Source organism: Bubalus bubalis, chromosome 11 (genome assembly GCF_019923935.1).
Source record: "Bubalus bubalis isolate 160015118507 breed Murrah chromosome 11, NDDB_SH_1, whole genome shotgun sequence".
Taxonomy (NCBI): Eukaryota; Metazoa; Chordata; class Mammalia; order Artiodactyla; family Bovidae; genus Bubalus; species Bubalus bubalis.
This window is the reverse complement of record NC_059167.1, coordinates 32791886-32852689: the sequence shown is the minus strand read 5'-3', so window position 1 is coordinate 32852689 and position 60804 is coordinate 32791886. Positions and strand designations below refer to the sequence as shown.

Here is a 60804-nt window from a genome sequence, read left to right as displayed (position 1 = left end):
GTAGCATTCTTCTCTAAGGGATAAGGGATAAGGGATAAGGGTTTGAAATCAGAAAGTCTTCGGGTCCAATCCTGGCTTTAGATGGGGCACTGGGGACATTCGGTTCGAACAGGCAAGGAAGTAACCAACTTTCTGTGTTTCTTGCGAAGAATAAATGATAGGCAAAACACGTGGCACAGCAATTTCGTCCCAAGACGGCACGAATCAAAGCTTCTGGGGTCTTGTCTTCTCTAAGAGAGCTCGGCAGTGGATACGTTCTGACACCTAAGCCACAAAAGCTCTCCTAAGACCCTTACCCCAAGGGGCGGTCCGGAGAGAAGGACCCGGGCTTGGCTCCGCCCCAGCTAGGGGCGCCCGGCGCGCCTGATCGCCTCGGCCCTCGGTGTTTTCCACCCTCGACCCAACCTGTATCCAGAACAGCGGCCGCGTGCACTCGTAGCTCCCTAGTGCCCAGGACGCGGGCGCCTGCGAGGGTTCAGGACCGACGTGGAATGAGGCACAGCCAGGGACAGCCCGGACCCCGTGCGCCGCGCCCACGCGAGGTCCCCGCCGGCGCCGGCGCCGCCGCCCGCTCGCCGTCCCCCGGCCCCGCCCCCCGAGCGCCGAGCTCTGTCGGCTCCCGGGGTCGATAGGTCTCCGGGTATTTACCGGCCAGTTTGCTACCATGCCGCTGTACGAGGGCCTGGGAAGCGGCGGGGAGAAAACGGCGGTCGTGATAGATCTGGGAGAAGCTTTTACCAAGTGAGTGACTGCGTCCGGAAGGGAGGGCGGGTAGCCGAGCCCCAGGCCCAGCCCCAGCCCCAGCCCCGGTCCTCATCGCAGTCTCGGGGGCGGCTGTTTAGGCCTCCACTTCGCCCCTGGGACCTCCGCAAATGCCGGCCCCTGTTACCTGAACCGTGGGCGATGCGAATCCCGGGGATCCGTTGGGCGGTCTGGTTCTGATTCCTAGAGAGGCCCAAGAGGCTTCGAGAGAATGGCCTTCACTGCCGCCCCTGTCCTCACCCCCAAACTGAACGGACCCTTTGAGGTCACCTATGCAGGGGATGACAGCGATGACCTAGGGCCCGCTTATCCTAGTTTTATCTCCTTAGAAAGGTGGCAGCCGAACTGTAATGCTTGATGACGGCCTTCATTATTAAACATTTATTGAACGGAGATGCTATTGGTGCTGGAAATTCAAATGTATCTTGCTTCCCAAGAGTGGGACGTCGAATTAGGAAGACTGAATGCGTAACGATCCGAAACCCTGTAGACACTAGAGATCCTCTCTTGCCCCCGCCCCGCCCCCACAGCTTTTAGATTAAGAAATTTCCCATATTTTAAAAGGCAACTTGTAAACACTAGATTAGTGATTCTCAACCTTTTGGATGACATAAATCCTATTGATGACCGAAAGAAAGCCAAAAATGCACAAACCTTAAAATACTTGCACACAATTTCAGGGCTTGGTGGACCCTCGCAGTGGTCTATGGACTCCAGATTTAGAACCCTTGCACTGGTCTCAAGAAAAAAGGAACATGACAGCCAGAATTGCATATATATAATGGAAACTGTTTGAAAAAATTTTGTATATCCCTGAATAGTGCCTGACATACAGTGTGTGTTTAATAACTATTTGTTGAACAAGTGGTCAGAAGAGCCTGTTTAAGAAATTGGAGGAAAGTCCCTGGCGGTCCAGTGGTTAGTTCTTGGTGCTTTCACTGCTAAGGGCCTGGGTTGAATCTCTGGTTGGGAAACTAAGATCCCATAAGCTACCAAGCGTGGCCAAAAAAAAACGAAAAGAATTGGACATCAGGTGCTCCATAATTGGATTAAACATAGTTCTTGGTTCATGATATTCTCTTACTGTTCTATGCATTGTTAAATTTATTTTAAAGGTTTGTTTTAATAGCATAGCAAGTACCTTGACGCTGACACCCAAAGATAATTACTTTACATATATTGAGGAAATGAGAAGTGGAATGCTAGTATATAGGAGGGTGGTTATTGACAAAGACAACAGGAAGGTGATGAGATGGGTTTATGCATCCAGCCAGTGGGTTACATCCTGGAGTTTGAGGAGCACTGAAACAGGTAAACCTGGGGGTGTAGCTAAAAGAAGATGGAGAAAGCTATTTGGGAATAGGAGGAGATGAGTACTGAAAACCAGACAGGACAAAAAGAGATAATATTGAGACTGAACTTACATGGTAATCGTTTTTAACAGCATTTTTAGCAAAGTTTTGTTTTATGGGAAACAGAAATGCAAATACTTAAATAATCAAGAAAGGAAAATATTTTATGCAATTTAAAAAATGATGGCAGTGAAAACTAATAGTTTGGGCAGAAGCTTATTTTATGAACTCATGTTATATGAACAGTGTGATTATAATTATGTCAGATATGCATAGTTTTAAAAATAGACCAAAGGAAACTTCAGTATGGAAACTAAATAATATTAGAATGATGGAATTATGAGTGACATGAACTATAGGAATGAAATCAGAAACTGGAGTACAGACTCATGGCTGTAGAGATGTGTTACCTAAAATTCAAATAAAATTAAAAACTGAATAGTTAATGCTACCGTAAAATAATACACTGGTTTATTTCACTAGTACTAATTCAAAGTGATTTTATTTTTTTTACCTTTAGTTTACTTATGAATGGGCTTCCCTGATAGCTCAGTTGGTAAAGAATCTGCCTGCAATGCAGGAGGCCCCGGTTTGATTCCTCGGTGGGGAAGGTCCGCTGGAGAAGGGATAGGCTACCTGCTCCAGTGTTCTAGGTCTTCTCGTTTGGCTCAACTGGTAAAGAATCCACCTGCAATACAGGAGACCTGGGCTCGATCCTGAGTTGGGAAAGTCCCCTGGAGAAGGGAAAAGCTACCCACTCCAGTATTCTGGCTTAGAGAATTCCATGGATGTCCATGGGGTTGCAAAGAGTAGGACACGACAATAGGTGATATTAACTTTTCCTTAGTTTTTTTTCCCCTTTGAATACATCAGAGATGTTTCTAGATGTTTTTGTGACCACTGCTTTGAAAAAAAGACACAAAACCTTGTTTCTGTGACAAATATATGGAAAGAATGTTATAATAGTTGAATGTATATCAGTTTTCTATTTTATTTGCAGATGTGGATTTGCTGGAGAAACTGGTCCAAGATGTATAATTCCCAGTGTGATAAAAAAATCTGGCATGCCTAAGGTATTTTTTTTTTAAACAAATTAGCAAAATAAATGCTGTTCTGTATAATATTTTTAAATATGACTTTAAATAAGATTGATTAGAACAGTGCTAAATGTATAGCTTAGAGTATAACCCAAGAAAACTTTTTTGATTATTTAGGTTTAATTTTGCATATCACAAAATTTACCTACTTTAAGCATGCAGTTCGGTGATTTTTGGTAAATATATCAAGTTATGCAGCCATTACCACAGTTCAGTTTTAGAACATTTTTGTCATTCTAATAAGATTGCTAATGCCTGTTTATAGTTGATCATCACTTCTACCCCACCATGGATGTTGTTTCTGTCTCTATAGATTTGCTTTTTCTATACAACTTGGATATAAATGTAATTCTATAACATTAAGAGAAAGTTTTTAAACTTAGTAAAATAATTGCATGAGCCTTGTAATGTAATTATAGAATCATTTTATTATCCTGTTCAAAAATATGAGCCAGATTCTCATTTCTTTATCTGTAATTCAAAGGACCTGTGAAAAACACATTTTTTAAAAGAAACTTTCTTGCCAGAGTTAATTTTGCAGATTAGGAGTTGTAGAACAATAGAAAGAATAATTTTGCATGCCATAAAATTTGCTTGTTAAAATCAAATACAGATATTTCTACCGTAACTCACTATTTGCATTCCTGAAAAACCTCTCCTTGATTGCAAACAAAGACAGGTTTTGGGGAAAAATAGGGTTGGAGCAGATAACTTAAAACCCATGTAACTTTGTAATCTGAGCCCTAGCAAAAACAAAAATTAATACCTCAGGAAAAAATTGGAACAACTTTAAGATACAACTGAGCTGAAGGCTCTCTTGGGGATATTTAAAATAAGATGAATAGTTGAAACTGTTGGTTGGTGGGTATTGAGACAATGAAGGTGCAGAAGTGAGCTCTGAGCCGCTTGAGCTATTGTTAAGGTGGGACCAGAAAGAAATGCAGCCCAGTAAAAGGTCTTGAAAGGGTTCACTCTGGTATGGTAGCCCCTGGTACACTGGATCATTTAAACTTTTTAAAAATAAATCTGCAAGAATGCCCATTTCTGTGACCACTGAGTTGATGACTTCCTTTACCTTGATGAAGGTTATTATCATTTCAGCTCCTCTTGCCTAATATGAACTGTACAGCCTTCCTTATTATATAGACATTATTTCCTTATTTAACAAGTATGAGCATATTTGTTTTCATAAAAGTGCAAGTTGGAGCAGGATGCAGTGAATGGAGAGCCCTTGTGATGTATTAGTGGTGACTTAGCAGCAGCAGCAGCAGCACCCTGGTTTGGGAGTGTTTGCTTTAGTGGTAATGGTGCATGTTTTTATTTTACCACACATATTTATGAGCTGATTTACTTTGGGACTGTCCCTGTATCAACTAAAAGAGACTGTATCAAGTGGAGTGGTACTACAAGAGGACAAATGTCAGTGTTTTGGGACTAATTTAACAGAAACTGAACCAAGTCTGGAGTATTGGATGAAGCCTTTGATGCTTTTTAGTTGATGGTGCTTTTTACTGATAATGCCAAAATAATGTCAGATGAAAAATGTAATGAGCACTGGTCTTTACTCACTGTGTGTACAGACTTATTCTGTAAACCAAAATGTTTTGTCATCTTGGACATGCCGGTTCTTAAAGATTTCTAATTTAAGTGATTAATCTATTTTTAATATTTACATCTATTCTAAATACAAATTGCTTTTGATTTATTATCAGAAAATCCATTTGTAAAATAAATAAACATGTTTAATTTGAGATTATTTTATTACTGTAAATTAATAAATCATTTAAATTTTTTATAGCCTATCAGAGTTGTACAATATAACATCAATACAGAAGAACTATATTCCTACCTAAAGGAATTCATCCATATACTGTATTTCAGGTAAAATGCAATTGTGTTTTCCTTGCCCCCCTTCCCCCAGCTTTTCCTAGTGCCCATAATAGTGATATTTGGTCATATTATTTCTAATGTGAAAGAAAAGGTTAATTTCCAATTGCCATTTTAACTTTTTCATTTTCAATCTTTTCAAAAGCATGTTTGAAGACTAGAAAACTGGCAAGCATAAGGAAATACTATGTCCATTAGTAAAGGGGATTGGATAATTTAATAACTGTATTAATACATCCATATCGTGAAACACTGTATTGTCTAAAACGTTTTATATCCTTATGTACTGATACAGTAATGTCTTAGATATTCTGTTAATTAAAATCTTGTAGAACAGCATCTATGGGATGAATATTTCTGTTAAAATATATACATATACATACACAGTAATGATGGAGAAGGAAACGGCAACCCACTCCAGTATTCTTGCCTCGGAAATCCCATGGATAGAAGATCCTGGAGGGCTACAGATCATGGAGTTGCGAGGGTCAGACACGACTTAGCAACTAAATGACAACAACACACAATAATGAAAATATATGAACTACTATTGGTAATAGTTTCTGGTTAGAAGAGGTATAAGGTATTTTTGTACTTTCCAAGTTATAAACTTCTATAATATTTGGAGTCTTGTGAGTGTATACTACTTTTGTAGCTTAAAAAAAGAACACATCCTTTTAATTACTCAAGTTAATATTCATAATAGGGTTTAGTTTTTGTTTTCTGAGATAAATGAATTAATATATGTAAATTTCCTGACACAGTACGTGGCATAAGAGATCAAAAATGTTGTCTTTCTGTGGCATATATATTGATATATACAATGGAATACTTCTCAGCCATAAAAAAGAATGAAATTTTGCTATTTGTAGCAATATGGATGGATTTTAATGGCATAATGCCAAGTGAGGGCTTCCCTGGTGGCTCAGACAGTAAAGAATCTGCCTGCAATGCAGGAAACCTGGGTTTGATCCTTGAGTCAAGAAGATCCCCTGGAGAAGGTAATGGCTGCCCATGCAGTATTCTTGCCTGGAGAATTCCATGGACCGAGGAGCCTAGGGGGCTGCGGTGCTTGGGGTCACATAGAGTTGGACATGACTGAGTGACTAACACATGCAAAGTGAAAAAAGTCAGACAGAAAGACAAATGTATGTTATCACTTCTTTGTGGAATCTAAAAAATACAACAAACCAGTGAATATAACTGGAGAAGGAAATGGAAACCCACTCCAGTGTTCTTGCCTGGAGAATCCCAGGGACGGGGGAGCCTGGTGGGCTGCCGTCTATGGGGTCACACAGAGTCGGACATGACTCAGGCGACTTAGCAGCAGCAGCAGCAGTGAATATAACAAAAAAGAAGCAGACTCACAGACACAGAGAACAAACTAAAGGTTATCAGTGGGGCAACATAGGGGTAGGGGAGTTGGAGGCACAAACTTTTGGGTGTATGATAGGCTCAAGGCTATACTGTACAACATAGGGAGTATAGCCAATATTTTGTAATAACTGCAAATGGAAAATAACCTTTAAAGATTGAATAAAAAATTTTATAACGATTTATAGCGATAAACATTCTCTTTCATGGATCATAAAATGAAGGTATCTTTTTGTTATAAAGCTTCTTAAGTGAAGTTGGTACAGTTTCTTTAACCTTAACAAATTGCATTATGTAAAAAAATACAAACTTTTAAAATTGTTAAAAACTATCACTTTTCAGGCATCTATTGGTGAATCCCAGAGACCGCAGAGTTGTGGTTATCGAGTCTGTATTATGTCCTTCCCACTTCAGAGAGACACTCACTCGTGTTCTTTTCAAGTATTTTGAGGTACCTGTTTTTTATGTTGTTTTTAGTAGGTACTCAAACCTTAAACTAAAAGGTCCTCATTTTGTTTCCTTCGTTGAAAAGAGGAATTGGATGACAAAATAAACTGACCATCTGTTTTCTTTGTATAGTTATTATATGCATAATTAGCATTTTATCTAATATGTAGATAATTGGATAATTGAAGGTTCCTATTTATTGCTCTTTCTCTTATTTTACTACAGGTTTTAAGTTTTGGGTTTTTTTTTTTTTTTTCTCCTGAAATGAAAACTTCTTTGGTGAAGTTTATGATATTTTTCTTCCAGGTCTCTCTAGTTTTCATTTTTTAGGTATGCTGACTCTTCTAAATTTTCCAGCTCTTACATTTTCATTTCATAGGCTTTAAATTCCTAGTAAATGAAGTATTCAAATAATGTCTCCCATAGAGTAAGTGAACAATGCCAGGAATGACTCACATTTTAAAAATCTTTGCCTTGCAAATTTAAAGTTTTTTTTGCAAGAGTGTATAAAATGTGTACAATATATATGAAACTCAGCACATATAAATGTAATTTTCATACATTCTGCTGAATACAAAATATATCAAAAATCACAATTTATTTATGAGATAAGGGCAGTTAATTTTTCTAAGTTATAATTTAGTAGGACAGATAAAGAGAAACAGGTTACATACCCTCCTATCTCCTATACTTAACTGTACATACGCTATACATACCCTATACCCTATACATACCCTCCTATACTTAAATTTGGTTTGCAGTAGAGAGAATGCAAAACATAGTATGAAGTTACTTCATCTGTTATCTAAATTAAATAGATGATTTTCTGTATTTTTACTGGAACTTACTTTTGAGTTTTGTTTATGTTAGTGTTCTTATCTAGTATATTACCAGAATACCTGCTGTACTTAGGCAAGGGAAATATATCCATTATTTTGTTTGCTATTTGGTTATGATGGACTTCCATATTTTGATTGAATATTTATCTGATATTTAGGGTGTTAGATTTGGCAGGATTTTCACTGAAAAGTGTCACTTAGAACTAAGGATTTTTGTAGTTCTTCACTTTTGTTTTTAACTACTATATTATAACATTTAAAAAATATAATTCATATTATAAACTTTGTGAGTAAGGACAGTTAAGAATTCTTTTTCTCTGTTTCTATTTCAACCATTTTATAGCACTAAATAAAGAATTAACTGATTTACTTGAATTCACACATAATCAAAATATACTGTAATACACAAAAACATTCTTTGAGTTCTATAAGTTGTTTCATTTTGAAATGACACTTATAAAGCATTTGTATTAACTCAGTTCTTTCTCTTTTGGAAGAAAAACTGAAAACAATAAAGGGATGGTCCAGAAACATACCTTCAAAGAAAATGCTAAATTTAAAAAATAAAGAGATGTCTTTACCATCATTTGAGTTGTGTTTATGTTAGTGTTCTTATCTGGTATAGATAGAAACAGAAATAGGATGGGGAACACATGTGCACCCATGGCTGATATATGTCAGTGTGTGGCAAAAACCACTGCAGTATTGTAAAATAATTAGCCTCCGACTGAAATGAATAAATAAATTAAAAAAAAAGAAATCAAGAAAAAAAATTACTAAAATTAAATCAGTTAGTGCTTCACCACACAACCTGTTCACACAACCCGTGTGCACAGGCTGAGCAAAAAAAAAAAAAAAAAAATGATGATAAAAACATCTCTTTATTTTTTAAATTGAGCATTTTCTTTGAATGTATGTTTCTGGACCATCTCTTTATTATTTTCAGTTTTTCTTCCAAAAGAGAAAGAACTGAGTTAATACAAATGCATTATAATTGTCATTTCAAAATGAAACAACTTACAGAACTTAAAGAATGTTTTTGTGTATTACAGTATATTTTGATTATGTGTGAATTCAAGTAAATCAGTTAATTCTTTATTAGGTGCTATAAAATGGTTGAATAAGTATCATAATTATGAATTTTTTCAAATATATTTGAAATGTAAAGGAAACACCTTCAACTACTGACTTTCATTCTGGTTTTGTTGTTTTCTAGGTTCCGTCTGTCTTGCTTGCTCCAAGTCATCTAATGGCTCTTCTTACACTTGGGATAAACTCTGCCATGGTCCTAGATTGTGGATATAGGGAGAGCCTGGTGTTACCTGTATCTTTTTTGTAAACCAGCTAATTTTGCAGTTTTTACTCTAGTTTGAAATAGTTAGGCTTATTACAAATTGTTTTTGTTGGATCAAGCTGTTTTGGATTATCATGTACAAATATGATATATGTGGAAAAAATTCACAGGATTTTGAAATTTAAATGTACTTTCTGTAGAAATTGTCATTATGGCTTGATCCCAGTATATACTTCAGAGATCAGACTTAGGATCAAAGAAGTTGGATAGGATAGTCAAGTTTTAAGATAAGTCATATGAAGAGTAATTGGAAACAAATGAGAAAGTTAAATCAAGAAAAATTAAAACTTAATGACAACATGAGATCTGCCTTCAAATAACTGAAGGGCTCACTGTCGAAAAGTAAATTCCTTTTTTTTCCTCTCAATTTCCTGAGGCTATCATGGGGACAGTATGACATAGGGTTTATGAGTTTGGGGTTTGGAATCAAATACATAAGTTTAAGTCTCAGCTAAGCTTTCTAGTTGTATGATGTTGGGCAAGTAGCTTACTCTCCCCTTGGCCCAGGTTTCCTCATCTGTGAAATGGGAATTATAATAATTGCACCTCATAGGGGTATTGTGTGACTAGAGTGAGATAATATGTGTAAAATAGTTAGTATAGAACCTGGCACATAACTTGCACAGTAAGTGCTATAGTTTTTGTATCATTTGCCATAGGGAAGAACTCCATAGTAATTTCAGCTGTTACAAAACGAAATTACTGACTATAAACTGGTCCATTCCCAGTCATTAAATGAATTTAAGTAGAGTATAGGTATAAATATTTCGTATAAATGTTAGAGTAGATATTTGCTACATTTGAAAAGGAATTTGAAGTGCGTAAGTGCAAAACTCTTGGAATTTTAAGATCTATATGTGTGTTTGTTAGAAGAAATAATCATGGGAAGGAAATCAAGGATCATTAGCTGCTCAGGAAATGAAATAGGCAATAGCTTTTTAAAATAGAAAGTATTTTGTGTGTAAGTCTCATAACAAAAAGTATTATTATATAAATGAGAAGCTGAAAGTTAAGATAGGTGGCTGACCCAAGTTAATAGAAGTGTCCAGCCAAGATACAAACCCATGTTAGTTTTCAAAGCCAGTGTTCCTACCCATAGACTTTTTGCTTTTCATAAATAATGTACTTTATAAAACATCAGGAAAAACATGTAAAATAAGGTAGCAAATCCATAGTACAATATTGTTCACTGTTCTCTCAGCTCTAATAGAAATACAGTGTGAGACATGTAATTTAAAATTTTTCTAAGAGCTACAAAGTTTACAAATACAAATGAAGGAGATGAAATTAGTAGTGTATTTAGTCCAATATATTTAAAATATTATCATTTAAATATATAATTAACATAAATTATAATGGGATATTTTGCAGGTTTTTTTTTTTATTACTCAGTTTTCTAAATTTGTTGTGGAATTTATTCTTATAGTGTATCTTAGTTCAGACCAGCCACATGTGGACAGTGACTACTTTATTGGACACCCAAGCTCTAACAGATGAGTTCTCTGTGTGTGTTGTTTACCATGTATTTGTATGTATATGTTTAGCTATTTACTTTGGAGAAGAAAAAAAGACTGATTTTTCTGTAACTCCTTAAAGAATTTAGCCGGCCAAGCTGATATAGAATAATAGTGCAGAGGTGAGGGAAACACATTTTTACCTCCTCAAATAGTAATATCCTTGACTACCTTATAGATATATGAAGGAATCCCAGTACTAAATTGTTGGGGAGCACTCCCCTTAGGAGGAAAAGCTCTTCACAAGTAAGTTTCTTGGCATTTAGCACATTGCTTAACCTGTACCAAAAAAGCAGATGTTAAAGAAATAAAAAACAAACAAAAAGTAACAACAACAAAACAAAGATGCTACTTTTTTGACAGTGATCAATAGAAGACTTGTAATGTGGACATTCATCGTTATTTATTCCATTCTTTACTTCCCTGGTGGCTCAGATGGTAAAAGCGTCTGCCTACAATGTGGGAGACCTGGGTTCGATCCCTGGGTCAGGAAGATCCCCTGGAGAAGGAAATGGCAACCCACTCCAATACTCTTGCCTGGAAAATCCCATGGACGGAGGAGCCTGGTAGGCTACAGTCCATGGGGTCGCAAAGAGCTGGACACGACTGAGTGACTTCACTTTATTAACCTTGAGTATGTTCATCTTTTAAGGGTAAAACCACTGTTATTTAAAGCATCATATTCTGTTATGAAGTGAAAGTATTAAATAGGAAAAGGAGATCAATTGCAATATTTTAATTACAGTAACTTTTTTTTCTTCTTCAGGGAGTTGGAAACTCAACTGTTGGAACAATGTACTGTTGACACAGGTGCTGCTAAAGAACAGAGCCTTCCATCTGTGATGGGTAAAATCATTTTAATCTATTTAAGAGTGGTTTACATTCAACTCATTTTTTTCCCCCTACATTGCATACTTACTCTCATTTTCTCACATCACTCTGATGTCCTGGCTCCAATTATAAGGTCATTATTGAGCTATTGTTAATCACCAGATCTAGTAGTTAAATTTTAATCATTCTTTCCAGAACTTTTGACATCATGGATTATCACATACTCTCTTTTAAAAAAAAATTTTTATTGAAGTATAGATTTACAATGTTATATTAATTTCTGCTGTGTAGCAAAGTGACTCAGTTATACATATATATATCTATCTTTTTTCATATAGTTTATCACAAGATACTGAATATAGTTTCCTGTACCATACAGTAGGACCTTGTTATTTATCCATTCTATATGTACTAGTTTGCATCTGGATCGTCATATACTCCTGATACTATCTCTTCCCTCAGCTTTTAGGACTTTTCTTCTACTTTGTGGTTTTCTTTTAGTTCTCCAACTATTCCTTCCTAGTTTGCTCTGCTCTTTCTTTCCCTGCTGATGTTCTTCTAGGGATCCGTTTTTTGTTCCTTTTTTTCTTCTACTGGCTTTTTAAACGTGATCTCATGTGTTCCCATAACTTCAGCTACATCTGTATGCTTTTGATTCTTAACTGTATCACTGAGCCTGGCCCTTCTTCTAAATTTCATATTTTCAGCTCATTTTAGATAGAAACTACATATGCCTCTAGGCATCTCAAACTTAAGGCTTCTAAAAGTAAACACATTATCTCTTCCCCTAAATTCATTTTAACAAATCATTGTTGTATTATTTCTTCCTGAGCTCACATTTTAGAACTAGTGTATCAATCCTTTGAATTCTTCCTCAGAAATCTATTTTTTGTCTCTTTTTTTTTCTGTCCTCCATAACACAGAACATTTGAAATCAAAGACATTGTAAACTATGTCTTCATTGCTTCTTTCTTGGAGCCTACTCTTTGGACCCATTTAGTCTATTTCATACTCTTGCCAGGAATAACTTTCACAGAATTAATTTGATAACATGCTTTTGCTTGAGAATTTTTGCTGGTCCCCACAGGTTAAAATCCAAATTATCAGTTTGATACACATGTTTCTTTACAATCCAACTTTATTCTACGTTTTAACTTTAACTTAGCTTTAGCTTTAACTACTAAACTCAACCCTTTGCCCCTTATTTCAGCTGTAGTAAATTTCTTACCTCTTCCAGGCTATAGTCCTGGCACCGTTGTTCTTCCATAACCCCATGCCTTCATTTATACTGTTTCTTTACCTGCAATGTTTTTCTTTACCTATTTGAGTTTTTGATCTCTTTCTTTGAGAGAAAGGTCATTTAAATTGTGAAGCCTTCCTCATTTCCCTAAGCAGAATAAATTATTCCCCTCTCTGTTACACCCTCAGCAGTATTAATTATAGTACATTTTAACTTTTTCTGTTAGTAGACTTTGAGAATCCCTGTCTTGTTTATTTTTCAAGTGCCTGGATGTTGAATAAATGTTGGAAGGAGAAGGGCAGGTTGTTAGGACTTTTATCCTTACATGTATTGTTTCCTGTTGTCTTTAGATAGTTAAGATAATAGCATTCTTTATTCTGTAGATCAGATTATTATTTATCCATTCCAGATAAACTTTGTTACCTTTTTAGTGTAGTTTAATGTAGCATCCTAAGATTTTTTTCTTTTTGGTTCATGGCATGCGGGATCTTAGTTCCCCAACCAAGGACACGAACCCATCCCCCTGTAGTGAAAGCACAGAGTCTTAACCACTGGATACCAGGGAAGTCCCCCAAGATATTTTTAATAAAAGTCTTCATTAAAATTGACCTTAACATTTCCTTAAAATTCTGAACTATGTGTTCTTAGACACTTTCTCTTTTCTTTAAATCTTTAATTGAAGGATATTTGCTTTACAGTGCTATCTTGGTTTCTGCCATACATCAACATGAATCAGCCATAAATATACATATTTCCCCTCTCTGTTGAACCTTTCTCCTACCCCCATCCCACCCCTCCCCTCTAGGTTGTCACAGTACTGGGTTTGAGCTCCCTGTGCCATACAGCACATTCCCACTGGCTGTTTTACATTTGGTGATGTGTATGTATCAGTGCTGCTTCTCAGTTTCCCCTACCCTCTCCTTCCACTGCTGCATCTACAAGTCTGTTCTCTATGTCTGCCTCTCCGTTGCTGCCATGCAAATAAGTTCATCAGTACCATTTTTCTAGATTCCTTGAATCTAGAAAATTTCTTGACTCTGTCATAGTTAGCCATATATTCCCAGTAGTTGAGGAATTAAATCATATCACTGTTTGCTGAAGGATTCACTTAGAAGGGAGGCTCCCCTGATGGCTCATTGATGCCTGCAATGTAGAAGACTCAGGTTTCGTTCTGGGTCACGAAGCTCCCCTGGAGAAGGGAGTGGCTATCCATTCCAGTATTCTAACCTGGAGAATCATGGACAGAGGAGCCTGGCGGGCTACAGGCCATGGGATTGCAAAGAGTTAGACAAAACCGTGTGACTAACACTTTTACTTTCCACTTAGGATCAGAAATGCAAATATATTTTAAATAGCTCTTATCATGGTTTTGGCAAAGATTAGATCTAAGTCCTACATATACTTGGGTATCCTTAAGTGACCTCTTTATTTAGTATTTAGAACCTTGTTCAAAAAAGAATGAATATACTAACTTAAAACTTACAAAGACTAAATACATTGATTTGAAAAGTATAGTTGAAAAGTAAATTATATGTAAAATATTATACTTATTATTCTAAATTAGCTGAAATTTAAATATGACTTTTCAAAGCCAGAGCCAATGAATGCCTCATTTGCAGTGTTTAAATGGCTGTGATTAAACCGCTAAGATTGAGAAGCTCCTTCCCAAAGCCAGCATCTACTCCTAACTAAAATAAGCCTTTTATTTTCAAGCTTGCCTTCCATGTTGCCTAGAGAAAACTTTCTCACATTACCAAATGTCTTTGGCACATGTTGGAGTTCATTTGAATTTTCCTAGAGAGTTTAGCACATGTGAAATGTTACAGTTTTTAGCACTTATTCTTAAATTTGTACATTCTTTATAATCTAGTTACATTTCTCTCATCTATATATAGCCAGGTTTAAATTGATTTGGAAATCTTTATATTCTCCATGGGATAAATTTTAACATTTAACATTAGGAGTCTTCAAACTTTTGATCACACACTGGTCTCACCAGTAAAAAAAATTTTGAATATGTACCTGCAATACATACTTATATTTATACTAATTTATAAAGTTTATGTATATCATTATTACTGTACTGTGAAACACAAAAGAATTTGGAAAGGACCATATAATAAAGGTAAAATAATAATTCCAAAGTCATATTTACTAATGTTAAATTTTTTTGCTCCCTTTCAAAAAAAGTGTGATTAAATAGTTTATTAATTTTTAAGGATTATGGCTTAGCATCTTAAAGATGTGGTTTTTAATGTTAATTCTTTCAGTTTCAGTAACTGACAAGATATGTAGCTCCAGATGGAAGAAGTGCATTGTTACCCTTACTAAATCATGGTTCCTTTTATAGCTATAAATTTCTGTCTTCCTTGACATAAATAATTTGTTCTTAGAAATTAATGAGACTATTTTTACATATTTAACAATGGATTAAAAATTCTGAGTTTCAAAGATTCTAAATTTTTGAGTCTGACTTGGAAAACTTGATTTATTGGCAACAAAATTACATAACAATAACATCCAAACATTATCTTTTAAAATCTTCCTAAAATTTCAAAGAAATCTATATAATAGGTACTTTCTCACTCATTTTTTAAAATGTCACATTTACCTTGAAGAAAAAAATTGTCTATGCATGATCCTTTTTACAAATATGTATTAAGTTAGTATGTCACTCACTGACAGTCATTCATTATCATAGGAAATATAAGCAAACTTGAAACTTCCCTTTTTGTACAAGAAAAGTAGGTAGCTCATTTTTAAGCCTTACTATTTCTTGTAAGTACTTTAACACAAGATAACCAGCAAATCTTTTTATGGTAGAAAAGATTTCCTTGGTCAGTTCCTATCCAATGCCATTTATTCTGCCATATTTTTAAGGTCTTTTTTTTTTTTTAATCAAATTTGTGAGTATTAGTCACATTCTTTAGTACTTTGTGTACATCTGGCTTCAACTTCTGTGCTTTGGCTTGACTTTGAATGCTGACGTTTCTTCCCTAAAAGTAAACCTGATTTTTCTATTTGTCTTTTTAAAAAAATTATAGTACTTTTTAATAGTTTGCTGAAATGGAAAATGGAAATGTGAGTGCAATTTAATAGACTGTTTCTGCTTATTAAAGTTCTATAGTTGTAAATAAAATTTCTGTTTTAGGTTCAATTCCAGAAGGTATCTTGGAGGATATTAAAGGTAAACTAAGTTCCTATTTTTTTTTCCTTTCATCATTAAGTATTCATTTGGAGGGCATGTTTCTAAGTATACAAAATGTATTAAATTTATAATGCAGTAGCCTAAAACTACTTAACATATATCCTGTGGAATAATGTATATAAAATTTTGGTTTTTCTTCAGATTTGTGGAAGCTTTTGGCATTATTTATTTTTTTTAATTTGGCCACACCACCAGCTTGTGGGATCTTAGTTCCCTGACCAGGGATTGAACCCAGGCCCTAGGCAGTGAGTGCACAGTTCTAAGCACTGGACTTCCTGAGAATTCCCTTTTGGCATTACTTTTAATGTACTATTACTTTTAATGCAAAGAATGTAATGTAAAGAATGTAATGTCAAGAAACTTCTCAGTGATAGAGATACAGAGTTACTAGGGAATTAGTAGTTTTCACTAATTCACAGTATGAATTAACAATTATACTGCTTATGGAAACTACTGATTTTATGTTGTTTAGCAGTTTTTTTTATCCTTTAGTATTTTAAATGCATTTTTATTATGTTAAAAAAATCATTTTACTGACTTCAGAAATTCTACAGTTGGGTAAATATATTAGATTCACTTTAATAAGATACATTATTAATATTCCTCCTTTGCTAGAGTGTATTTTTATGATAATGTTTAAATTGAGTTTTCTGGTATCTTGATTCACTGAAAGTAAATCAGTTAAACTATAATGTTCTTCATTATTAAGTGTCATGTAAAATTAATACTCTAGAATGTTTAATAGAGAATTAGATAATAAATTTTAAAATTAAATGGGACCTGGAGATATTCTGGTACAACTGGGTCCCTGAGGTATTAAATGATTTGTTCATTGTCACACAATAGGTAAGGTGAGAGCTAGGGCTGCAAAATACATCTTGTTCATCATTATATTGCTTACTTATGTGGCATAATTATCTAAAACCTCTTCAGTTATTATAAAACTTCAGTCATTTAATTCTTTTTGCAGAAGCTCAAATAATAGAGGAAATATCTCAAGTGAAATGAATAGTTTCTCTTCCATTCTTCCAGTCCTATTCTCCATAATGTAACAGTTGATAACTTCTTGGAATATTTCTTTCCATATAGCTTCCAACTTGTGAAAAGAAGTTTCCATTAGCCAGGCAAACATCAGATTGGCAAAAATTTGAAAGACAGACATTTAGTGTTGGTCAGATTATGGGAAAATTAATATATTGCTATTAGTAAGAATTGAAAACTAACCTTTTTGGAGGGCACTCTGGCATATTTATAAAAATTGAAAAATATGCACCCTCTGCAAGAGGGAATGTGGAATGAAATTTGATGCCTTCATCATAAGGATTACCATATGGCTTTTTATTTATTTATTGGGTACCCCAGGTGGGACCCATATAACTTTTAAAAAGGAGGAGATAGATGTATTGATTTGGAAAGGTATCAATAATATATGACGGGAAAAAGCATGTTGCTAGAAAATATGTGTAGTAGGAACCCATTTATATTAAAAACAAATATGCAATATGTACACTTACTCTCACAAACTTATTATGTTATTTATATAATACCTAAGTTTTTTTTCAATTATTTTAAAATCCTTAAGTGTAATTTATCTGTTCTCGGATTTTTAATTCAGTAAATTTAGTTTCCTTAAAGAAGAACACCTTCATATGCTAAGTATGTAAGATGTTGAGGATCTGAGTATTTACATTTCTTAAACAGTTAATGAAGACTTAAAGTTGTAACTTGAGCACTAGCTATGAGTCTAACATATTAGCATATTGTAAATTCCTTTTTAAAAAAAAAAATTAAAGTATAGTTGACTTACAGTATCTCAGGAAACAGCAAACTGATTCAGTTATATATATTCTTTTTCTTTTCTTTTCTTTTTGCCACACCATGAGGTATGTGGGATCTTAGTTCCCCGACCAGGGATCAAACCTGTGCCTCCTACATTGGGAGCACAGAGTTTTAACCACTAGATTGCCAGGGAAGTCCCCAGTTATGCATCTTCTTTTTCAGAATCTTTTCCATTATAGGTTATTACAAGATATCAAATATAGTTCCTTGTGCTATACAGTAGGTCCTTGGCATATTTTAGATTCTTAACAAGTATATTTTGAATTAGTAAATGTAAAGAATTTTGTATAATATGATGTTATGTGAACATGTTTTGTAAGTAAGTACCACATCATTAGATTTCTTGCTCTCAATGTCAGTTTTGTCTCTTCTTGAAAAAATTTTTTATTTCTTACCTATTTATGAAAATAATTTGAAGCCACTTATTATAAAAGGTACTTTGCAGCAGAAATAATATTTAAAAGAATAAATGTTCAAAGTGAAAAAAAGAAGGTGATGTAGTGTGCAAAGAGGGAGAAAAAACCGTAAACTAAAGAGTGTTACTGCAGCTAAGGCCAAAATTTAGCTTTGTGTTCTGACCAACCAAGATTTTTTTTAATGTGGCTTTGTGGCAGGAACATGGAACATGTCTTATGATTCTGTGGTGAATGAAAGCTTTTTAGATGTGAATAGATGTGAATAAATTGTAAGCTAACTAAGGACAGAGTTAGTTTATAAAATCGGAAAGAACAGATGATTAACATGTTTACTTGAATAGAATGGTTTTAACTGGGACATTGACTCAATCACAAACCATAATGATGTCTCCTTTTCTTTTAAGTGCGTACTTGCTTTGTTAGTGATCTGAAGCGTGGACTAAATATCCAGGCAGCAAAATTTAATATTGATGGGAATACTGAGGTAAGCTGAAAAAGAAATGTATATTCTTTTTGCAGGTTGCACTTTGTATACTTATGCTTGTGATATTCATATTTCAGCGTCCCTCACCACCCCCAAATGTTGACTACCCATTAGATGGAGAGAAGATTTTACATGTCCTTGGATCAATCAGGTTAGACCTTAATTTTTACAAGCAAAATAATGAACTAAAATAAATTTTTGGCTTTAATATTTTTAAAGCCTTTAGTATTATTAATTTACTAATTATGTGTTTTTCATTAAGCTTCATCATTCATCATTGGGGCTTCCCTAGTAGCTCAGATGGTAAAGCATCTGCCTGCAATGCAGGAGACCCAGGTTCAATTCCTGGATCAGAAGATCCCCTAGAGAAAGAAATGGCAACTCACTCCATTATTCTTGCCTGGAAAATCCCATGGACAGAGGAGCCTGGCCAGCTACAATCAATGGGATCGCAAAAGAGTCGGATGCGACTGAGTGACTAACACACTTTATCATTATTTTTATTATTCAACTTTTTAAAACTTAAAAAAAATTTTTTTTCTGTTCTTCAGAGTAATTCAGAATTAGCCATTCTTTGAGTTGGAGGATAAAGTATGATACTTTAAAACAGGATTCATCAAACTTTAAAAAAATATATTTTTATTTATTTCTGACGGTGCTGAGTCTTCGTTGCTGTGCGGGCTTTTCTCTAGTTGCAGCGTGTGAGGGCTACTCTCTAGTTGTAGTGTACTCACTCTGGTAGCTTCCCTTGTTGCAGAGCACAAGTTCTAGGGCGCATGGACGTCAGTAGTTGTGATACACAGGCTTGGCATTTGTGGCTCCCAAGCTCTAGTGCACAGTCTCAGTAGTTGTGGTGCATCCGCTTAGTTGCCCTGCAGCATATGGGATCTTCCTGGACCAGGGATTGAACCGGTGTCTCCTACATTGGCAGGCAAGTTCTTTACCACTGAGCCACCAGGAAAGTCCTCAGACTTTTTCTATAAAGGACCAAATGCTAAATACCTTAGGCTTTGTGGGCCATATGGTCTCTTTTGCAAATACTTTGCTCTACAGTTGGAGTGCAGAATCAGCCGTGTGTGTGTGTGTGTGTGTGTGTGTGTGTGTGTGTTTTCAGTCACGTCCGATTCTGTGTGACCCTATGGACTGTAGCCCACTTGGCTCCTCCTAATTACTTTCCAGGCAAGAATACTGGAGTGGGTTGCCATTTCCTCCTCCAGGAGATCTAGGGAGTATGTAAATGAGTGAGCATGACTTGGATTCCAGTGAAACTTTTACAAAAACATACAGTGACTGGTTTTAGAAAAGGCAGAGGAACCAGAGATCAAATTGCCAACAGCCGCTGGATCATGGAAAAGATCAAATTGCCAACATCCACTGGATCATGGAAAAAGCAAGAGTGTTCTAACATCTATTTCTGCTTTATTGACCATGCCAAAGCCTTTGACTGTGTGGATCACAATAAACTGTGGAAAGTTCTGAAAGAGATGGGAATACCAGACCACCTGACCTGCCTCTTGAGAAACCTATATGCAGGTCAGGAAGCAACCGTTAGAACTGGATATGGAAAACAGACTGGTTCCAAATCGGGAAAGGAGTACATCAAGGCTGTATATTGTCACCCTGCTTATTTAACTTATATGCAGAGTACATCATGAGAAACGCTGGGCTGGAGGAAGCACAAGCTGCAGTCAAGATTGCCGAGAGAAATATCAATAACCTCAGATATGCAGATGACACCACCCTTAATGGCTGAAAGGGAAGAAGAACTAAAGAGCCTCTTGATGAAAGTGAAAGAGGAGAGTGAAAAAGTTGGCTTAAAGCTCAACATTAAAAAAACTAAGATCATGGCATCTGGTCCCATCACTTCATGGGAAATAGATGGGGAAACAATGGAAACTGTCAGACTTTATTTTTGGGGGCTCCAAAATCACTGCAGATGGTGACTGCAGCCATGAAATTAAAAGACGCTTACTCCTTGGAAGGAAAGTTATGACAAACCTAGATAGCATATTAAAAAGCAGAGATATTACTTTGCTAACAAAGGTCCGTCTACTCAAGGCTATGGTTTTTCCAGTGGTCATGTATGGATGTGAGAGTTGGACTGTGAAGAAAGCTGAGTGCCGAAGAATTGATGCTTTTGAACTGTGGTGTTGGAGAAGACTCTTGAGAGTCCCCTGGACTGCAAGGAGATCCAACCAGTCCATCCTAAAGGAGATCAGTCCTGGGTGTTCATTAGAAGGACTGATGCTAAAGCTGAAACTCCAATACTTTGGCCACCTCATGTGAAGAGCTGACTCATAGGAAAAGACCCTGATGCTGGGAGGGACTGCGGGCAGGAGGAGAAGGGGATGACAGAGGATGAGATGGCTGGATGGCATCACTGACTCGATGGACATGAGTTTGGCTAAATTCCAGGATTTGGTGATGGACAGGGAGGCCTGGCGTGCTGCGAATCATGGGGTTGCTAAGAGTCGGACACAACTGAGCAACTGAATTGACTGACTGACTGACAGTGACTGGATTTGACTTACAGGCCATAGTTTGCTGATTCCTGTTTTAAAATACTGTCTAGTTAGAAAGAATTCATTCTTCCAAAGGTACTAAATCTTTAGGACCAGTTAGTAATTCACGGTTTTATTATTTATTTTTCAATCTGATGATGCAGTGTAAGTTGCCAGGAACTTACATAATTATACTGGTAACAATGTAATTTTTGTTTATACCCAAGCTATATGAAATTTGTATTATAAAAGTTTCATCTGTAAAATACTAGATCAGAAGATGCACAGAAAAGAATTACAGAAATATGGAAGATCCTGTTAAGATTTTGAGATAATTAGCATAGAGTTTGAGATTCAAAAAGGATTTACATAAACATACAGATGTTAAATATAGTAGATTGGGGAAACAAAAAAGTGAGAATGTAATACTCTTTGATAGTAACTTTTTATCATTTTACCTCTTATTTAAATTATTTTCACTAATTTACTGTTTTAAAATTTCTCCTGTTTACTGGAGCCCAGAATAAGAAATGAAGAAAATGAGTGTTTATTTTCTACCCTACTGTTTGATTGCTTAAGTGTGTGCGTGCTCAGTCACCCAGTTGTGTCCAGCTTTTTGTGACCCCATGGACTGTAGCCCACTAGGCTCCTCTGTCTGTGAAATTTCCCAGGCAAGAATACTGGAGTGGGTTGTTATTTCCTTCTCCAGGGGATCTTCCTGACCCAAGGAGAGAACTTTTGTCTCTGCATTGGCATGTGAATTCTTTACCACTGAGCCACTTGGGAAACCCTCATTTCTTAAGTACTACTTGTAAAATTATGTCTTTTCAATATCACATTAACTGACAAAGATTTGGAAAAAGAAAACTGATGCTTTGTAAGTATTCAGCTCAGCTGGTAGAAGCAAAAGTGTGCAGGCCTAGAGGCAGGTGGCTAACTATGAGTGAATGAGTGTTCAGCATGCTTAGGCCTCAGTATCCTGTATTCATGAGATGGACAGTTAGCAAGTATGCTGAATATCAGGAAGAGAATTTTATGTTTTGAAAAAGATTCAAAAAAACTTTAAAGTAGTATGCATAGTGTGGTCCAAATTTTATTTTAACAGTATATGTATATTTATATATATATAGTTTTGTATTGCATTGGTTAGGGTTCAGTTTGATTACCAGATATCCAAACCTGAAAATACTGGCTTCAACATGATAGAATTTGTCTTTCACTTAAAAGAAGTTCAGAGGTAGATAGTCCAAGGTTGGTATAAAAATTGCCACCAGGGACCCAAGTTTCCTTCCACCCATCATCTTTGGGGGCATAGCCCTTGTTCTTGGGTTCCAGGGTGGTTGCTGGTGTTAGCTACTACATGTGTTTTCCAAGCATGCAGTCCTAGGAAGGGAAAGAGAAAAGTGCTTTCTCTCCTTGTAAAGGAGACTTTCTACCAGTCCCCACTACCACTTTTGCCTCCATCTCATTGTCTGGTGCTTAGCTACATTCTGCTGCAAGAGAGGCTGTTAAATATAGTATTTCAACTGGGGAGGGGCTTTGTATCCATCTTAAAATGGAGTTTTATCTTTTTTAAAATTTTCTAATAATTATAGATTCACAGGAAGTTGCAAAGGTAATATAGATAGGTCCTATGTAACTCCTCAAAGTTTCTCCCAATGGATACATCTTATATAACCATAGTACAATATTAAAAGCAGTAAATTCGCTTTGGTACAATGTGTATATATTGTTCTGTGATTTTATCACGTGTAGGTTTCTCATTCACCACCACCACAATCAAGGTAGAGAAATATTACATCATAACAAAGATTTTCCTTGTGCTACCAAAAACAGAGTTCTTGTAATTTGAGAATGAACAGGAAAATGAGTATTTTATTAGGCAGCTAGCCATCTTTGCCATGTATTGTTTTTACCAACAAAGAAATACTTTTGGCTGGGTGGGGTAAGGTTTGTTTTTAAATCTGTTGTATCACTATTGATCTATTTGTTGAATTCCATTAACTTTTACAGACTTTCAGTCCTTTTTTATTATTAGGTTTAAGGTGGACAAAATATATGTAAATCTATACATGTGTGTGTCAGTTTCTCAGTCATGTTCAACTCTTTGCCACCCCATGGACTATATAGCCTTCCAGGTTCCTCTGTCCATGGAATTCTCCAGGCAAGATTACTGGCATAGGTTGCCAATCCCTTCTCCAGGGGCTGTTCCGAACCCAGGGATTGAACTGGGGTCTCCTGCATTGCAGGCAGACTCTACTGTTTGAGCCCCTAGGGGAGCCCCCGAAATCTATACATAGTGATAGTTATAGCTTTTCTTAGGGCATACCTTATATGTGCAGGCACTGTTCTATTAAGTCATTGAATCTTTATTGCAACACCTGTGAGGCAAGTACTGTTGTTCTTCTCATTTACAAATGGAGACACCTTGTGTTCTAATCATTACTCTACATTCACATAGTACTGGTACTTAAAAATACGTCTGTAGACCTATTGTACTGTGTTGTGTTACGTGATGCCAACAAAACACTGTTCTTAATCTCATTAGAGATTCTGTTGTGGAGATCCTTTTTGAGCAAGATAATGAAGAGAAATCAGTTGCCACTTTAATATTGGATTCCCTTATGCAGGTATTTTTATTTTGTAAATGGTTTCTTTTTTATGACTACAGTTCTTTATAAAGAATTTTTAAAATCTGTATTTTTAATTTTAGCCATTGGTTACATTTTTTATGTGAAGTTTTACTGAGTTTTACTTTAGACTGAGATATGGTACCGACAGCATTTCAAACCCAGGGTAGTTTGTGCTGTAGATGTATCATGCATTCTTTCCCATGATAACAATACCAGGTTTTTATTATGTACTGAGTAGTTTCTTCACATGCACATTTGTGTAATATTAAGGTTTTCATTCCACAGGGTATATATGTCTCTTTTATGTAATGACTGGAGCCATAGAACTCCTGTAAAATACTTTGGGAGGTATTATCTACTTCTCCCACTCTACCTGGGGACTTTTTTGAAAATCATAACATCAGTGAAGGACTTTAACATTCCTGATGCTTAGAGAGAACTGTTGTGGAAACAGTGTTTCCAAGAATGTTATCTTACCTCTTGACAGCTGACTCTGGATATCATGGAAATAGTACCTTTGAAAAATTAGGTTTCCACAAAAAGTAATTTCTTATTATGTTCTTTGCTCAACTCAGACATTCTACCCTGAAAATGAGAATACTCCCATATTACTACTATATGCCCTCTGGAATTTAAAATTCTACACTATTAGCTTTTAAATCTTTAAGGATTTATTTAAGTACATGCTAATATTATCATGGTGGTGTATTTGTCACATGAAAAAATCCCTTGTTAAAGAAACCTTGCTGTGACCCTTTTTTGTGATACAAATGATCACCTAATAATCTGTATATTTTCTTAAATTCAGTCAGGCATTATTTATACAGTTAAAGTTAATTCTTTTTTTTTTTCTTTTTATTAACAGTGCCCAATAGACACCAGGAAGCAGCTAGCAGAGAATTTGGTAGTCATAGGTGGCACGTCTATGTTGCCAGGTTTCCTTCACAGACTACTTGCAGAAATAAGGTATTTGGTAGAAAAACCAAAATATAAAAAAACGCTTGCCACCAAGACATTCCGAATTCATACTCCACCTGCAAAGGCTAATTGTGTAGCATGGCTGGGAGGTAAGAATTTTTTTTATTTATTTTTTTTTTATTTTGTTTGTTCTAGCCTTATCTTGCAGCTTGCAGAATCTTACTTGCCTGACCAGGAATTGAACCCAGACCCCTAGAAGTAGAAGTGAAGAGTTCTAACCACTGGACCACCAGGGAATTCCCAAGAATTTCATTTTTTAAAATAATGATTATATAGTAAATGGTTCCTGAATGACATTACTAATGGTTATAGATGATTCATTATTAGAAATTGCCTACTTAGTTAATAGAACAATTAATTAATCAATTTTCTTTGACCATTTACTTTTCCTTACATTATTAATTTTCAGAATTATGTATCTATTTTCTCTTGGCATTAAAGTCATCCCACGTATAGAGTTTTGGCTAAGAAAACGAAGATTATTATTTATTTTGTGTACAGAGTTGAAAATATTTCCACCGTACTCTATCTGCTTTTAAACATAGTAACACAGTCATTTTCACTATAATCTAGTTTAGGCCATTTAAGTTATTTTCAGCACAAGAGTTATGGCTTACCCTGTTTTTCAAAATATAGGATATAGAACAGCTTAACTGGAGTTAATCTGAACATTGTGAATATGCTTTACTGAATTTTACACATTCTCTCTTGTCATATAATGAAGTGGATATATGTGTACATAAAATTTTCCAGTAAAAGTTTTCATTTTAGCTATAAATGTTTTATTTTTTTTTACCACACAGGAGCTATTTTTGGAGCACTTCAAGACATACTTGGGAGCCGTTCAGTCTCAAAGGATTATTATAACCAGACAGGCCGTATACCTGATTGGTGTTCTCTTAATAATCCACCTTTAGAAATGATGTTTGATGTTGGGAAGAATCAGCCTCCTCTGATGAAGAGAGCATTTTCCACTGAGAAATGAAAGTCTGATTAAAATTCAGCTTTGCTTCTTTTCAAGTATCTCATCAATTAGAAGCAAATTGTACAAAGTATATAGAATGCTGTTAGAGACGACTTTAGTAGAAGTGAAAGCATTTCTGTAATTATTTGTCACATTAATATTTAATCATTTTGACTGGTTTCTCTTGTGTAATGGTAGAATGGTAGCTGATGCTTATGAAATTAGTTATATTTATATCAATAAAATATACTAAAGCGGTTTTATTTTGGAGATTTGTTACATAGTTCAGTTTTCAAAAAAAGGAAAAGCATCTCTCCATAATTCACATAATCTGTCTTGGGCATCAGAGACTTCATTAATTTCATTATTTTCATCAATTATTTCATCTAAAGAATAATGTTACCATTTCTAGTTATTTCACATATTTACATGGGTCTGTGTCTCAAGATCCTTTTGTTTTGATGTTTGTGTCCAGGTTATAATAATGCTACTTTTGGACTGATAATTTTGGGTAGTACAGTTAAGCATTTGGTAGGCAAAATGTGGAAATGTTCACTTTCTTAACTTTATAGTTTATGAATTTCTAAGGAAAAGATACTTCATTTTAATGCAAAGATACTCATGCATTTTTATGCAGCTGCTGTTTAAACATGTATTCATAATGTCTTTAATCTTTTGTGCTTTTTATTTTCTAAAAGCAGGGTTCTTTGTAATATATACTCAGTCATTGTTTAATTTTTATTTTTGTTTTTCTTCCTTTGTTTTTAATGAACTACCTCTTACTAGAATGTTGCTGGTTTCATTCTAAGTACCTGTGAAGATAGGAAATATATATGTATTTTCATAGTCCTGAAGACTGAGTAAGAATTTATACATTTTTTAGACTATATGTCCCAAGTCTGTTTTTACTCATAGTTTGATCATTTTGTTTGTCCTTTTTCTATAGTCTGCCTAGTTTTGCTATGTGCTCTGTATATGAAGATACTAACACCAAGTAACATTTGAAAGAGTTGGTTCCTGGCATTAAGAATAGGAAAGGATTCATTTTTATCTTTGTGTGTGTGTTACTTTTTAAAATACATCTAGGTTTACTTTGTCACCATGTACTATTTTAGTAGCCCCAAACTATGATTCATTCAGTATTTATTGACTCTCGGCTGTGTACCGTGTATAGTTTTAGATCCTGTAAATGCTACAACAGTAAGACATGGACCTCTGCCCTTGGAAGGGTTGCAGGTTAATAGAAGTGGATGTGTACACAGTGATACAAAACAGAATGTGGTATGTGCCATCAAGGGATCCATTGCTTGTTGCCGATGTATTTCTGACCAGTGCACCAGGGAAACGTCATAGAGGAGGCTTCTGACCTTGTTCCTGAAGAATGAGGAGAATATCCATAATTGGGGATTACTCCAGCCTAAGTGAACTGATTGCTCTGCACAAAATCTTAAAGCATTTGGCACTGAGATGAGGCATTACTAAAATAATTTACAATTAGACCACAAAGAACTTGAAAGCTAAAACTGAAAATTCAGTTTCCCAATATATTTATTCCTAAAGTGAGACTCCTCTGTCCTCTCAACTTAGCATTTCCTACAGCACCTTTTTCCCCAAAGTAGTGCTCTTTCCCATAAGCACATTATCTGTAACAAGGCACTTACAATTTCACCTTCTATTTGTTTCTATTCAGGTTTTATCTTCTTTCTGGAATGTAAGCTCCATAAGAACAAAGCTCCATTTCTTAACTTTGAAATCTGTAAGTGTACTAGGCCAGGAATAGGTGTACTACTAATTGTCTGTTGTATGGATTCAGTATTAACATTATCTCATGTAGTAAACATAAAATTGTCTTTTGTAGCATTTGGATGATTTATTAGGAGGTTTTCATTACTGAATAATATAAAACAAGGTCTCTAGCTGAAATACAACTTTATAGATACTATAAAGTGGCAGACACCAGTGATTGAGGTTAAGAAATGGAGCCCTCTGTTAAGGGTAGAATTGTGTGTGTTAGAGATGGCAAGTTCTAGCTCCTGTGAATGTGGCCTTACTTGCAGGTGTAACCACATTAAGGTGGGATTATTAGGGTGCGCTCTAATAAGACACTAAGACTGGTGTCATTATACAAAAAGGAAAATGCCATGTGAGAGAGAAACAGGAAAATGCCATGTGAGAGAGAAACGGGAAAATGTAGCAACAGACCGAGATTGGAGTTAGGCACCAACAAACCAGAGAACACAAAGGGTTGCTGCTGCCACAAGAAAGCTAAGAGAAAGAGGTGACAGATTCTTCAAGAGAGCCTTTAACATCATGACTCTCCTTGCACTTTGATTTCAAGCTTCTAGCTTTCAGAATTGGGAGCCAGTACATTTCTTTAGTCACTCAGTTTGGGGCACTTTGTTTATGGCAGCTTTAAGAAACCAATACAGCCTTCTTAATTCACCAATTTTTAACACATATTTATTGAACATCTGCCAGATACTAATTTAGGTGCTTGAGATGCATTGGAGAGCAAAGACAAAAATCCTGCCTTTGTGGACCTACGTTCCAAGGATGTGAAAGTAAAGCAAATAATAAGAATTAGAAGATATCTCTATAGAAAAAAATAATGTAGAATGAGGTGAATGGGGGGCTACTTGGCAATTAGAGTGATTGAGGGGCTTATAGTGACTCAGACAAATTAGGCAAGTATGACACAAGAAATGTATTTGGTCTCTACCTGTAGTTTTTGACACAGCTCCTAAAATCTTTGTGGATTCCTGCATGATAGGGGTGTTAGGAGCAGCTTACACAGAGCTTCTAAATCCCTTAGAATTTCCTGGGTAATAGAAGTGCCTTTTGTACTTCTCACCAAAAGGTGACTCTTGGGGGGCTTTTGGATGACTTTAGGATGAGAGCTGGTCACCAGAAAGTCTTAAGTCATGTTTTGAAGGAGAACTTTCAGCCCCACCCCTGCCTGCCCCATCCTCTAGGGAAAGGACAGGGTTTGGAAATTGAGTCAATAACTGATCACACCTGTGTGAAGAAGCCTCCATAAAAATCGCTGTCATACATTGTTCACAGAGCTTCCAGGATGGTGAACATGTTCAGGTACTGGGAGAGTGGCTGCCAAGGAGAGAACCCTAGTCCCTTACCTTGGCTTATGCATCTCTCCCAGTTAGCTCTTCTGAGTTGTATGCTTTTCTGTGAGCCATTCTAGGAAATTAACAAACCTCAGGAGAGACCGTGGGAACCCCTGATTTATGGTGGGTTGGTCACAAATTGGGGAGGCCTGGACGTGGAATCCAGATTTCATAGAACATTCACTGTAGACAAGTTGGTCCCTATCCCACTCAGAACACTGAACACTTTTCGTCCTAAATGAGCGACTTTATCAGTTTAAGCTTTATCCCTCCTTTAGTCTGCTTTCCGAATGCTGCTGCTGCTGCTAAGTCACTTCAGTCGTGTCTGACTCTGTGCGATCCCATAGATGGCAGCCCACCAGGCTCTCCCATCCCCAGGATTCTCCAGGCAAGAATACCGGAGTGGGTTGCCATTTCCTTCTCCAATGCATGAAAGAGAAAAGTGAAAGTGAAGTCGCTCAGTCGTGTCCGACTCTTGGTGACCCCATGGACTGCAGCCTACCAGGCTCCGTCCATGGGATTTTCCAGGCAAGAGCACTGGAGTGGGTGCCATCGCCTTCTCATCATAGAAGGGCCCCTACTTCCTGACAACACCAGAAATCAGAGGGCGCCCTCATTTCCTTAAAGTGAAAGTGAAGTCGCTTAGTCGTGTCGGACTCTTTACGACCCCGTGGATTGTAGCCCACCAGGCTCCTCCGTCCATGGGATTCTCCAGGCAAGAATACTAGAGTGGGGTGCCATTTCCTTCTCCAGGGGATCTTCCTGACTCAGGGGATTGAATCCAGGTCTCCCGCATTGCGGGCAGACGCTTTAATCTCTGAATCACCAGGGTCATTTCCTTAGACCCTCTCCCAAATTCCCTAAAACACAAATCCTGTGGTAGATTCTAACACCCGCTTACTGAGACACCCCACAGGTCTCCCTCACTGCAAGGGGTTATAAGTCAAACTTGTTCAACTACAGGAGTTTGTTTATTGGTCTGTGTCAGGTGGGAGGAGAGAATGGTGAGCTTGCGCCATTGTGGGGTAACTTGCTCCAAAGAGGAACAGAGAAATACGGTAAAATGGTAGCTTGCAGGGAAACTAGGTCAAAGTTCTAAGTTTTGTTTTAAGATAGAGAATTAACAGCATGTTTGTATGTTGATGGGAAAAACCGAGAGAGACAAATTGGTCCTTTAGTAGGAGGAAAGCTAGCGGATAACACGCGGCGTACAGGAAATAGTAATTCTGCTTGGAACCTGGCCCTTCACCTACAGCGGCCGGTGAGTGAGATCCTGGAACGTGACTGACTGTGGTGTGCACATTCTCTTCCTGATTATTTCGAAGTTCTTAGTGAAGAGGGTAAAAAAGCGGAAGTCCTACATTCCATAGTACTTAGTAATAATTGCCCTTTCGAAGTTTCACATCTCAGTTCTTTTGTGCTTTCGTTTCAAAAAGCCTCCCCTTCACCGGAATGTTAACTTGCTAATATTTATCCAACTGGATGGATAGATTCCAAATAAGTCCCACGAACAGTGGAAGAAAACCTGATTGTGCCCTGGTTCTCACAACAGCATGGAACATTTCTCACTGTATATTTCTCCAGAAGACATTTCCCCATCCCTACCCCAGGAAAGCCGTATATTGAGAAAAAACGTAAAATAAACAAGAGAGAACTTCTAAGTACTCTGACTCGCTGCTTTTCCATGGGATTGCTTAAGTTTTAGACAAGTTGCCAGTATTGAGGCTCCTAATTTTGTTCCTGATGCTGGGAGGGATTGGGCGCAGGAGAAGGGGACGATAGAGGATGAGATGGCTGGATGGCATCACTGACTCGATGGACATGAGTTTGAGTGACCTCCAGGAGTTGGTGATGGACAGGGAGGCCTGGCGTGCTGCGATTCATGGGGTTGCAAAGAGTCGGACACGACTGAGCAACTGAACTGAACTGAATTTTGTTCCGATTAAATAAAAAACCGTCCTCTCTCAGCAATAATACAGGAAGGCACAGTAACACAGAAAATCAATTTCAACTGTAAACATTGGCCGTTTCAGTTCCCTCAGTGAAGGAGGAGCTAGGAGAGGGATAGGTGAAAGGAATAGAACGTGTGCTTTTAAGTACGCAACCGCAATTTGAGAACTGTTTAATTTGCCAACTCGTCTTTTTTCCAGAGATTTGGTTAATATTGACAGTATCTAAAATCGGTTTAAAAAACAAAAAAACAACCCTCGTGTGTTAAAATGCTGTGGAGAGACCTCGGACTGTTACATCAAAGTAAAAAACCAAAAAAGCTACATGCGCCCAACGTGGGGCTCGAACCCACGACCCTGGGATTAAGAGTCCCATGCTCTACCGACTGAGCTAGCCGGGCGTCTGAGTGAGGCGCTTGATTTTTCTTCTCTTAAAGTGTTTAACTATATTTGATTTTGTTTTCTTATATTTCTTTATTGGTATTAAAAAAAATATGTCATGCTATGAGCTGTTAACTTCCAAACTGGTTTTAAAAATTCTTTAAAACAATTCTTTAACTGTACTTATATTTAGCAATTTTTAGCGTGGGCGTATCACAAGAGCACTGAAAAGTTACGTGTTTGTCATTACAGAATCACTGAATCTTTTTTCTGAAGTGTTTTAAAATATTTACTACCCGATAAGTTGTCTTCTTTACATAAACACGTATCAAGACTGTTCACTTTCTATCGAATGTCATAATGGATTCCTACCATTTTGGACACAGCAAAGTTTTTAATGAAGTTAGTTACACACGCGGAAGAACAGTGGAGCTTAGTTATTTCCCTTTAATATGATCTAGTCATGGAAAGCTAAATTGAGGAAGAGGAAACCGGTTCAGTTAAAATTAGCCTTCTTTCTCGTAATTGCCTGACAATTCAGAGATAAGACCTTCAGAGGCTCTTATTACACATCCATCCATCACAAAAGACAGGCCGAGAGGAAAGGATTGTAGAGTTTGAGTTCTATGGTAAAGAATTAATTCTAGGAGAAAAGAACTAATTTTGATCAAATTATGACAAGCTGAGATAATCTACAGAAACGTATATATTCTGAGATACTAGTGCAGTTCTCTAGATAAGGAAATCTGCAGATTTCTGTGATGGGAGTGGTATCTATTCTACTGCTCAGAACAGCAAGATAAAACCTAATTGTAAACCTGGAAGTCACAAAGAATTCTCAGGAATAATAATTTCTGAAAGCCTAAAACACAGTATTTACAAGTTAAACACATTGGGCATCATGTTTCCAGGGCTATTTTAATTAAAACAGAGTCATAAAGTATGGCATAAACTATGTTTAGATTCCTCAAAGTGCCCTAGGATTTAAGTAGAATATTTAGAATTTTCAAGCTTGAAATATTAATGCAATTATTCACCAACAATTTTTTTTTCTTGTAGTTGCAAATTCTGGTGTATTGTAACTATTTTATAACTTGGCAGAATGTACCTGGGAAGTGAATTTGCATTTATTTGCATTTTCAATTAAGTACCTACCATGTGCAAAGCACTATTCCAATAGATGGAAGTATAAACAGACTCTGATAACCTCAAAAGCCTTATCACCCTGTAAGAAAGATATATGCGTAGATTACATACTGATTTTATATGTACTATTTCCAAAAGTAACTTAAAATAATTAAAACACATCCATACTCACACTTTTTAAGTTTTATAATGAATCAGGCAAATAATCATGAATCTTAAGACCATAAACTCAATGCATTTTTCCAAGGTACAAGATAAATCAACAATCCAGCCCCCACATAAACAGTTCATCTGATAATGGGTTCAGAAAGAGCTCCAAATTCATAATTGTTAATGAATATACAGTAGGCCCTAGGCACTCAAATTGTGTTTATCACACACAAACAGGAAAGTTAATTAAAGGTTTCACTAGATCCTTAAACAAGTTTGGAGTACTAATTTACCTTCAAGGTGAACCCTCCTAGGACTATACTCTAGCTTTCTTCAGCATTGTCTTGGCCTCAAACCTGTATCTGTCTCCTGCATTGGTAGGTGAGTTCTTTACCACTAGTAACACCTGGGAAGAAGTCCTTTCTTGGCCTACAGTGTTCTAACTCAGGACTCTTCATGAGAAAATTGCAACTAGGATATTTCAGTGAGGGTTAGACAAATTAAACTGCTAGTCTTCCAAGTATATCCATATCCTTTTTATCCATTTATTCATGAATAAATACTTTTAATTATAATGCTTCATTAACAGGAAGAAGCAATTGAATTTCCTTTTCCATTTACTTTCTACGTTTAATTTTTCAGCAAGCCTGCATATCTAAAATCCATCCACCTATTTCCACCTCCACTGCGACGACTCTACTCACTCTCCATTACTGCTTGCACACTGGACTGCAAGATTTCCAACTAGTCTCTGTATTTCTATTCTTCCCTGTATTTATCTTTCTCCACACAGAAGCAAGAGACTTCATTTAATAATCATATCATTCTGCTTAAAAAACTGCTAATGATCTCATAGTATAATGCCAATAAAGCACAGAGACATGCTTCTAGTCTTTCTTCTGTAGTATAATGCCAATAAAGCATAGAAGTCTCTGTGCTTCTACTCTTTCATATATTTATCATTCTCCATATAGAAGCAAGAGACTTCATTTAATAATTATATCATTCTGCTTACAAAACTGTGATGATCTCATAGTATAAAGCCAAAAGGAAAGAGAAAAATTAGAAAATCACCATTTGGAAACCATTATCCTAAGAATCATCGGATACTATAATTAGTGGGTAAAAGGTGGAGGAATAGCAGGATATTTACATAGTCTCCAGGTATTTTTGCATAAGATATTTATAAATTACAAAGGGCAAAACTGAAACTACAGTGGAGAAATCTAAAGCAAGTGATCAAAGTTAACATCACTGGTGGAACAAATTGACACAATGTGCCTCCTAACATAAGGTTCTAATATATAGAAGGTTACTTTTGTCGCATTCCTGACAAAAATGCATTTATCCAAATTGAATCATGAAAAATCATACGAACCTAAACTGTGGAATATCCTATAAAGTAAATGTTTTTTGTCAATAGCGTTAATGCTATGAAATCTAAAGAAATATTAAGAAAGTATTTTCCAGATTAAAAGAGACTAGAGACATGACAACTGAATACAACATGTGATCTTGGATTTTCTTTGACTGTGAAGGGCATTATTGAGGGATTTGCCAAAATCTATAAACAAAGTCTGTAGATTAAAAAAATAAAAAAAGGAATGGTACTTTTCTGATTTTCACAGTTATAGTGTGGATATTTAAAATGATATTCTTTTTGGGGAAATACACACGGAAGTATTTAGCAGTTTAAAAAATGCTGACGGCTTTCCACTTAAAATCAGATTAAAATTCGAACTATTATGAAATCCGATTCCATATTCACCTCTGATTTCATTTCCTGTCACTCTCCGCCGCTTAAGGCCATACTGACCTGACAGTTCCTATAATAAGCCAAGCTTACACTGAGATAACAATCCCAAATTTCAATTTAAGTATCACCCATTCGGAAAGTCATTCCTTAAGTAACAGGTTTAAAGTTCAAACTTCCATTCTCTCTCTCTTTTTTTTACCAAAAGGTGCAACTATTTGCCTATTTACTCTGTTGCCTGTTTCTTCCCATTGAGTGTAAAGGATGAGGTGCTGTCTCTTTCATCGTTTCATCAGCAGGGTGTAACTTGAGTACTTGGGACATAGAGTTCAACAAATAATATTTAATCAAGCTTATCCTTAATTTTACTAGAGTTATACAAAGGGTACTAATCCTGTAAAATTCCGACCTAAGCCCAGAGGTGATACCCTTAGAATGCAAGAATGCAACTTTCTTCCTTCTTGTTAGAATAGGTGGATGATAGGGTTGCCTCAATATATTGGGTTAGAATCAGGCCGCCAATGGTGGAGGGAGACCTCTCCCTTACCGTTTTCTCTGGCCTTTTTAAGAGTATAAGAACATCTCTCCGTTTTGCTTTAAAAAAAAAAAATAAGGAAGCGAAAGAGAAGGATAAAGATAAATAATAATTCCAGGAAAAGGACTGGCGCAGCTTCTCAAGCAACCAGAAGACAGAACCAATCTACGAACCCAAACCGAAGACGAAACAACCAGGAGCCTACCTAACCCCGGTGAGATTGCTTTTGTACATGCGCGTTACTCGCCAGGTGAATTTCCCCCTCCCCCCTCCCCTTTTCCCACAATCCTCTGTTCCGTGGACCAACGCTCCAGGAACGAGCTACAGAAAAGGCTATTGGTTGGAAGAATAGTCAATAAGAGAGCTTGTTACTAGTCTCTTGCTGTGGTGCTGGGGGAATCGCTTTAGGCCTGAAGCTGTAAGAGTCCCAGTGATTTTAGCACTATGAGCTCAATCGGCACCGGGGTAAGTTCTTTGTTTCTCTGTGTGATAGTCTAAGGATTAGCGTAGAAGGGAACGCTGACAGACCGCGGTGGGTGCGCGGACTCGGGGTCCTCTGGGACTGCCTGGGGGCAGGTGGGCAGCTTCCAGTTGTGCGGTACCGGGAGGTCTAGGCCCGCGCCTGCGGTGACCGTGACTTGACGCTTCTCAGCTCAGGTGTAGCGGGCTTGGCCGCGCAGCAGTGAGATTTGGAGCCGCTCTAGGTTGCTGAGTCACTTTCTTTAGCCACTTAGGGAAACCGAAAGTGGAAACTCGTGAGGCCTGAAATGGTGTGTGTGCACGCGCTGTGAAGGACTTGGGCAACAATTAAGCTCTTGAGCACCACTGAGGCAAGGCGGCTCGAGAGTCCAAAGTTTGTGACTCCGCTTTCCAAGAACCTCTCCCCCACTTCCGCACCCTTGCAGTTCCTGGGGTGCTTCTGACTCCCGGGGATTCTCTGCCTTAGTTTCGAGGGTACCGATGGACCTCTCTTTATGAGTCCCTGGAACCTTCTGAGAACCGATAAGGAAAATAGTCAAAAAAGCGGAATCTGAAGAATCTTTAACATTTTTCCGTTGTCCCAGCTTTTCTTTTAGAGAAATAACAGCAGTGTGAGGTCTCAGTACCGTAAGCGTTAAATGATTAGCTACGGACTTAACCGCTTCTTTGAACAGACTGTCCAGGATTTTGGAGTTAGATTTGTTAACTTGTTCGGCCTACTAACTTTCCTTTGTTAAACGTACTGCATATATACAATCTTCGGCTTGCTCCTTTTATGTATTTCCCCATATAGAAAACATAGTGTTTAGAAATATTTATTGATTGGTTCCACTAGAGGCATTGGGTAATGGGTTTCTCAGTTCATCTACTCCCATTGTGCATAAGATTTTGATTCTCACCATTAGGCCCAAATACTGGTTTTCCAAGTTGGATAATAGGCGATTTATACTAAGGTTGTCATCCCGTTTTTGGATTAGTTGATGCTCAGTAATGCATGTTGTAGCAAATTGACTTTGCAACTACATTAATATTACCCTAGATTAATAGTATTCTGAAGGGTTCTACAAACCTTTTAAAAATATTTGATAATATAAATAGGTGAGAAATTTTGAGTATTACGGTGGTAAAGATCTTCGTTTAGCAGACCAACAGACCAATTACCCTAGATTAATAGTGTTCTGAAAGGTTCTACAAACCCTTTAAAAATGTTTGATAATATAAATAGGTGAGATGTTTTGGTATTAAGCTGGTAGAGTTAAAGATCTTTCTTTAACAGACCAACAAGCTGAGAGGCAGGAAGCACCACTATTGAAGATTTAATGCCTGTCTTGTCCCAAGAACTCCAGATGCGAAGACCTGTCTTGACATTTCTCTCCACTTGTTTGATAGGCATTTCAAATGACACGTCCAGAGTAGATCTCTGGGTTTTCTTCTTCCGTTGCCATTTTGCATCTCCTACAATTTACATTTCAGTGAATGGTTCAATTTTAGTCGCTTAAATGAAAAAAAAAAAAATCTATGATGCACTTCTGAGTTCTTTTTTACTGTATTCCTAAAGCCAATCCATTAGCAAGGTTTTTTTGACTGCGCCCTCAAAGGATAACACCTTCCATGTCTTTCTCTCTGGTCTAAGACACTCCGTTGACTATATTTCCAGTTGACTCCAGAATTACACACTTAAACATTCTACCATGTCTCAAGTGTATAAAGCCAAATTCATCAATACCCTATCTCTGCTTCCACTTTTGTTTTCTCTGTAATTCATTTACCAGATGAACAGCATTTAAAAAAAAAATTAGAACCTCTTCCCCTCACCCCACCCAAACTCCAATGACTTTCTATTGCATTTAGAATAAAATTTAAACTTCCTGCTCCAGCCTAAAATAAAAGACTTAGCATAACTTGGCCCTTATATGCCTCTAATATAGTTTACTCTTCTGTTTACCATTTATGGTGCTCAAGATTCAGTGGCATTATTTCCTTTTTCTTAATTTTGCTCCTCTTATTTCTACCCTGAGGTCTTTTATGCCAGATGCCAGGACACTCCTCCATATTCTAAATGAGTAGTTACTTGTCTTTTAGGTCTGGCTCAGCTTAAATAACATAAATATAATTTCCGTAGCAATGTCTTCCCTGATCAGGTAGTCTGTGGTATTCCCTGAGACCATAAGTTCACTTTGTCTTACTTTTCATTGTAGAACCTTTTATCTCCAGCACCTGAATCTGTTTGAGGTCTGATTTGAAAATGAAGGACTTTAAGAATGAGTAGTCTTTGTATTTTCTCATAGTGACTGACATTTAATAGATGCTTATTAAATATCTGAATGCTAAATGATGTATCCAAGCTCCTTTAATTCATTACTGCAACAGCTATGAGAAGCTGTGGTGCTAAAGAGAAGCCAGTGTTGTTTCTACCTTGGTAATTTTTTCAGAAATGAGCCATGTTCTGTGTGGGAAAAGTTCTGATTTTACCCAGGACTTCTGTTCATTGCTTGTCAATAGCAGAAATCTAAAGTGTGTAACTTTCTCTTAGCTGCTGTTCCTGCTCTGACATGCTTTCCCTTTCTCTTCAAAGCAAAATCTTCACTGAGATTGAACACACATTTCTGATGTGTAAGCCATTTAGGAAAAAATTGTTATTACTACCAAAGGTGCATCCTTCTAAGCTTGTTATTGCCTTTTCCTTGTAGTATGATCTGTCAGCTTCAACATTCTCTCCGGATGGAAGAGTTTTTCAAGTTGAATATGCTATGAAGGCTGTGGAAAATAGTAGGTAAGAAACAATGTTTTACTTGAAATTAGTGTTTTAGCCAGATATTAAATGTCTCCTTCTCTTTGTTTTTGGTAATTAAGCTTTGTTATGTTACTTTGGCACAAATAATACATGTCCTAAAATAATCTCAATTTATTAGTCATTTCCAGATTTCTCTTTAGGCCAGCTCTTTCCATGTGACTATATTTCCAGTTGACTCCAGAATTACACACTTAAACATTCTACCATGTCTCAAGTGTATAAAGCCAAATTCATCAACATCTTTGCTAGCCCCTTTTCCCTTTTTCAGATTCTTGACTTATATCGTTGGTTTCCTTGGCCAATAGGTTTGTAACTTTATTGTCTAATCTTTTATTTCCTTGTGTTTTCATTGCCCTGTGCAGTTGGTCACATGATCATCTCAGCAGGGATATTTTTTATTTTTCTCTTCTGCTGCCATACTCCAAAAGGTGTAGGACCACCAAGATATTTTCCTGTTGGGTTACTTCCTTCACTCTTTTTTTTTTTGGTCTTAAACAATAATCTTTATTTTTACACAAAGCGTACAAAATGAAGTAGTTCCTTAAAGGGTGACTTGGAGCTAGAAAATCCACCCTGAGTGTGAAAGTGTTAGTGTTAGTCTCTCAGTCGTGTCCTACTCTTTGCAACCCCGTGGACTGTAACCCACCAGGCTCCTCTGTCCATGGGGTTTCCCAGACAAGAATATTGCCGTGGGTTACCTACCATTTTTTTCTCCACAATCTGTCTTCACTAAAATGACCACTATAATATCTTAGTTGAATTACTGGCTTGTTGACAAATTCTGAGTCTTATATTGAAGAATTTTTATAATCAATTATATGATCATTTAAAAAAAATCACTTCTAATTGAATAGTCTGCCAAGACAGGTTTCATTCTTAATTTTTTTATTGAAGTATAGTTGATTTATAATGTAGTTTCAAGTGTATAGCACAGTGATTGAGTTATACATGTATCTATATAATATATATAAGTAATCATTGTACTTTTGAATATAAAGCAGCTTTGGTATGAGATAAAAGATTTAAAAAATTTTCTTTCATGTCATTCAGATCTCTTGAAAAATTTTTTCTTAGGGCTACTAAATAAGCTGTGTTGATGTTTGAGCTCAATGTTTTGAATGTAATGAAAAGTTGCATAGTAGGAAAATGTTTTGAGAATATTAGAAAAGCCCATGTGTGGATGTAGTTTTCTCACTTTCTACTAATACCTTCAATATTCAATTATGGAATTTTCATGAGGTTATAGATAGTAACTGGTCTTTGCATGTGCTGGCACATAGCCCTCTATGTGTGCATACTAAGTTGCCTCAGTTGTGTCCGATTCTTTGTGATCCTATGGACTGTAGCCCGCCAGGCTCCTCTGTCCATGGGATTTTCCAGGCAAGAATATTGGGAGTGGGTGGCCATGCTGTTCTCCAGGGGGATCTTCCTGACCCAGGGATTGAACTCGAGTCTCTTAGATCTCCTGCAGTGGCAGGCAGTTCTTTACCACTAGTGCCACCTGGGAAGCCTCATAGCCCTCAGTAGATACTGAATAAATATATGTTCATTTTTTGGTGCCATTTTCTTGGTGGTAGAAAGAAGATGTATAGATTTCTAATGGTTTATGAAATAGTATTTTAAAATTTTTGAACAAAAATACATTTTGAGTCTTCTTATGGGGTTTGTTAGTGAAGCTAGTTGATTTTGTGTTTAAATGTTGTATTTTTATAGATGTAAGTACTTACAGACTGTCAGTATCTGATAATACAGTAGAAGTGAGGCTGTTAAGAATTTTAGGTTGAACTGTATTTGTCATTGTGTACAAGGCCTGAAAGAGTTCAAAAGAGAGTCAAATTCAAGAAGAGTTGACATTTTTTCCCCTGTTGATAAAAGAAGATAGGCTCTTTGGCCAATAAGTTGGAGAAAGATTGAGGAAGTTTATTGTTTTTCTTTTCCTCTTTTGTGTCTTTGCATTTTCATTGGTGTAAAAAAACTGGTGGGAGATGTCTTGACTAAGAAGAACTGGAGATACATTTTGAAACCATCTGTAACTGAGAAAACTGAGATTAGCTGTGAGGTTTGTGTATTTTAGCAATTTGTTTTCTATAAATTATTTCTAAATATGACTTTAAACAGTTATATTTAATTTTGGGAAGGTCGTGTGAACAGTTTCATTTAAGCAAACTTAAATATAATTTTAAAAACTGGAAACATTAAAAATGAATATTTTTTTACATAAAGAAAAACTACTTGGAAAGTTCCTTTTTTAAAGGGACCTATGTCACCTGATATGATAGAATATTGGATGAGGATCAGAAGATGTGAATTTTCCTGCTAACTGCTGCCAAATGGTAATAATATATAAGGTTCCAGTATTCAGTCCCCTGAATGTCACTTTTTTGTCTGTAAAACTGGGATGCGGACATCTAATCTAACTGCTTCCCATACCTTACCAGAAAAATGAAATTGGAAAATTTTTAAGTGTTTTGTGAGCTTGAAAAAGTGAATGTGAAAGTTGCTCAGTTGTGTCCGACTCTTTGCAACCCCATGGACTATACTGTCCATGGAATTCTCCAGGCCAAATACTAGAGTGGGTAGCCGTTCCCTAAGTGGAAAATAGAAAAATTAGATGTGAATCTTCTTAAGAGTGAGACATATAGACTGATGAAAACATTTAACCAAATAATTATAAATAAGATTCTATGCCTGCATTGAAAGGAGATAAATTATTTTTTAGTTTATCATTATTTTTGCTATTTAGTTGGAGTGTAGTTTAGTGGCTTTACAATGTTGTGTTGGTTTCTGCTATACTGCAAAGTGAATCAGCCACATGTATACATATATCCTCTCTTCTTTGGATTTCCTTCCTATTTAGGTCATCACAGAGCCCCGAGTAGAGTTTTTTGGGCTGTACAATTTGCTCTCATTAGTTATCTATTTTATTCTTCAGTTCAGTTCAGTCGCTCAGTCATGTCTGACTCTTTGCGACCCCATGAACCACAGCACGCTAGGCCTCCTTGTCCATCACCAGCTCCAGAGTCCACCCATACTCATGTCCATTGAGTCGGTGATGCCATCCAACCATGTCATTCGCTGTCGTCCCCTTCTCCTGCCTTCAGTCTTTCCCAACATCAGGGTCTTTTCAAATGAGTCAGCTCTTTGCATCAGGTGGCCAAAATATTGGAGTTTCAGCTTCAACATCCGTCCTTCCAATGAACACCCAAAACTGATTTCCTTTAGAATGACTAGTTGGATCTCCTTGCAGTGCAAGGGACTTTCAAGAGTCTTCTCCAATACCACAGTTCAAAAGCATCAATTCTTAAGCGCTCAGCTTTCTTTATAGTCCAACTCTCACATCCATACATGACTACTGGAAAAACCATAGCCTTAACTAGACGGACCTTTGTTGGCAAAGTAATGTCTCTGCTTTTTTAATATGCTGTCTAGGTTGGTCATAACTTTCCTTTCAAGGAGTAAGCGTCTTTTAATTTCATGGCTGCAGTCACCATCTGCAGTGATATTGGAGCCCCCAAAAATAAAGTTTGACAGTTTCCACTGTTCCCCCATCTATTTGCCATGAAGTGATGGGACCAGATGCCATGATCTTCGTTTTCTGAATGTTGAGCTTTAAGCCAACTTTTTCACTCTCCTCTTTCACTTTCATCAAGAGGCTCTTTAGTTCTTCTTCACTTTTTGCCATAAGGGTGGTGTCATCTCCATATCTGAGGTTATTGATATTTCTCCCGGCAATCTTGATTCCAGCTTGTGCTTCCTCCAGCCTGGCATATCTCATGATGTACTCTGCATATAAGTTAAATAAGCAGGGTGACAACATACAGCCTTGATGTACTCCTTTCCTGGAACCAGTCTGTTGTTCCATGTCCAGTTCTAACTGTTGTTTCCTGACCTGCATACAGGTTTCTCAAGAGGCAGGTCAGGTGGTCTGGTATTCCCATCTCTTTCAGAATTTTCCACAGTTTATTGTGATCCACACAGTCAAAGGCTTTGGCATAGTCAACAAAGCAGAAATAAATGTTTTTCTGAAACTCTGTTGCTTCTTAGTAGTGTACATAGGTAAATCCTAATCCACCACATTTCCCCCTTTCCCCTCTTGATATCCATATATTTGTACTCCATATTTGAGTCCCTATTTTTGCTTTGCAGGTAAATTCATCTATACTATTTTTCTAGCTTTTCATGGACGGAGGGGCCTGGTGGGCTGCAGTCCATGGGGTTGCTAGGAGTCGGACACGACTGAGCGACTTCACTTTATTTTTTCACTTTCATGCATTGGAGAAGGAAATGGCAACCCATTCCAGTGTTCTTGCCTGGAGAATCCCAGGGACGTGGGAGCCTGGTGGGCTGCCGTCTATGGGGTTGCACAGAGTTGGACACGACTGAAGTGACTTAGCAGCAGCAGCTTTCACTAGAAAACATTATATGTATGCATTAATATATGATAACTTGTTTTTCTCTTTCTGACTTACTTCACTCTGTGTGACAATCTCTAGATCCATCTATGTGTCTGCAAATGGCACAATTTCATTCCTATTTAGGGCTAAGTGATATTCCATTGTATGTATGTATATACCACATTTTCTTTTTCCATTCCTCTGTTGATGGACATTTAGGTTACTTCCATGTCCTTTCTATTGTAAATAGTGCTGCCGTGAACATTGGAGTGCATGTATCTTTTTGAATTATGATTTTCTTTAGGTATATGCCCAGGAGTGGGATTGCTTAGTCATATGGTAGTTACATTTTTAGTTTTTTAAGGCACGTCTATACTATTCTTCTTAGTGGCTATACCAGTTTACATTCCTATCAACAGTGTAGGAGGGTTCCCTTTCCTCCACACCTTCTCCAGCATTTACTGTTTGTGGAATTTTTGTTGATGGCCATTCTGACTGGTGTGAGGTGATATGTCATTGTAGTTTTGATTTGCATTTATTTAATAACTAATGATGAACATTTTTTCATGTGTTTGTTGGCCATCTTTATGTCTCCTTTGGAGAAATTTCTATTTAGCTCTTATGCCCATTTTTTGGTTGGGTTTGTTTTTTGATATTGAGCTGCATGAGTGTTTGTATATTTTCGAGATTAATCCGTTGTCATTGCTTCCTTTGCAGATTATTTTCTCCCATTCTGAGAGTTGTCTTTTCATCTTGTTTATGGTTTCCTTTGCTGTGTAAAAGCTTTTAAGCTTCATTAGGACCCATTTGTTATTTTTGTCTTTATTTTCATTATTTATTATTATTTTTTGGCCGCATCTGTACAGCATGTGAGATCTTAGTTCCCCAACCAGGAATCAAACCTGTGTGCCCTGAAGTGTAAGTGGGAAGTCTTAACCACTTGACCACCAGGAAGTCCTAGAGATAAATTCTTTCAAAGAAAGAAATTCAATCTTGGGGATTTAAAAGTTAAATATTTTTGAGTACCTGTTTAGTTAGGGACAGGAACTACCAAAACAAATAATTAAGAACATATAAAAGGATACTTAAAACACTATTAAAGAAAACCTATATATGATGATCATAACTATTTTATAAAAGGATGCCCCTAGAAGGTAATATGCAAAAGAAAAAAAGGAGTTAAATTTTAATTTTTCGGTTTATCCTCATTGAGGGGACAAGATATGAAAGGAAGATTGTGCAACATAATTGTGAGGCTAGATTGTTTAGAACAAAAATGTACACAAAATTGTGGTCTTAGGACATCCTTATACTTGAAAAAAAATCATTAGAACCTTGACGAGTATTTAATTAAGTAGGCTCTTAGGTTCTATAAGTATTTACCATAATGCTCACCCCAAAGAGCATTTATTTATGCAGGTTATTGGTTCATCAGTATTTACTGTATTAGAAATTAAAACCAAAAAATAAAAAATACTTCTAAATTTATTTAAGTAACAGTGATAAAATTGCATGTTAACAAATAATTACATTAACATTTAAGTATTATTAAAATACTTAAGTAACAATATTTTTAATGAAAATTACTTTTCCAAAGCATGGAAAAAAAGTGTGGTGAAAGGAGTTGCGTTGTTTTACATTCTTGAAAATCTCAGTGATGAATTGAATCTTGATAAAAGGCAGCATCTCATAGTTGCTGCTGGTTCAGTACGTTGTAACTTTTGTTGAAGTTTGTGCAACAAATCAGGCTTCATATACATACATAGTTGGAAAAGAGAGGAGTCATTTAATAACCTTATGCATGTTTATACTGTACCATACTGGACAAATTTTAGTTTCGTAAAGGTTAGTTGCAGTGTGGAGTCTGAAAACATAATAATGAACCGTTCGTACTATTATTAAAGTGTATTGCACTGTCTTGTACTTTGCATGTTTTATCCATGCATGATTTGTAACATTGTATGTTGGTCATTTGGAAAATATTGGTTCACTGAGTTATAACAAACCTTCTAAAGTAGACATATTTCATTATAAACTGTTAGAAACATCACATTTTTTAATATCACCACCAATATGTTTTCCAAAACCCCAGTTTGTGTTTGAAAACTCAGATTTTCTCACTGGCAAGAAAATACTCTTTTGTTTTCCTTGAAGTGACAGGCTCGTTTTGTTCATTTTAGAGGAGAGTCTGCCACATACCTAAGTGGAAATAACCATAGTTACTATTCTTTGATGGTAAAAACAGATGTTCCATGAAGTTTATCAGTGCTTTTTCCTGTAGGCAACCATCATATTTTGATGTGCAGCAGAACAACTTTGGCTAACTTGCTTTTTGTTAGGATAATAAAAAGACAGATACTTAAGGATTAATGCCTAATAAAATTAACTACAACTTTATCAGGGACATTCTTAACTAAAAATGTTTAAAAAAACTGAGCATAGCAATAAAGAATACAATGAGTGGTATTTACTGCTACCGTTTATTGTCAGCCAGTATCATTGGTGCAAACATCCACACAATGGAGAAAGTCAAATGATGTTTCTGTATTTTTATAAAAATAATTTTGACCTGACAAATGACACTTTGAGAACTTTTGGTTTAGGGAAAAGGACATTTTAGATTCTGAAAAATGAGGAAGATGAGAAATTGTAATAACTGGGAAAGGCTGTCTGAGACTATTCAAGTAAACTTGTGAAAGTTTGTGGAATTTATTTAAATGTGCTGTGGTGAGCAGGAAGTGTATTCTGGTACCCAGGATAACTTCAATAAAGACTTGAAAGCAAAAATGGTGTTTGAGGGACGACAATGAGGTTGAATTCAGTACAGCACAGAATTTATAATATGAAATTGAATTAGCTAGATGGGCTTTGCAGATTCTTGGGAGTTAGGAAATTTGGACCAAGGAATTTAAACTTGAAAAGGTACCTGAAGTGTGGGGGAAGGAGTGTCTGAAATTCTTTACAAAATTTGTGCATGTGGCTCAATTCATTTTTCTGGTTGTTTCTGATAGAATTCTCTTTGTTAAAAGAATTAGAAGATTTAAAGTAATTGTTTTTTCTTGAAATGGTGGTATATAATTTCTCCACATTTTAATTGTTTTTTTTGGTCAATTTTGTTTTAAACAGTTGAACAGAATGTTTATTCTTTTACACTTACTGTAAGCAACACATTGTTAATGCAGAAAAAGCAAAAGGAGGGAAAATAATTATAATCTTCCCACCCAGATTAGAAACTGTTAACTTTTTATTTTGTATGTAGCCTATCATTTATATGCATGTTATGTACCATTTTTAATGGACATGACTAGTCAGCATTTGTCATAAGAGAGCCAGCATATGCTAGATACTGTGCCACTTGTTACGCATTTTGTTAGCATCTTTTTTCATTTGTGTATTATTATCTTTCCATGTCATGATACGAAATTTTTTTTCTTTTGGTCACATGATTATTTGTATGGATCTAATTCATCACACTTTAGGATGTTTGCCCTTTCTAGTTTTCAAATGTATTTGCTTTAAAAACTTGATATATTCTAAGAAACAGATTTGCCCGTTTTTTGTTTTTTTAACCTGAGTTTACAAAGTTTCCTTTATTTTCAGTTAAAAAAATTGATTTTTTTTCTACTTGTTTCAGTACAGCTATTGGAATCAGATGTAAAGACGGCGTTGTCTTTGGGGTAGAAAAATTAGTCCTGTCTAAACTTTATGAAGAAGGTTCCAACAAACGACTTTTTAATGTTGATCGACATGTTGGAATGGTAAGGTCACATTTAAAAATGTTCCTTTTTGCCTTGTCCAGTTTCTTGTGATGTAATTAATTGGACTATATAAAAATGTAATTATAAGAACCTATTTATTACTTTAGCATTGAGGCAAAAACAGATCAGAGAGCAGCCATAGAAATAATCAGAAAGACTGGTTTGTGAGCAGTTCACTGTCTAAAAGAAAGGTGCGTGCGTGCATGCTCAGTTGCTCAGTCATGTCCAACTCTTTGTGACTCCATGGACTGTAGCCCACCACGCTCTTCTGCCCATGGAATTTTCCAGGAAGAATACTGGTAGCATTCTTATAACCCAATTGGAGATACATACGAAAAACCAAGTTGAAAAAAATGAGGAGGGGAGAGGAGTGAGAAGCTTGGGTAAAAAATCTTGGCAGCATAGATCACCAATCAAGGCACATGCTTGAGAGGCAATAAGTCTTTAGTTTTTTGTATCCTTTCTGGGGATAACTGTCACACTGAAGATGTTATCAGAAAGAGAATACCTTTATAGTAAGGTGGAGTATCAGGAAAGGATGTCTGACGAAAGGAAAAGTGAGCACATCCTTTTTAGTAGCTTCATAAGCATCACTATATTTATTTCATGCAGCTGATATAAATAGATTACTGAGGTATACTGAAGTCATCCTATATAAATATCAGACTTTATTCAGTAAGTATAACAGTCTGGAAAAAAGAAAAAAGTGATTTTTAACCCTGCTTTCTGAAAAGTCAAGGAAGAAAAGGGAATACATATTCTGTTTGCTAGGTACTATGCCAGAAGTTCTTTACATAAATTATCTCATGTAATCTTGACAAACCAGTGAAAGTAATATTAATCCCATTTTTACAGATGAGGAAACACTCAGCTGGTAACGAAATGTGCTGGGATTCGTATTTGAGTCTCCATGGTCTGTGTGTTACTCTAGAGCCCATTCTTCAGGGTGAGATTCTGTAGGATCCACTCATTCTGCTGAAGTATTGGTAGCTTTGTCATTAGTATTTCTAAATAAGATGTGTTACACACAACACAGAAAGGACGAGCAAAATATAACCAGTAATCTATAAAGCTACGGATGCATTTTTTTCCTTCAATTATTTTTCTGAATCTGTTTTCTCTCCTGAACAAATTTATTACTGCCAATGAAACTGGTATGTTTTCCTGAAACTTGGCCAGATTGCAACCTAACTGATAGAAGGGAATTAGTGAATTCTGCTTTCTTTTACTTATTAAAAAAGATAGCTTTCGGTAGGTGTATTTTGAAAAAAATCATATATGCTTATAGGTAGTTCAGTGGTGGAAAGATTTTCCTAGAATTTTCAAATTTGTCCCATTTGTTATTAAAAACTGATGGCATTCCTTGCAACTGGAAATTGGCAAAACATTAGACATTGAAGAAGGTTGGAGAAAAAAAGGATTGATAGTCTGTCTCCACAATTGTCATCTTCAAGTGATTTGACAAATTATTAAACTTTACAGTGAGTTTTATCCAAAGCAATGGAAGATTATTTAAATCATGAAAATTACTACCTGGGTTACTCTAAACTCCAGTTTCCTCACCTGCAAAACTATGGTGGTAATAGTGCCTGTCCTCATGTGTAATTATGTAAAATGCTTAGCATGTTATGAGTGGATCAATAATGGATTAAGGATTTTCATAATCATTACTATTACTAGGTAGCAGTAGAAGAAAAGGCTATTAAAATTTTTGATAACATTTATTCTGAAAATCTTATGTCAGTGGTTTCCAGTACTTGTAACTGTTTCAACATTTCTGTTCTCATGGCTTCCCTAGACCAAAAGAAATACCCAGTGGTTCTGTGTATTATATATGTAGGTCTAAATAACTAGTTATGTTCTAAAAACTTAGTAGCTATAAAAACAAAACCTCACCATATGACAGTAAAATAAAAATGTTTTTATTTTCAAACAACTACAACTACTAATGTGTACTCTGCAGTTTCTTAAAGTTTGGAATTGGATTAGATGCTGTGCCTCACCCGACCCTGCTTCGTTTCACAATGATTTTTGCAGTGCTTATTTTCTATCATGGCAGCCCTAGCTTCTCAGTGATCCGATGGCATTGAAGGCAATGTGGAATGATCTGATGTTGAAACTGAACTACTTCAATATGTGTTTCCCCCAAAACTGAAAACACCCCACAACTCTGAGTTTACTGTAGTTCCCTGGGATATCTCAGTGTGTGGTTTGGTAATTGCAGTTCTAAGCCACTAAATTTGTGGTTTGTCATGTTTTGGTTTGGCATTACAATTTATTAGTACACTGAAAAAGAAAGGATTTGGTTTGAGGTTACGCCTTTTAAATAAAAACTTTTAATAACTTTTTAAACATAGAATGGCTTTAAATTAAAAACCAGTTCTAACCAAAACCCATGTTTTTTTTCTTCTTTGTGGTTGTTTTAGTCTTTATAATGAAGTGGGAAATAGGGAGACATGGAGTTTTTTTTTAATGTGGTCATTTGACAAAAGAATGAAGTCACAGTTAGGAAATTTCCAAATTGTTATCCCATACTCAAGCATCGAAATTCCAGAATGCCTTGCAAAGATGGTGGTTTAGTCATGAAGTTGTGTCTGATTCTTGCAAAGACCTTTAAGCCAAACTAATTTATTCTAATGATGATGCTTGTTAAAAATATCAAGTAAGCCTATCATAGTCACATACTTTTCCTTCATTTGTGATAGGAATGTTAATTGGTACTTTTTTTTTTTTTTCCAGGCAGTAGCAGGTTTATTGGCAGACGCTCGTTCTTTAGCAGACATTGCAAGAGAAGAGGCTTCCAACTTTAGATCTAACTTTGGATATAACATTCCACTAAAAGTAAGTTGATAACAGTTGAGCCTCTGGAACAGCAAGAGAAGAGTCTTAATAAACTCTTCTGTTTTACCCCCCACAGCATCTTGCAGACAGAGTGGCCATGTATGTACACGCGTATACACTCTACAGTGCTGTTAGACCTTTTGGCTGCAGGTATGAAATTTAGTGAGATATTCAGTGATATCTGTACTACAGTTACCTGTTTTCCCAGCATCTTATTAGCCTTTTATACCCTTAAGAAATGAACTTTCATCAGGAAGTACTTGAACTTTATTGTATCTATGTGAGATGATGGATATTACCTAAACCTGTGGTAATCATTGCATTTCACAGTGCATATAAATCAAACCTTTATGCTGTATACCTTAATGTAGTGATGCATGTCAATTATTTATTAATAAAACTTGGGGCGGGGGGGATTCTCTGAAATTAGATCCAGACATTTTCAGGAAGTTGCAAACTGATTTTATTAAAATTTTTTTAAAAATTTTATTTTTGGGTCTTTGTTGTTGTGCAGGCTTTTCTCTAGTTGTGGAGAGCAGGGGCTACTCTCTAGTTGTGGTGCATGGGCTTCTCATTGTGGTGGCTTCTCTTGTTGTGGAGCACAGGCTATACGGTGCATGGCCTTCCATAGTTGTGGCTCCTGGGCTCTAGAGCACAGGTTCCATAGTTGTGGTCATGGGCTCATCTGCAGTATGTGAGATGTTCCCAGATAAGGGATCGAACCTGTGTCTCCTGCACTGGTAGGCAGACTCTTCACCACTGAGCCACCAGGGAAGCCCCGCAAACTGATTTTAAATAGAGTTCATTTGTTGTTGTTACGTAGTCAACTGTACTGACATCTCAGTTTTTTCATTAGTTTCCGTCTTATCTTCTGTCAGCAACAGGTAAAATGCTCTTAATGGGAATTGGTTGTTATGGTATTCTGCACATGAAGTAGTACTATAAGATGAGGCTGGTTTCTATTTATAATTTCAAAAAAATCAGTAATTCATATGATTGTTCAGTACCCTAATTTTAATTTTGTTGCACATAAAAAATGCATTGAATCAATTTGGGTTACTGCAGAAAAGAAACTGGAGGAATATTCGGGAATAGCCAAGAAAGAATGAAGGGTGGAACAAGAGTTTGAGGTAGCTTCAGTGTGTTCATAGCAAGCATTTTGTTCCCTTGACTTTTTCATGTTTATGCCTTTAGCTCTTGGGCCCTCATATTATGTCTGTCTATCAGTACTCCTTTCCCTGCAGTGCTATCCTTGCAGGAAAGGTTGATTAGAAAGTTTAATACTAAACCAAGGCACATGAATTTTGAACATTTTCAAGTATATACTAGTTTTTATCCAAACTATATTATCAAAGTGCTTACTGTCAGTTACATGGGTATTAGTCAATGTTTATCTTAGAAAGTAAATTGCATTTTTATCACTGTACTTTTTAATACTTTTCTGGTATTAAGAACCACGGTTTAAAATTATTACTTTTGTGCAGTTTCATGTTAGGGTCTTACAGTGTGAATGACGGTGCACAGCTCTACATGATTGACCCATCGGGTGTTTCATATGTGAGTTAATTTTGAATCTTCTGAAATTCTATTCCAGTTTAATGGTCTCTCACTTAAATCATATATTCAGATTATATGATGTTTCTTTAATATTCATTTAACATTTTCTTATTTAACATTAATAACAAGAACCTTATGGGTGTGAGACAAAGCGAAGATTTGTGACTTTTTTTTTGGACTGTGCCACATGGCATGAGGGATTTTAGTGAACTGACTAGGGATTGAACTTGTGCCCTGTGTGTTAGGAGCATGCATTCTTAACCACTAGACCACCAGAGAAGTCCCAGATTTGTGGCTTTTAATATGCTACTATAGAAACTGCATGGTTTAGTCGCTGAGTCATGTCCAACTCTTGTGACCCCAAGGACTGTAGCCTGCCAGGCTCCCCTGTCCCTGGGATTCTCCAGGCAGGAATACTGGAGTGGGTTGCCATGTAGAAACTGCATAGTCAACATAAAATTTTGAATATGTGCTATTTTATTACCATAAATATTAGCAGTGTCTTTAAAATGAATATAATGCCCTCCCTTTTGAAGTCTTTTGGTTTTTTTGATGATGTTTTGGGTTTTTGTTTCGTTTTTCTGGTTGCACCACATGGCTTGTGGGATCTTAAGTTTCCCGAACAGGGTTCAACCAGGGATCTAACCCAGGTCCGTGACAGTGAAAGCCTGTGTCCTAACTGTTGAACTGCCAGGGAATTCCCCAGTACAAAGGATTTTAAGTGGGATTTCTTGGATCTTTCTCTAATAATCTTTTCTTAAAGTGTCTTCTGAGATTTTAATGGTTTTTATACTCATTAACAAAATTAAGCCTCTTTAGGTTTTGTCATTACATACAAGTATAGTTATACAAGTATTAATGGGCATACTTAATTTAAAGAAAAACCTTTACAATATAAATTAGAGAATTCCCTGGTGGTCCATGGGTTAGGACTCCATGTTCTCACTGCCTGCTGGTTGGGAAACTGAAAATTCCCCAAGCTGCACTGGTGCTGCCAAAAACTGTGTATATACATTCAGAAAAACTGTGTATATACACATTCAGAAAAACTGTGTATATATACATTCAGAAAAACTGTGTATATATACATTCAGAAAAACTGTGTATATATACATTCAGAAGGCTTAGAGAGTTTAACTCGTAGGGATTCTTTCTCTCTCTCCAAAGTCATTTCAGTTCATAAAGCTAATTTCTTTTCTATTTCTAGCCTCAGATATACCTCTAGCTCACGGTCTCTGTGTGTGTGTGTAAAATGATAGAATTTGTTTTCCTTTGGATATTTCTTGAAAATAATCCAGGTTATTCTATACTTAAGTTTGATATTTTAAACTTTTTGAGTCCCTTGTTATTATTCATTTTAGTAAATGTCTTTTTACTGTATTTCTCCATATGTGCTTTTGAATGTCATTTAGCATCCTTTTATTAATCTTTAAATAGAAACAGTAGTCATTAATAACTTATGATAGTATATTTAATAATACTTTTTGTTGTTGTCGTGTGTTCTTTTTAAATAGGGTTATTGGGGCTGTGCCATTGGCAAAGCCAGGCAGGCTGCAAAGACAGAAATTGAAAAGCTTCAGGTAATAATTTTTATTGTTTAAAATTCTGCTATACCATTATTCTCATGTGATTCTGCTATACCATTATTCTCATGTGGTTAAGTTTCATCACCACAGACTAAAGCTTTTAGTCCAAGTGTGGTCTGCCATTTTGAGTCAAGCTTTCTGAAGCTGCTAGATTAGTTGAGCAGGAAAGCTGGCAGCATATTATCTTTAGAGTTGTGTCATGGGTCCTTTTATGATTTTTATGGCTGTCTAATCTTAAAAAAAACAATTTCATATAATTTCACAAAATCCTTGAGACCCATTCACCGAACCCTGTGCCCCTTAGGTTGAGAACTTTGGTCTTTTACTGTATTATTTCTTTCAACTAGGAAACAGCTTTTGTCTGAAGTCTTACACATTAAAGTCTGCGCTCCTTTGCTTCTCTTTCCTTTGTTCCCAACATCTATTAGTGTGGAAAAAGTTCCTTAAAAATTTGCTGGCTTTCCTTTTACCTATAAATTGATCAACTTGACATTGAAATAGTACCCACCAACTCTTCACTGCTTATCAGAAACTTCCTTAAAAGACAGGCATATGATTTAGCAGTATTTTGGTAAATTACAGTGACAAAAATTTCTTGTACATTTAATGTTAATGCTATACTGGAACCTTGCTCAACTAATTCACTTATTCAGCTTTTTTAATGCTAGGCTTTTAGTGCTTGGAATTTAACACCAAGACCTGTAAAAGCCTAATTTATGTTTGGTATTTTAGGATTGATAAAATTGACAAAAGGACCTTAGAGATCACTTAGCCCAAGTCCAACCCTCGGTTAAAACACACTGGCTAGAGTCAGACTATTGCTTACAAACAATCCAAGACCTTTTAACTCTTAGACCAGTGGTCTTTTCTGTCATATATTCTTTCTACTAGGGCTTATAGGATATTGAGTGTAGTTCATTGTGCTATACAGTAGGACCTTGTTGTTTATCCATTCTATATATTTAATAGCTTACATCTGCTAACCCCAACGTCCTGCTCCATCCCTCCACTAGCCCCCTTCTCCCTTCTCCTTTGCAACTACAACTCTGTTGTCCGAGAGTCTGGTTTTGTTTCATAATTAAGTTCATTTGTGTCATATATTAGATTCCACATACTTGTTTTTCTCTTTCTGACTTGACTTTGTATGATAATCCCTAGTTGCGATGCTTTTTAAAGTTTTATTGGAACATAGCCATATTCAGTTGCTGGCTGCTTTTGCTCTAGTATAACAGTGGAGTTTAGTAGTTGGAATGGAGACTGAAAACCTTATCCCTATGATGAAAGTCTAAAATATTTACTACTTGGCCCTTTAACAGAGTTTGCCAGCCCCTGCTCTCAATCATTACTCTGGTCTGCTTTTCTACTTGTGTTCTGTTTACCAAGAATATAATTTTATAAAGTAAATTTTACCAACATATGTAAAAATGTATTTGACATTTAAGATGTATCGCTTCAAGTTTAAGTTTACCTTTGTATGTTACAATTAATCTACTAAATATAGAACTTAACTTGTAAGGGCAAAAATATGAATATCAGTATTTTCCTTTTCTTCACCCCCAATTTGCCATGAAAAAATTTAATCAAATTCAATCAGAAAAAATACCATAATGGGGAGGGAGGAGGGAGGAGGGTTCAGGATGGGGAACACATGTATACCTGTGGCGGATTCATTTTGATATTTGGCAAAACTAATACAATTATGTAAAGTTTAAAAATAAAATAAAATTAAAAAAAAAAAGAAAAAATACCATAAAATAAACATCTCTGTCTAGATTGAACAGTTGTTGCTTTCCAATATTTTTCCTATTTCTATCAGCTGGGGCAGCAAGATTTGTAAATATTAAAAAAATACAAAAAATAAAATATTAATAAGCCCAATTTAGATATGCAGTAGTTAAACTACCTCAAGTTTGGATTGCTGTATAACTGTTCATTATTTTTTCACTATTTTTCATCCTCCACATATTCAGAATATGAACACCAGGTTTGCACACTTAAAAAAAATTTTGTCAAATGTGTTCAGAAACACATATATTTAAAACAATTTCTGTACTGGTTACTTGCAGTACCTTTAGTATAACAGACTTTTCTGCCGGGCATCTAAAGGCTATTTTTCTGCCTTGATTTCCATATGTTCACTTTTGCAGTTCATTTATCTTCCTTATAATCAAATCAGATAAATCTGTGTTCTAAGACTCCACTCAGATCTTGGTTCTTCAGAGCTTTCCCTGACATTTTGCAGTTTTGTCCTGAACAGTTTCATGAGGAATAATTTATCCCTGTTTATCTAGCATATAGAAGTATTTGGGAGAAGGCAATGGCACCCCACTGTAGTACTCTTGCCTGGAAAATCCCATGGATGGAGGAGCTTGGAAGGCTGCAATCCATGGGGTCGCTGAGGGTCTGGCACGACTGAGCAACTTCACTTTCACTTTTCACTTTCCTGCATTGGAGAAGGAAATGGCTACCCACTCCAGTGTTCTTGCCTGGAGAATCCCAGGGTCAGCCGAACCTGGTGGTCTGCCATCTATGGGGTCACACAGAGTCGGACACGACTGAAGTGACTTAGCAGCAACAGCAGAGTATTTGTGGTTTGTTTGCTTTTTATTATCCTGAATTCACTATAAAGAAAAAAAACATTTCTTGGTACTCTTTTTAAGTGTCAGGGTCTGCCTGTGAATAAATTCATAAAGGAGTCTAGATTTTTATTAACTTTAATATATTTCACAAAATTATTGGTGCCCAAGGCTTTTTTTGCATAATCATTAAAAAACATTAAACAATAAAAAACTTGAGTTCTGGTCTTTTTGAATTTCAGGTTATTTTCCTTGGTTTTATATTTAAGAATCTTATTTCAAGAGCAAACTGATAAAAGTTGCAAAAAGAATCTGAAAAGTTACACAAGTGGAAAGTGTTCTTCCTTTGACTCATAACATAATGAATATATATTTTATTTTCTGTAGATGAAAGAAATGACTTGTCGTGATGTTGTTAAAGAAGTTGCAAAAATGTAAGTTGAAATTTTCATTAGTATTGACAAATATTTCACTTGACCTTACCTTATACATTAATCCTAAGAGGCTGTTTTGTTTGGAAATTAGTTATTGCATTAATTTTAAGAAGGTGAATCCAACATTCTGAGAGGCTTCATTTTAAGTGACAGTGAATAGGATGGGAAAAAATAGCTTTTGATAAAATACACTTCTGTTCCATTGACAGAATTCAAGATTTGGAGGATATGGTGAACCTCTAGAGACTTCATTTGCTAGCTCCCAACTTAAATCTCACAAGTCCCAATAATATTAACCTTAGCTTACAACTTTAAGGTCTACAGCTGAAGTTCTTAAAACAAGATGAATAGAGAAGTATTTCAGAACATCTAGAAATAGCTTAAGAAAGCCTGAAGTAGTTTATGTTACAGATACCTAGGGTAGAAAGCTGTGTAACAGTAGTAAGCAACAACAGTGCCAGTAAAATCTCAGTGACCATGCTTCAAAATACATTATTTTTTTAGATCAAAGAATGCAGGCATTTAGTATTTCAAAACATCTAATAAAATGCTGGTTTTATAGTCAGCTTTTCAGAGTTAAAGAGTAATAAACGTAATATTCCAGAGAATTCATAACACCTCTGTTCCACATTAGAACTATGTCGTCATGGTCGAGTCAGCAGGTTTTACATCTAATAATACATGCAAGGGGAAAAAAAGTCCAGGAGGGTCTATCATCTGATGATAAACCTATTATTTGAATGATACTCTTAATCTCTGTACTGATAGTTACAACAAAATATTAAAATCACAAGTGTTTTATAATTTTATACCAATCTACCACTCCTGCTACTGACACCCTCCTCCCTCTCTGCCTTTTTACCATAAGACCCTTGCCCTTTCTTGTGAAGGGGAATCCATTCCATTCTGTGATTGTCATTTATTAATAATGACAATCTAGAGGACACTGGCAACTAACATATAATAGAACTAATAAAAAGTAAATAATCATTGAATTGTGCAACAGTTTTCTTCCTTCATCAAGAACTCGTCTGGGTATCAGTTGTTACAACAGCTTTTATTTTTATATTGTTCTGTGTAGGAAAGCCATCCTTTCATCCTTTAATAAAATGAAGCACTATGCATCTTTTAGTTCTGGAAAGTTTAAGATACTTTCTTATGTTACAGTTGTTACAGCAAGGCTTTAGGAATATCCTCCAAATTACTTTTGCTACTTTGTTGTGGGAGGTGGTAAACTATAAAATAAAAAAAAAGCTTTGCTGATACTTGTTTTTACTTTTACTTTTTAAAAATAATTTTATTTTTGGCTGTGCTGGGTCTTTGCTGCTGCTCAGGCTTTTCTCTTGTTGTGCACAGGCTCCTCATTGTGGCCTGGTAGCTTCAGCAGTTGCAACTCCCAGGCTCTTAAGAGCACAGGTTCAGTAGTTGGGGCCCATAGTATAGTTGCTCTGCAGCAAGTGGGATCTTCTGGGATCAGGGATCAAACCCATCTGCTGCATTGGCAGGCAGATTCTTTACCACTGAGTCACGAGGGAAGCCTTGTTTGTACTTCTACTTTTAATATTGTGTGACACTGCTTCCTTGTTTGCTGCAGTTTGTCTTGTACTGTTTAAAGGCCAGGTTTAGGGACATCCAGAATAGTAAAGGGGTTTAAAAATATTCCTGCCAAGAAAGTGCAGAATGAAGACTAATTGTAAACTAATAAATTGGTTTTTGTTTAAAAATCAGTTAATGAATGGAAAATACTGAATATCCTGGAAAGGCACAGATAATACCTTTCTCCCATTTGAATCTTCCTTATGAGACATCTTAGTTCTGTCTCTGAAAGAATGTATCAAAGTAAACAGCTTGGGTTGTATAAAGGTGGAAGGTATAGTGAATCCTTTGTAGTGTTTAATTTTTTATCAGTCCTAGTTAATTTTCATAATATAGACTATACTGTGTGTATAATTTTATAAATCCTTATATTAGGAAGGGGTGTTGATTTGCTGAGTGGGTGCATGAACTATGTTTGTAGACGGCCAAATGTTAATTTCTTCTTTCTGTTCTAGAATTTACATAGTACACGATGAAGTTAAGGATAAAGCTTTTGAACTAGAGCTCAGCTGGGTTGGTGAAAGTAAGTGATTACTCTGTACTTATTTGCTCTCAAGAGTCATGTGTACCAAGCCTAATTTACTATAGGTGCCATTTTTTTTTCAATCTTAAAAAAATATTAGTAATGGCCTGTACCCATAGAAAAGTACACAAATAACAAACAGCATGGATACATTAGTGTAAATGCTAATTTGGTCAACAAGTAGACCAGCCTGCCAAATTACCCTTCAGTTTTCAGTTCAGTAACTTCAGTCGTGTCTGACTCTTTGCGACCCCATGAACCGCAGCACATCAGGCCTCCCTGTCCATCACCAACTCCTGGAGTTTACCCAAACTCATGTCCATTGAGTTGGCGATGCCATCTAACCATCTCATCCTCTGTCATCCCCTTCTCCTCCTGCCTTCAATCTTTCCCAGCATCAGGGTCTTTTCAAAGAGTCAGCCCTTCGCATCAGGTGGCCAAAGTACTGGAGTTTCAGCCGCAACATCAGTTCTTCTAACGAACATCCAGGACTGATCTCCTTTAGGGTGGACTGGTTGGATCAGGGACTCTCAAGAGTCTTGTCCAACACCCTAGTTCAAAAGCATCAATTCTTCTGCGCTCAGCTTTCTTTATAGTCCACTCTCACATCCATACATGACTACTGGAAAAACCATAGCCTTGACTAGATGGACCTTTGTTGGCAAAGTAATGTCTCTGCTTTTTAATATGCTGTCTAGGTTGGTCATAACTTTCCTTCCAAGGAGTAAGCATCTTTTAATTTCACGGCTGCAGTCACCATCTGCAGTGATTTTGGAGCCCCAAAAAATAAAAGTCAGCCACTGTTTCCCCATCTTTTGCCATGAAGTGATGGAACCAGATGCCATGATGTTCGTTTTCTGAATGTTGAGCTTTAAGCCAACTTTTTCACTCTCCTCTTTTCACTTTCATCAAGAGGCTCTTTAGTTATTCTTACCTTTTTGCCATAAGGGTGCTGTCATCTGCATATCTGAGGTTATTGATATTTCTCCAGGCAATCTTGATTCCAGCTTGTGCTTTTTCCAGCCTAGCATTTCTCATGATGTACTCTGCATATAAGTTAAATAAGCAGGGTGACAATATACAGCCTTGACATACTCTTTTCCCAATTTGGAACCAGTCTATTGTTCCATGTCCAGTTCTGACTGTTCCTTCCTTACCTGCATACAGGTTTCTCAAGAGGCAGGTCAGGTGGTCAGGTATTCCCATCTCTTTTCAGAATTTTCTGCCGTTTCTTGTGATCCACACAGTCAGAGGCTTTGGCATCGTCAATAAAACAGAAATAGATGTTTTTCTGGAACTGTCTTGCTTTTTTGATGATCCAGCGGATGTTGGCCATTTGATTTCTGGTTCCTCTGCCTTTTCTAAAACCAGCTATCTGGAAGTTCACAGTTCACGTATTGCTGAAGCCTGGCTTGGAGAATTTTGAGCATTAGTTTTACTAGCATGTGAAATGAGTGCAATTGTGTGGTAGTTTGAACATTCTTTGTTCAAATCCCAAAGCATTGCCTTTCTTTGGGATTGGAATGAAAACTAACCTTTTCCAGTCCTGTGGCCACTGCTGAGTTTTCCAAATTTGCTGACATATTGACTGCAGCACTTTCACAGCATCGTATTTTAGAATTTAAATAGCTCAACCCTTAGGCCTCTATTAAGTCAACAACCCTTACCTTCTCCACAAAGGTAAGCACTGTCTTGAATTTCAGTAGACAACTGGGCCCTTTCCAGTGTTTACGGAAAGGAATAATGCAGCTGTGGATGTCCTTTACATCTACTGTGGCATGCATATGTAGTATCATTTTAGAAATATATGTTAAGAGTGGAATTGCTGGATTATGAAATAAGCATTCATTCAATTGCAGTATTGGCTGCAATGTGTTCTGCTTTTCTAATACAAACAAAGCTAGAATAAATTTAGGAGGTACTGATGGAAAAATTCTGCTTAATAAGAGACTATATAAAGTTGTGAGTAGTTTACTTTGAAACATCCATTGCATACAGAATTATTGGGAAGTAACCTTTTTCTATTAAGGCAACCATAGGGCTTCAGGGACAGATTTTAAAATCTAATCGTGCTGTGAATAAATTGTTCAGTCGCTAACTCATGAATCTTTGCAACCCCATGGACTGCAGTATACTAGGCTTGTCTGTTCTCCACTATCTCCTAGAATTTGCTCAAATTCGTGTCCATTGAGTTAGTGATGCTGTGTAACCATTTCATCCTCTGCTGCCCTCTTTTCTGTTTGCTTTCAACCTTTCCTAGCATTAGGTCTTTTCCATGTCGTTGGCTCTTCACATCAGATGGCCAGAGTATTGGAGCTTTGGCTTTAGCATCAGTCCTTCCAATGAATATTCAGGGTTGATTTCCTTTAGGATTGAATGGTTTGATTTCTTTGCAGTCCAAAGGACTCTCAAGAGTCTTCTCCAGCACAATTCAAAAGCATCATCAGTTCTTTGGCATTCAGCCTTCTTTATGGTCCACCTGTAACATCGGCACTACTACTGGAAAAACCATAGCATAATTTCTTTATTGTAAGTGCTTATGTAGGGGAAGCAAAAAGATGAAGTCAAAGAACCTGGTATTACCTATGGATTGGCTAGACTGTTTAGTCTTTTCAAATCACAGTGATTCTCATTTTTAATTCATTTATATATATGGCTTAATTTACAGTAACTAATGGAAGACATGAAATAGTTCCTAAAGATATAAGGGAAGAGGCAGAGAAATATGCCAAGGTAAGCCATAGCATGAAAACAGCTCAGGGTAAAAGCATCATGGAAATATGTTGAATTCTATTAAATAACACTTCTGAATTGAGCTGAACTAAAAGCAACTTTCTAGGTTATCCTCAATGGGGATAAAGTTGCCCTGGTTCCAAAAAAACTTTTTTGTGCATGTGAAAATGGCAAGGTTTTTTGAGAACATTTAATGCTTTCATACTGTGTGTATCCTATCAAGAATATTGTCATGGATAGAGCAGGATGTACTTAAGACATTCAAGTAAAATGTAACATTCTAAACCAGTGTTCCAGTTTACTTATAAGAATTTTGAATGACAGGCACTTAGATTCAGGTTGTTATAGCAGTGCTAAAAATTGATTTTAAACACTGTTTTTCTCTTACCAGGAATCTTTGAAGGAAGAAGATGAATCAGATGATGATAACATGTAACATTTACTTGTATATTAAATTTCTAATACAGTCCCATGTAACTATTTAGCCCCTTGGATTATTACTTACCAATTTTCATTAAATTTTTGTCTTATAACGATTCAAGTTTGGTTAATATTTGCCTGACAAAACTGGTGGGGGTAATTGAGCACTTGTTTATTCAGCATTAAGATGTAGCTTTATGCCTGTTGTAAAATTCCTTAGTTAAAATACTGTAGACAGAGGCTTTGGAATCAGATTAATTTAAAACCCATCGCTCATCTGTATCATATCCTGCTGGACTGTCATGTTTTGCATCTACCAGCTTCATAGGTAATTTATGCCACAGCTCATTTTGTGT

At 36.3% G+C, this 60804-nt stretch overlaps 2 protein-coding genes and 1 non-coding gene across 4 annotated transcripts; 2 read left to right on the top strand and 1 right to left on the bottom strand.

The window, feature by feature from the left end:
- Positions 1–559: 559 nt before the first annotated feature.
- ACTR10 (actin related protein 10) lies at positions 560–25979 on the top strand. Its single transcript, XM_006069751.4, has 13 exons — positions 560–741; positions 3115–3187; positions 5010–5092; positions 6815–6923; positions 8975–9082; positions 10805–10872; positions 11393–11472; positions 15849–15884; positions 18565–18644; positions 18722–18795; positions 23694–23775; positions 24644–24845; positions 25560–25979. The coding sequence occupies exons 1-13, from the start codon at positions 665–667 to the stop codon at positions 25739–25741; spliced, it is 1254 nt and encodes a 417-aa protein (XP_006069813.1). The 5' UTR covers positions 560–664; the 3' UTR covers positions 25742–25979.
- A 5140-nt stretch (positions 25980–31119) lies between these two features.
- Positions 31120–31192, bottom strand: TRNAK-CUU. The gene has a single exon. It is a non-coding gene; the product is annotated as a tRNA-Lys (tRNA).
- A 3869-nt stretch (positions 31193–35061) lies between these two features.
- PSMA3 (proteasome 20S subunit alpha 3) lies at positions 35062–60564 on the top strand. 2 transcript variants are annotated; one of them, XM_006069749.3, is made up of 11 exons: positions 35063–35221; positions 37927–38009; positions 46059–46182; positions 48922–49023; positions 49100–49173; positions 50508–50580; positions 52095–52160; positions 55130–55176; positions 57228–57295; positions 59964–60028; positions 60420–60564. In XM_006069749.3, exons 1-11 carry the CDS (start codon positions 35201–35203, stop codon positions 60462–60464), a joined length of 768 nt encoding a protein of 255 aa, XP_006069811.1. In that variant the 5' UTR covers positions 35063–35200; the 3' UTR covers positions 60465–60564. The 2 variants fall into 2 exon arrangements, with proteins under 2 accessions (XP_044780859.1, XP_006069811.1); XM_044924924.1 differs by lacking the exons at positions 49100–49173; positions 50508–50580 and having other exon boundaries at positions 35062–35221.
- The last annotated feature ends 240 nt before the right edge of the window (positions 60565–60804 follow it).

What these genes read in the sequence shown, in the direction of transcription:
- ACTR10 (XM_006069751.4), top strand. Translation starts at nt 665, where the DNA reads ATGCCGCTGTACGAGGGCCTGGGAAGCGGCGGGGAGAAAACGGCGGTC. An exon ending in GGAGGAAAAGCTCTTCACAA is followed by an intron (nt 10,873 to 11,392) that starts GTAAGTTTCTTG and finishes TTTCTTCTTCAG; the next exon opens with GGAGTTGGAAACTCAACTGT. An exon ending in GAGCCTTCCATCTGTGATGG is followed by an intron (nt 11,473 to 15,848) that starts GTAAAATCATTT and finishes TTTCTGTTTTAG; the next exon opens with GTTCAATTCCAGAAGGTATC.
- PSMA3 (XM_006069749.3), top strand. Translation starts at nt 35,201, where the DNA reads ATGAGCTCAATCGGCACCGGG. An exon ending in CAGAAATTGAAAAGCTTCAG is followed by an intron (nt 52,161 to 55,129) that starts GTAATAATTTTT and finishes TATTTTCTGTAG; the next exon opens with ATGAAAGAAATGACTTGTCG. An exon ending in GTTAAAGAAGTTGCAAAAAT is followed by an intron (nt 55,177 to 57,227) that starts GTAAGTTGAAAT and finishes TTTCTGTTCTAG; the next exon opens with AATTTACATAGTACACGATG.